Source organism: Nematolebias whitei, chromosome 14 (assembly GCF_014905685.2).
Source record: "Nematolebias whitei isolate Nwh7 chromosome 14, NemWhi1, whole genome shotgun sequence".
In the NCBI taxonomy this organism is placed as follows: domain Eukaryota; kingdom Metazoa; phylum Chordata; class Actinopteri; order Cyprinodontiformes; family Rivulidae; genus Nematolebias; species Nematolebias whitei.
In genome coordinates this window covers 36,954,977-37,016,089 of record NC_056511.1, presented here as the reverse complement: position 1 = coordinate 37,016,089, position 61,113 = coordinate 36,954,977, and the positions used below count along the sequence as shown (strand labels likewise).

The 61,113-nt window shown below is 39.5% G+C and overlaps 3 protein-coding genes across 3 annotated transcripts in view; all 3 read left to right on the top strand.

Annotated features, from left to right (window-relative positions):
* ppme1 (protein phosphatase methylesterase 1) overlaps positions 1-8,562 on the top strand; it is a 10,480-nt gene extending 1,918 nt beyond the window's left edge. Inside the window, exons 2-14 of the mRNA XM_037688078.1 lie at positions 1,347-1,440; positions 2,190-2,282; positions 2,422-2,479; positions 2,689-2,740; positions 4,320-4,474; positions 4,583-4,673; positions 4,786-4,851; positions 5,226-5,352; positions 5,439-5,568; positions 5,709-5,753; positions 5,827-5,891; positions 6,001-6,068; positions 8,377-8,562. Coding sequence (XP_037544006.1) covers positions 1,347-1,440; positions 2,190-2,282; positions 2,422-2,479; positions 2,689-2,740; positions 4,320-4,474; positions 4,583-4,673; positions 4,786-4,851; positions 5,226-5,352; positions 5,439-5,568; positions 5,709-5,753; positions 5,827-5,891; positions 6,001-6,068; positions 8,377-8,380 — 1,048 coding nt within the window. The 3' untranslated portion in view covers positions 8,381-8,562. The remainder of the gene's footprint in view (positions 1-1,346; positions 1,441-2,189; positions 2,283-2,421; positions 2,480-2,688; positions 2,741-4,319; positions 4,475-4,582; positions 4,674-4,785; positions 4,852-5,225; positions 5,353-5,438; positions 5,569-5,708; positions 5,754-5,826; positions 5,892-6,000; positions 6,069-8,376) is intronic.
* Positions 8,563-21,066: 12,504 nt separating this feature from the next.
* Positions 21,067-21,987, top strand: LOC119420660 (odorant receptor 131-2-like). Its single transcript, XM_037688084.1, has one exon. The coding sequence runs from the start codon at positions 21,067-21,069 to the stop codon at positions 21,985-21,987; it is 921 nt and encodes a 306-aa protein (XP_037544012.1).
* Positions 21,988-29,776: 7,789 nt separating this feature from the next.
* On the top strand, positions 29,777-50,611 carry nectin3b (nectin cell adhesion molecule 3b). Its single transcript, XM_037687676.1, has 6 exons — positions 29,777-29,870; positions 41,354-41,701; positions 45,076-45,375; positions 45,916-46,033; positions 47,428-47,579; positions 49,971-50,611. Exons 1-6 carry the CDS (start codon positions 29,777-29,779, stop codon positions 50,609-50,611), a joined length of 1,653 nt encoding a protein of 550 aa, XP_037543604.1.
* The last annotated feature ends 10,502 nt before the right edge of the window (positions 50,612-61,113 follow it).

Below are 61,113 nucleotides of genomic sequence, written 5' to 3'. Positions count from 1 at the left end.
TCATGTTGCTGCTGATCTGTTTCAATGTTGATGTGTTCATGCGTGCACATCTGCTCACAGACTCATGTTCATGTTTGTGCTGATGTTCAATGTTTTATGTTATGAGTGCTTAGTGTATATTTAGTTGATGTTTTTCTTAGTTCATATCTTAGATGTTATTACTGTTTTTCTTATACATTTTATTGTTGGATGTAACTGGGACCCTGTGTACATAATTTCGCTCCACCACATGTACCACATGAGGTGCGAATGACAATAAAGAAACTCTGACTCTGACTCTGATATATATTTAATGTTTACCTTTCTCAGGAGAACAAGGGTGTGGACACTGTTGTGTGTAAACCAATAAAACAGGACAAAGTGTAGACATTTAAATAGACCTTGATTATAGGATAGTAATTACTTGTATCTGTTATATGTTTTGATTTAATCAAGTTTAGAAAATAGACGAGGAGCCTTTTGCAGCAGCCAATAAAATTGTACCAAAATCATTGTCTGATCTGCCTTTATTTACTCATTATTTATCCTGTAGATATGACAGATTTAGCTATAGGAGCTAATTTTCATATGTAGTCAAAATTTCTCTCAATTCAACTCAATTTATGGGACTAAATCTGTCGATTCATTTCAATAAGGACCACGTGTTTAATTTCAAATTACTTGGCGGCTGTGTATTTTGAGGGAATCTTGACAACTTTGGCTTATCTCCTTAAATGTAGGTGACTTTATTGGCTTGTGTGTTTACGAGAAGGGTTTGGACCACTTTTAACCTACACATATTTTGCATAGATTAAGTAAGGCCAGGGCAGATTTGTTTATTTCCCCCAGTCAAAGTATTTATAAAGACATTTCTGCTTCTGATAACCATATAGGCACCAAATGACGTCATCATTTCTGTCAAATTGGGGTTAAAATCAGAACCCAAAGCAGCCTCCAAATGATGCAGTTTCTGTTTTCAGCTTGTTCCAGTACCAAACTGTTTGTGATTTTAATAAGCTCAGCTTGTATGTGTAATTTTGATGCACGTTTTTAGAATTTAAAAAAATGCCCTGGAGCTTTTTAAGGGAGAATTAAGCTGATCTGTCAAAGAGTTGTAAGTACTGTCTGGCAAAAATAGAAAAATCTCTGATAACTTTTTGATATATTTCATGTTTAATAATAGTAAAAGAGTTAAAGCTTCGTAGTTTCACTTTAGGCTTGTAAGTTTGTCGTTTTAGTTGTGACCAAAACCAGATTTTTTTTGTATGTCATTTGTCTACTAGTGTTCTGTTAGTCTTGTTGAATTATAAAATAACGTCTGACGTAGATAGATTTTAAATTGTGCTTGTGCTGTTTTTTTTACTCAGACCTGGCAGGAAGAGAGATTTCACCCCTCTGCCCTGGAGTCACTACTTTGAAACCATGGAAGATGTTGAGGTGGAGACTGAAAATGGCAAAGATATATCCTTGTCTGGTTTTTCATTCAACCTTTATTTAGACAGGTAAATCCCATTGAGCCTCGAGGACTCATTTACAAGAGAGACCTGATTTCAACAAAGAAAGATGACAACATGGACAACAATTGCTGATTTTAATTGTTTTTGGAAGGTGACCTTGGGTTTTTGAAAGGCGCCCTGAAATAAAATGTATTATTATTATTATTATAACAATAGACGATCATAAAAGAGGCATACGGATTATTGTTATTATGTTTTTACAAATTAAAATAAGATGGCAAAAAAGCAACAAAAACAGCTAGATGGTAAGGCGAATGTAGAAAACTAAAAACAGGAACATGTCTGCATTGGTTCTTGCCAGGAGTCCAACAGATGCTTAAAGCCACTTAGAGAGGTCATGGTCGAGAGCTTCAGTTGTTTTAGTTTGGAGAAATTATGACAATAGTGAGTTCTGTGCAAAACTCTTAAGCCTCTAGTCACATCTTTAAATGTTTCTTCCAAGGAGCCAAACTTTTTGGTAATTTTCTAAAGTCAATGATCAAAAATGAATTGGGATTTGCTGCCTTTCCCTCTCTTGGACAAAACCTGACAATTCTGCGCAAACTCTGCTTTGTGGCCTGAAAACAATCAGAGAAAACTTGACAAGAGCAAAGTTGACTAGTTTTTACACAGTTGTGTTTATTCTGGTCTTTGCTGCAGGCTTGTAGTAACTCTTGCACAGCTCTGGTTTTTATATCCTTGACTACCTGGAACATTTTCAGAATTTACTGCAGTGGCTCCCACGGTCCCGTTCTGTTCCTGCTCCACGGAGGAGGACACTCTGCACTTTCCTGGGCGGTGTTTACTGTCAGTATAAATCTTGCTTTTTTAGAAACTCTAAATCTTTGTTTACTGTAACACTGTAATACATGCACTTCAACACAACAAAAAGTACTGAATTCTTTTGTCACGTGTTTCTGTTTGATATAAATGTTTGTTCGTTCAGGCCGTCATATACAACAGGATCAACTGCAGAGTGGTGGCTATGGACCTTCGAGCTCATGGTAGTTTTCGATCATCACAAACGGCAACATTAATTACTAAATTATACTTCTAAATGTATGATCAAATTTATTTAAATTGTGGGATTGTTGTATTTCTGGTTGTAATTGTAATGAAGATCAGATTTTTTTTTTAATTATTTCAGAATTTGACATCCCAAGGTGCTTAATTGTTGCTCTATTTATTTTAAAATGTGCTTTTCTTTGTGTAGGAGACACCAAAGTTAAAAATCCTGAAGATCTTTCTGCAGACACAATGGCAAAGTAAGTATCCGATCATACACTTTACTTGTGACCAGCATTAGGTTTGTGTGAACTACTTCAGATTAATCTGCCTCCGAGGACTAAGATGATCCATCAGTCAAGAGTCCAGTCAACACTTAAAATAATTGAAAGGCTTTTAATCAAAACACATTAATTGGACTTAAATTCCTAAAGCACATTTATTTTCTGAACAAACTTGTAGAAATTAAACATATTTTGGGGTATTGTCATTTAAAAAAGTATCCTAGTGTATACAGCAACGTGTTTTATCAACTCAAAATATTCAGAAAATAACCCAGAGTACTGTAGTTACCACCCCGAGCCTGTAGGTGGCGCCGTAATGCTGCTACAGAAACAAGACGTGAAGCACAAACTCAACACAGAAAGAAGGACAAGAGAGGATGGTGAATGAAAAGCAAATGCATTAATTTTATTTGTAGACTGACAGAAAAATGGAACTTCTACTTTGTGTCGCATTAAACTATAAGACCTCAAAAGTGCAGGACGGTGAATGCTGACTGAGTCATGTCCAAAAACATAGAGATAATGGACACCTCAGGTTCAGTATCCAGCGAGGGATAGCTGGAGGGAAGGGTTTTACTTCGCAATGTTCAAGTCATATCAGGCTAAATTCTTTATACACTAGTTTGTCTTTTTTTTTTTTTTTTTTACAATTTCTCATCATTTAAAATGTGAACTTGATGTATGTTGTACAACTTTTTCTTCAACAATTGCCTTGGATGGACGAGATTAGGAATGGCAACAAAATGTGAGGAATGCCAGATTTGGATAATGTCGGTCTTCCAATGATGAGGAATTTAGTTTAGTCACTGTTTAATTTAAGAAAGTATAAAGAAAACTTGGATTTATGTTCATTAGGGCAGTTGATAAAACCTTTCTATCTTGTCAAGATACTCAAAGTGCTTTACACTAGTCTGTTCCCTCATTTACCCATTCATACAACACACTACTAGATCTTTACAAAGATTACTCAGTGCTTTATTACATTCATAAAATGATAGGACACACATCAAAGACAACCCAATCCTCTCTTCCTCCTTTCCTACCTAAAAGTTAGGGAAAGAGGGTGGGAAGACAGAATTGGGTTTTCTTGAAAGTTAGAGCTGGGTGTCATCCGTGTAACAGTTGATATGAATGTCGTACGTACAGAAAATATCACCAATGAGAAGGTAAATGATGAAGAGGAGGGGGCCCAGGATTGAGCCTTGGGGCACACCAGTGGTTACAGGGAATGGCTTGGAAGTCTAAGGAGACATGCATAAAAAGTCATGGGTGTTGTTTAAAAACACATCATTCTGGAAACCAAAAAATACTGTTTTGGGGCTCCTAAACAACGTCTCCATTGTAGATGCAAGGCTGAAACGATAAAAGATCTTTGTTCATTCACAAACATCCTTCCATGTAGACGGGGCCTGGGAGTTTAGAAGCTTCCTGAACACGTGAGGAGATATTAAAACAAATAATTTAGCACCACTTTTGATTAACTATTACCTCGTTTTAACCAAAGAAAGACGGTCAAAGTGTAACAAGTTTCTTCTTCTTTTTTGTTTTTCTAAAGGGATATTGGCAAAGTAGTGGAGGTCCTCTATGGAGAGAACCCCCCTCCAATCATGATTATAGGACACAGTATGGGGGGAGCTATCGCCGTTCACACAGCCAGCGCCAATCACGTGCCATCCCTCCTTGGTCTGTGCGTCATCGATGTTGTAGAAGGTATTTAGTTATTTTATTCTCGCTTGGAGCTTTCTTAATAACTTGTTCATGTAAATGACTTAATAACTGGGGTTATTATTAATAAATAAATAAATAAATGTCGTATAGGTACGGCAATGGATGCTCTGAACAGTATGCAGAATTTCCTCAGAAGTCGGCCAAAGACGTTCAAGTCTCTTGAGAACGCCATAGAGTGGAGGTAGACATTAGATGTTTGATCGTGGATTGAACTGTATTCCACGCTGCTGAGTTTTATTTGTTAACTTGTAGTGTTTGATGTCGGCTCAGGTACTTGTACTTTTTCCTTTCAGTGTCAAAAGTGGCCAGATTAGAAACTTAGAGTCAGCACGTGTGTCGATGGGAGGCCAAGTGAAGAAGTAAGTATTTCTGTCTTTTTATACGTCTGTCGAAAGGTAGACATGTGAGATAGTCTCCATCTGTACGTAAACTTTCTCTTGTCCCGCCTGTAACTTCCGATCCGCCCAAAAATAATTTAGTGAGACTTCATACACTTATGCATCATCACTAGATGGAATGTCACGTACTCTTTTCATCACTCCAGATCCAAGGTCAAGGTCACAAGTCAAGTTCAAAGTTAAAACAAGGTTTTTTGCTTGTCCTGGTCATCGTTATAGATTGATGTGTAATAGTTTGTTGACGTGTATAATGTGCTTTATGTGGTACTCTTATTTCTTTGTTCCTCTAGGTTTTATGTTTGGTATTTTACCTCCCTCTGTTCCCACACCCACAGATGCGAGGAGTCCACCGACAATCCAAGTGTAACCAACAGCATTGGTGAAGGCATTATCGAGGAAGAGGAGGATGAAGAGGCAGCGGAGGAGTCAAACAAGAAAAGGATGAAGGAAGATGAACAAGAGGTGATGATCCGATGGATTCCTTTCTTTCTGACTTGACCTTTGCTTTGCCGAAAGAGGTTTAATTTAATTTATTTTCCACCATGCAGGTGAAAAAGGAGAGCGTGTTCACCTGGAGAGTGGAGCTGTCAAAGACGGAAAAATACTGGGAGGGTTGGTTCAGAGGTCTGTCTGCCCTCTTTCTCTCCTGCGCTGTGCCAAAACTGCTCCTTCTCGCAGGTTCGTTAGTCATCCACCACGGCGACCGTCTGATTTTCATACTCCGGTGTTCTTAAAGGAGGTTTGGGGAGAATTTAAGAGCACTTCCTCTTGGTTTTCCACGCCTTTTAGTTTCACCCATGACTTGTTGTTTTGCACAGGAGTGGACAGGCTTGACAAAGACCTTACAATTGGACAGATGCAAGGTAAATTATAATGCTTGTGTTGATACATTTCTTTTGGACCACACTGGTCTAAAAACAGTTGTATTGTTTGCAGGGAAGTTTCAGATGCAGGTCCTCCCTCAGTGTGGTCATGCTGTTCATGAGGATGCACCTGAAAAAGTCAGTAGGCTTCAGCTGTGAATACTTTGATAAAATAAAAAAAACTAGTGTTTGTGCTGTTGAGCCCGTTTGATCCTCTATAATGTTGCTGTTGAATAACTTCTGTCAGGTAGCAGACGCTCTTGCTTCATTCATGGTCCGACACAAATTCACCGAGTTTAAGGAGGGATACCTGTGGTGAGTAAACATGTTCTCAGATAGTATGACTGTAGGATTTTTAAAGGTTTACTGACTGATTTGGACAAAAATCAATGTATATAGCTTTATAGAAATTGTAGGAAAAGGTAATAAAAAGTTAACAGGATTTTACAAAAGTGAAGGACACAGCTGACTAAAGTGTTTTCCACTCTGTGGCTTTACCTTTAGGGGTGGGAATTTGAAAGAACCTCAGTGTAAATATGATTATGAGGGTTATGATGCAGTTATAAAAACATTTACAAGTCATCTTGATTGTCACTGTCAGATTTGTGAATAAACATCAGAAGGCAACTGGTAAGCTCATGATGCGTCTAAAACACAGTAAAACTAAAATATAAATTTACAAACCTAAAAGACTGGCTTATTTGATGTAAATAAACAGATTTCTGTGTTGTCACGCCTGATAAAGGGTACACAATATTATATATCAAAATTGTGTGTTCAGTAAAAAGATATATACTGTATATAAAACAGGACTTTACTGCAGTAGTGAACTGTGACTATTGGAGCTAGGCCTTTAGATGGGATGAAATACGGTAATAGCAACCTGATAAAGGCTAACATTGAAAATGCTGCGGTCCATTTATACACTGCCTGGCCTAAAACAAAGTCCACCAAAAATAACTAATATTTCATTGGACCACCTTTAGCTTTGATTACATCATGCATTCACTGTGGCGTTGTTTCGATAAACTTCTGTAATGTCACAAGATCTATTTCCATCCATTGTTGCATTCATTTTTCACCAAGATCTTGCATTGATGACTAGGCGCTAGGCATGATGGGTGCATCACTTCACCTGCCTCTCTTACCCTGATGCACCCATCACTCTGGAACAGGGTAAATCTGGACTCATCAGACCACATGACCTTCTTCCATTGCTCCAGAGTCCGATCTTTATGCTCCCTAGCAAATTGAAGCCTTTTTTTCCAGTTAGCCTCACTGATTAGTGGTTTTCTTAAGACTACTCAGCTGTTCAGTCCCAATCCCTTGAGTTCCCTTCACATTGTGAGTGTGGAAATGCTCTTGGTTTCACTATTAAACATAGCCCCGAGTGCTACTATTGTTTTACTTCAATTTGATTTCAACAAACATTTAAGTGATCGCTGATCACGATCATTCAGGGTTTTTTTCCGGCCACATTTCTTCCTCGAAGGCGATGGGTCCCCACTGTTCTTCCAGTTTTTAATAATGCGTTGGACCGTTCTGAACCCATTTTTAATAATTTCTACAATCTCCTTAGATGATTTCTCTGCTTGATGCCAATGATTTGACCCTTCTCAAACAGACTGACATCTTTTCCACGACCACATGATGTGTCTTTCCACGTGGTTGTTTTAAGAAATGAGAAGCAACTCATTGCATCAGTTGGGATTAAATAACTTGTTGCCAACTGAAAGACAATCGCCCATGCAGTAATTATCCAGTAGGAGACTCGTACCTATTTGTTTAGTTAAATCCAGGTGGTGACTTTTTGTTTGTCCAGGCAGTGTATTACTATAATATCAGTTTCATGAACCAGTAACCCGCCCAACAAGAAGTGCATTCCTTCTCTTTGTACATAAAGTACAAAATCCAACTCAAGTATTTTTTACTGTCACTAACAGCAACCTGAACATAAGTACCAACCCAACTCTAAACAGAAAAAACAACAAGGACAACTGGTCTAAAGACATAACATGAAAAAATCCACCCATTTCTGTCCCAAGATTACCCAGAAAGCCCTGCAGCTCACACAATCACTTGCATTCATAAAATTAGATTTCAGTAAAATGTTCAGTTCATGACATATTTTGCTAACAGACAGACAAACAAAAGCACACAGACGGAACATTTCAGCCCTGTGGTGACATGTGGAAGTCTTTAACCTACCGGTACATTAAATAATCTAGATTATTTATTCACAGATTATTGTGTGAGAAGGACAAATACAACCAGTTCAGTGCCACAGAGGTAGAGTTGTATTAAAAAGCTTTTATAAATGTTTGTGTTTCAGCGTAAAGCATGACAACCATTTTCATTTTAAGAACAGCAGCTCAGTAGATTCAGCATCATCAGTTCAGACGGGAGGACATGGAAACTTTTTTTTAATCCGTCTTGTGTATTAAAACCTCCAACAAAATGCTCGTGGTTCTGCTCATTACTGGACAACTTCAGCTTCCATTTCAGGACTTGTCTTTATTTACAAAAAGAGTTTTATTTTGTGGAACAGTTGATTTTCCAGCTTTCAAAGTCTTATTTGAACCATTACTGTTTGTTTTTAACCTACCTTCTTTTTTTTCTACAGCTAATTTCCTGTTCAGACATGGCCAGCAACCGTAGAAGAAACAGTTCAAGATTCATTCATATTGTTGACCATTTTATGAGCAAAGTTAATAAAATATGACCTTATTATTGTAATTATGTTGTTTTTGTTATATACCGGTAGTTCTTTTTGCCTTTCAGCTTTGCCTTATTCTTATTTAAAAGCATTCAGGTCTGGTTATTTTTCCCCTTTTACATTAAATGTATTATTATTTTCTGAACTGTAATTCTCTCCTTGTTCTTATTTTTTTCTTTGATTGCATTGTTGTTATTGTCTGTTTGCAACATTTGACTTGAAACTGCTGACAATAGTAAAAGATGAATGCAGCCAGCACCATCTTCTGTGTTTGTGATGTTTACTTATAGTGATCTCTGACTCTGGAACAATGGATGTTATTTGATAAACGGCTATTTCAACTATAAGAATAAGATCATAAAAAAACTGTACACTGTTAACATTTTATTTTTTTAATTAATGACACATGGATGTCACCATTTTATTTATGCTACAATGCATTCTAACCCTGTGGGCTTTCCCTCTGACGGTTCCTACGGTGCGATCCAGAGCTACAAACGGTTAGCTCCAGCGCTAATAGTGATAGCTTCAGGACTCGATCCCAGCCGGGGGCCTTTCTGGGTGGAGTTTGCATGTTGTCTCTGTGCATGAGTGGGTTTTCTCCGGGTACTCCGGTTTCCTCTCACAGAACCAAACGATGCACGTTAGGCTGATTTGTAACTAAATTGTCCCTAGGTGTGAGTGAGTGAATGGTTGTTTGTCTCGTCTTGTCTTTGTGTCCCTGTGATGGACTTGCAACTTGTCCATGTCCCCCGCCTCTTGCACAATGACTGATGGATTTGGGCACCAGTGACACCCCCCCCCCCCCCCCCAATATATACCGGTATATATGCACTCTGGTATATATCATGAGTGACGAGGATGGATAAGATTAGGAATGAGATCATCAGAGGTACAGCACAGGTTGAAGGACTGGGAGGTAATGTCCTGATGCATGCTCAATCATCCAGGTAGATTAATCTAACAAGCTTATGTTGGGTCCACTGGACGGGTTCTTTTCTGTTGAAGCGTTTCATCTTTTATCCAAAAAACTTCTTCAGTCTGAGGAGCTGCAACAAAGTCACTGCGAGAGGTGGGGGACCACCCCGCTCCCCTCAGGCAGGAGGTTGAGGAGCATTAAGTGTAGAACTACTAGACTGAGGAACAGCTTCTACCCTGACGCTGTTAGACTCATGAATCCCTAATCAGGATTATCACTGTAGTGGCACTAATTGGGAATATGTCACTTCATCTGTGCTACTGATTCTTACCCATGAGCTGACTCATCTGTTCACAACAGGCTCATGTTCAGGCTGCTGTTTAATGCACCTTATTTATATTATATTATTGTTTAGCGTATATCTTAGATCCTCGTATAGGCTGCCGTTTCTTTTTTATTTTTTTGCTATTTTGGGGTGTAAGTGGGACCTTGAGTACACAATTTCGTTCCACCTCATGTACCACATGTGATGCGAATGACAATAACGTCTCCTTGACATCAGCTGAGACACCGACCCCTGCAGCAGTCCCAGTGACTTTCAGCTACCCTGGGCAGTGTCTGTGCCTGGCCAGTCCTCTCCTCGTGGTGTATCCTGGTCGGATCAGCCAGCAAAACCTCAGGAAGTTGAGTGAACCCAGCCCTCAAGTCAACACTGACCCGGTAAGGAGCTGAGAACTGGTGAGAACATGATGCAACTCTGCGTCTGGTTGTTCCATTTTAGTTGATGCAACTTGACAAATCTTTTCCTGGCTCACATGATAAATGACTTGGTCTGGTCACATTAAATACATCGTCTGTGTTTTTTTTTTTGTTTACAACAGGTCTCTCTTGAAAATGAGTCCTCGTGACTCAATGAGACGAACCTGTATAAGTAAAGGTTGAATGAATGATAACTTCTCTCAACCAAATTCCAAAATAAACTATCAAATAAATGTGTGCGCATATAAAAGCTGAAAATAATTCCTGCTCAGAGTTAATTTTGTCTTGGATTAAAGAGTTGATCCTTGACAGATTAATTATTGTTAATAGATTGTTCATTGTTGTTTTAGTAGTTACTTTCAAACAAGTTATTCTCCAAATTATTATCCTTTATTATTTATTTATAATTAAGTTGTTGCTGGTCATTAAACTGACACTGAAATGTGCGTGTGTGTGTGTGTGTGTGTGTGGTGTGTGTGTGTGTGTGTGTGTGTGTGTGTGTGTGTGGGTGTGTGTGTGGGTGTGTGTGTGTGTGTGTGTGTGTGTGTGTGTGTGTGTGTGTGTGTGTGTGTGTGTGTGTGTGTGTGTGTGTGTGTGTGTGTGTGTGTGTGTGTGTGTGTGTGTGTGTGTGTGTGTGTGTGTGTGTGGTGGGGGGGAATTTCGAATAAAGTAGATGCCATTTCTTGCATTCTGGTGCATTTTGCAAAAGTTTATTGCAGTGGATTAACATGAAACAAAAGATGTGAACTCATTAAAATCTCTCTGACTGCAAAGTGTTCGTAAAGCAACACCGCTGCAGCTCTGCAGGTAAGGGGCGTTCACTTCAGGACAAATTGAGGTCACTGATTGGTCAGTTGCTGACATGCTTATTGATTGACAGGTGGCGCGACTTGTGCAAAAAAAAAAATCATAGATTTTACTGGCCTGTTAAGGACTGTCATCATTTATTCCGTATTTATTCAACATTTTGGTGAATCTAAGATTTGAGAACTGATTTTTCTTACAAAATCTTAATGATGGCTTCTTTATTTTTCAGGTGTGCGGAGTTAAAATTTAGGGGTGCTTGAGCACCCCCAGAAAGAGGCTACAATCACCACTGAATCCAGTTCATAGTTATAATTTACTTTTAAATGTTTTATGTGTGATTTATAAGCGTATGTACAGGATTATTTCTTATCTTATTAGTTGTTTAGTATATCCCACACCACGGTCAGATGCACCTCCTCATCCTCCTCCCTGCTCCACACCGTGGTACAACAAGCACTGCTCAAAGTTTTGGCCACATTTAGAAACAACTGCCTCATAATTAACACTTTGTCACTGGCTTAGAAAAGAGTTGCTCCAATCCTCTTGCTCAATTCAGAAAAGCGTTCTGGTCGCTTCAACATCGCTGACTGCTCGACGAAGAGCTTTATGAGCTGAGATCATCGTCTCTTGTATGCAGTTCAATGGAAGTTCAGATAACTGCTGAAGTGATTCACACATCAAATTGTTCACAAGAGTGCAGGAACTTATGCGTAGTGCAAATCGTTAATTGTATTTTTGTGTTTTTTAATAAAGTTGCCTTTTGACGTTAAACTTTTAGGGACAGCGTTTTTTAAGGGTAAAGTAGAAATGCGAAGCGACAACTCTGTGATATTGAGAAGCTAGTTATGTTTAAAATTAGTGTTTATGTATTTACTTTCAGATTACATATCCAATATAGGTTTTATTCGTTCAAGGCAGTCAAATTTGTTCATAAATTTATTATTGTTAGGCCTGAGAGTTATTGGATCCAAGAAAACGGTTACCGGAACGCACCCTGTCAAAATAAGAGCGTTCCCGGATCTTGTTTTGGCAAATTAACCACTGCTTACATCTAAACCACAGTTGTTGCTGCCCATTATCACTTTTCAAAACTCTCAGATGAAGGTATTATCCCAGGATAAATATTAGGTTTTATTATTATTGATGATGCTCTTGTCTTTTTTCCTCATATCCAACAGCTGGTGAAAATGTTTAAGCTAAAGTTGGACTTTTTTCTTCAGAATTAGGTCTTGTTCATTTTTTTGAGGCTATACAAGACCATCTTGTTGCCACCACTTTTCTGTCCATTTTAGACTATGGAGGCACAATTTATTTGCACACATCTTCTCATTGATTACTTACTGTGTGTTGGACTTTGTATTTCATGGTGCCTTACATTTTTTAACTGGTCTTTGGGCCTTTACCCACCACTGTGTTTTGTCCACCCGCGATGGATGCACTGCCGTACTGACTTGCAGATTCTGCCACTGGCAGAATTATTTACAAAGCAAGTTTAATTCCCACTTATTTCCTGTCTTGTATTGCTAAGAAGTCCTCAGGAAGTCATTCTCTGCACTTGGTTGAGTTAACTTTATTTATTTTATTATTGTACCTAAGGTTTGCACAGATTAAAAAGATACAGATACAGAAACAGTTTGCTCTTCCCTCAGACTAGAATCAACTGCAAAAAGACTTGAAGTTGAAGGACCTGGTCTCTTTTATTGTTTTTAAGACGATTCTTTAAAAAAAAAATAAGTGAGGCATCTGCTTGTAAATGTTTTAACTAAAACTGAAAGGTTTTAGTTTTATGGAGGATTTTTTTCCTGTGTTGTTTTACTTCTTTTATATCGAAGTTTTAAGGATTGGTAATGCCATTCTTGGCCACGTCTCTGTTTAATAAGAGATTTATAATCTCAGTGTGAGCTACCTGATTCAATAAAGTAAAAAAATAAAATTAAAAAAAACGTTCACCAACCTTAGCCAATACAAAAACTAGTTTTAACTTTTTTAGATTTACAGATATTAGGATAACGTTTGATGTGGTAGTAGCTGAGAGTCATATAAAACATACTCTGAGCACTAACAGATCTCACAATTTTGCATGAGATCAACCAGATCATGAAAAAAGTCAAAAAGTCTTGCTTTGATAGAATTAAATATACCAGAATATTGTCTAATAGAGCCAACATTAATCAAACTTTAGCCTCTGACAGGAACAAAACATGTTTATGGACTTGAATTGCAAAATAATCTCGGAGGCTTCGGCTCCGTACACAAGTCATTAAAACTCATTAATAATTCACATGTTTAGATAGAACAAGCACTGTATTTCTCATTGTGTTGTCCATGGAGGGACAATTAAAATATGTTTTTTTTTTGTTCCAAGTTGATCATAAAAATATACAGCCTAAAAGTTCTCTTTGCACAAAGGGCTTTAGAAAAGTTGCTGTTAAAGAATATTTAAAGACTATAAAAAATGCTAAATCCTTTCAAGCAAAACTGTACATGAAACCATAAAATCTCAACTTCAAGTAATTGTGATATATTAAATAGATCTCTGACTACTTGCACATATTGACCTTATAATTTTATTTGTTTATTCTAATAAGGGTGACACAGTGCCTCAGCAAGAAGGTCGCCGGATTGAATCCCAGCTGGGGGGCCTTTCTGGGTGGAGTTTGCATGTTCTCTCTGTGCATGCGTGGGTTTTCTCCGGGTACTCTGGTTTCCTCCCACAGACCAAAAACATGCATGTTTGACTGGTTGGTAACTCTAAATTGTCTCTAGGTGTGAGTGTGAATGTTTGTCTCGTTTGTCTCTATGTGTCCCTGTGATGGACTGGGTGTCCCCCGCCTCTCACACAGTGATTGCTGGACATGGGCACTGGCGACCCCTGTGACCCAAAATGGAAGAAGCGGGTAAAAGATAATGAATGGATGGATGGATGGATGGATGGATGGATGGATGGATGGATGGATGGATGGATGGATGGATGGATGTTTTTCTAACGAAAGTTGTTGTGACTTGTGAAAACTCCTAAATACTTTGAAAAAATATTAGTTTATTACATTTTTCACCAGAGGATGTCACTGTTATTTTATCAGCACAATGCATTCTGGGGCGATATACATCAGTTTTAGGGGAGACTAAAGATGCATTTAAATAATTGAATATCATAAAGTTCAGTTTTCTTTGTCAGTCATTTCAGAAAGTAAAACTCATTATACAGATTCATTACACAAAATGAAATATTTCAAGCCCTTTTTGTAATTTTGTTGATCATGGCTTACAAATCAAAACTCAGTATCACACACACACGCATGCATGCACGCACGCACGCACACACACACACACACATACATACCATACCATCCCATTTTATTTATAGAGCACTTAAAACAGCGACAAGGCCAACCAAAGTGCACACACACATCCAGCACTGCCCCCACCCCTGACTCGCCCACTATTTGCGTTCCAGCATTGTTTGGTTTACAAATTTAAGTCCTGGATGTAAGCTTAGTATTAGAAAACAGCATTACTGTAATGTTTCAGTCTTTGTGTTTGTTTCCATGACTGCTCACATTTCAGACAGTCAGCTTATTCAGTCAACCTGTGCCTGCTTATTTCTCTGCTGCCTCTCACCAATATTCTGCTTTATGTAAGCTTCCTCCTACCTTGCCAGATTATTGATTACAGTTCTGTGTGTAGATGTCCAGCATTACTTCTTTGACAACGTTTGATCTTGTAGTGGACTAGGCCCATGTAAAAACTAAGTCTAAGGTCAAAAGTCTTGACCTTAAGAACCTTGTGGGACAGGAACTGTCATTTCATTGATTTGAATCCAGAAATACAGGTTCACCCATCCTGAGACTTTCTTTCCTGAAGATTCAAGTGAAAAGAACACTCTCTGTTTTATTATCATTACTATTTTACAAATGTTGATAATCAAAGTGTCTTAGTTCAAACCATTTTAGATGTTGCAGTGAACTAATCTATTTTATTAACTGTGTAATGATTTTTATTCTCATGCAAAGTTAGAACTCATGTCAAAGCTGTTACAGAGTAATTATGCCTTTTCTGATTTCTGCTTTTGAATGAGCAAGTGTACGTTGGTCCAAGGTTGGAGTCAAACGCAAAACAAGTTGTTAGAACGAACTGTCATGTTTTTAGAATCCTCTCAGACGTAAATATAGAGGTTTTGGCACCTGTTTCTAAACTCGCCAAAACAAAACTCTCTCTGTCTGTGAGAACATTTCTGATCTGTTTCATAACAATTCTTGCTGTCTTCTAACCTCTTACGTCACAAAACACACCCCGTCTGGTCGGTTCTGACCAATGGGAATACTCCCAAAAGTGAACCGGGAAAGAGCTCTTTAAAATGTCGGTACTTCCTGGTCTACTCAGTTCTGTTCAGTTCTGTTGGGTTCAGTTCGAAGTTCTGTTGGGTTCAGTTCGAAGTTCTGTTGGGTTCAGTTCGAAGTTCTGTTGGGTTCAGTTCGAAGTTAGCAGTTCTGTTGAAGCTCTGGAGAAGTTCTGTTGAGTTCTGCTGGTTGGAGAAGTTCTGCGGCGCGGACAGTGCTGATATGTCCTAGCGCTGGACAGTTCTGTGAGAGACGGGATGATCCTGACATGACAACAGAGCTCTTCTGAGTTCCATGGGATTATAACATTTTCACTCGCCACTACTTCTGACGATTCACAGCATCCTAAGGAGACGCTGGACAGGTAGCGTTAACGGAGCTCCATATCTGCTGATTAACCTCAGAAAGGTAATGAGTCAAGTTTCCTACCAAGCGTACCGGGGAGAGCTGGGTTCTGATGGAGAGTGTCAATTCTGGTGAACACTTCCCTCCCATACCATCTTTACTCCCTCTAAACTTCTTTCCCATCTTTAAACTTTTTATCAAGTAGATATTCTTCCAGATATTTAGAAATGTCTGTGTAAAATGCTCATCCACATCCGTGTGGGTAAAAGATCATAATTGTACAGTTTCATAAATGTCTGTGGTGAAGCAACGGAAAAATCATGGCCGTATGATTTTTCCTGATTGATTGCTTATGTTGTTATTTTCATAATTTGCCAAATTAATGTAAATGTTTGATGTTAAATTTTGATTCTGTAAATAAATGACCGCATTCATTTTGATGGGTCAAATATAAATGACGTCTCACGTTTGCATTTCCTTAAATTCAATGCACGTTTTATTCAGTCCAGAAAAATGAGGAATCCGTGTTAAATGATGAATATATCCGAGCATCTGTTCTTCTACAATCTCCTGGTTATAACCTTGCTTCTGCCCTCTGGATGTTGTTGTTCTTCCTCGTCCCTGTTGAGCTCTACACTTATCTCTGCTTTCTGGACACGGACAATAGACATGGATTTTAACCTTCGTCCTCGGCTTGCCCTATGCCTGATCACTTCACTCCCTGCCTCTGTGTTTCTGACCATCGCCTGCCTTCTTACCACGTCTTCATCGATTGGTCAGGATTCGTCATTGGACAAGTTATGCAGAGAAACCATCCTGGAAATTGCCTGTGAGGATTCTATGGTTTACACATTCAGAAGCCGAGCAGCAGATTAATCTAAGAGGCAGTGGTGGACAAAGTACTCAACTCTAGTGCTTAAGTAAAAGTATTGATACTCACGGTCAAATTTACTCAAGTAAAAGTTGCTCAGTCAAACGTTTACTCAAGTTAAAGTACTGAAGTACTTACTTTTGAAAATACTTAAGTATTCAAAAGTACAAGCATTTTAAAATATTCAAATATTCAAAAATACATATATTTTCTAATATCAGTACATTGCTGTATTGTTTTGAGTGATTTTACAGAAACTTGTAACTCTCTGAACCCCCCTGATGGTTTCTTACTCTGAAGCCATTGCTTTGTGTGTCTGCCAGTGAGTCTTCAGTAATGGCGGACAACATTAAACCCAGGAAGGTGGCAATGTAGAACTACTCTGCTACATGGCAACACCACATAAACCTGTAAACCACAAATAATATCTTCCCTGCATTTTACATGTCTGTGGAAAGTCATGGAAATCCCAAAAAGATGATGAACATTTAGTCCTTTTCCTCATCTTTAATATTCATACACGGCATTGTGTATATGTGTAAAAGTGCATATGTTGACAGCAACAACTTAACACAGGAGAGGAAGCGGTAACACTGATAAATGAATGTACTGCCATACTTACAAAACGATGAATGTTCTGCACAGATGAATCTAGCATAATATCTGAGTCAACAACTGGACAACTGCATGTAAGGAAAGAAAAACAGCAACAGAGGATTACAAAGCTGAGCCAAAAGGAACAAGAAGCTTCGTGGAGTAGAAAATACAACATATGTCTTTGAAATGTAGTGGAGTGAAAGTCATGAGTTCCCCAAAACACAGTTTACTCAAGTAAAGTAAAGATATTCGGAAAATGTACTTAAGTACAGTACTCAAGTAAATGTACTCCGTCCACCACTGCTAAGAGGTTAGTGACACTCTGAGTTTATTTACAGACACCAGTCTGCAAAAAAACTGTCTAAATATTGTGGAACAATTTCAGAAAAATCTGATTCTGTTCTGGACATCCCTGCATGGGCTCAGGAACACGTCCACAAATCATTTCTGTAAACACAGTTAGCTGCCACGTCCACAAATACTGGGAAAGCTCTATCCCACAAAGAAGAAGACACATATGAACAACATCCAACTCTGAGCCAGAACTCATTTAAAGTAACCTGAGGAAAAATGAATCACTAAACAATCTAAAAAAATTAACTCTCGCATTGAAGGACGACTGCTCTAACCACTCAGCCACAGCCGCTCCTCATAGTCAGTGATAGTAACAAGAAATATATAATAGTTTGTAATTCTATTACAAACTCATTTAGGATACATCTTGGGAAGCTCTGCGGCTCTTAAAATCAATCCTGGAAACTGCAAGATGGTGTTCCTCATTATCTTGCCCATTATCGCTCCTGCAAACATTTACCGACCGAAAGATGTGGTAAATTTAGAAAATTGGGACCTGATATACAAATAAACACTCCTACAGTTATTGCTTACTACCTCAGTTCCCGTCATGGTAAACATGACAGGAAAACACCTAACTTGCATATGTGCACGCACACAATAACATTCAGTATTTTTGTCCCAGCAAGTTTGTCATCAGTGATGACACGACTGATAAATGTTGTCTCAGAGAAATGACCAAAGACTCAATGTCTTATTACTTTATCTCCATGGCACCACTACTCATGCAGAGGTGATGGATAGCCAGTGATTAGTTAATACTCCAGCATAAGTTATAACCGCGACCTACGATCACCACAACGTTGCTATACATCTTGAACTCCCAGCTCACATGCTATGGATAGTACTGGTAGTTCCAAAAGATGCAGTTGTCCACATCAATGGTGTGGCTCTCTATCAAGATCTGTAACAGTATCATTGCAACATTGACACATTTAACATGCACTCCCTTGAACTGAACCCAACCATGATCAAGCAATCCAATACAAAGGCAGGAAATCCAATGACCTAACTCCTATTGATAAGGTTCTCAGAGAACTCAAGTGTCCTGGTCAAATGTGTTTCTATAAATGACAAAAAAAAAATCAATTAGATGTCAGATAACCAGAAGTAGGCATGGATATATTCAGACATTATATTCAGTATTTCACATTGCAAAATATTGACTTCGGGCATGCACATTTGTAACTGTAAAAGTGTTCACTGAAAACATTTGGTGTTTCATCCATCTATCCATTATCTTCCGCTTGTTCTGGAGTCAGGTCATGGGGGCAGCATCTTTAGCAGAGAGGCACTTTCTTCTCTTTCCACAACCACATCTTCTATTCTTCTGGAATACTCCAAGGCTTTCCCAGGCCAGCAGGGAGACAGTCTCTCCAGCATGTCCTGGGTCTTCCCCAGGGTCTCCTCCCAGTAAGTCATGGCCAAAAAGGGAAGCGTTCAGGGAGCATCCTTACCAGATGCATGACTCACCTCAGCTGGCGGCTCCTTGATATGGAGGAGCAAGTTTCTCTTAGATAACTGAACTTCTCACTCTATCTCTAAGGGAGAGTCCAGCTACCCTGAGGAGAAAGCCCATATTGACCACTTGGGATCTTATAGTTTTGTCACTACCCAAAGTTTGTGTCCATAGGTGAGGGTAGGATTGTGGACCGACCGGTGAGTAGAGAGCCTAACCTTGGAGCTCAGCTCCCTCTTCACTATAACAGACCGGCACAGCGTCTGCAATACTGCAGATGCTGAACCAATCCATGTGTCAATGTCATGCTCCATTCTTTCTTCACTTAGGAACAAAACCTCAAGACACTTGAACTCCTCCACTTGAGGCAGAACCTCACTTGCAACCCAGATTCATTTTGATATGAAAAAATCTGTCAAAGACCCAGGACTGTTGAACAGCTCCATCAGACCTGTACGGGGCAACATTCCCCTCCAAAAACTGCTACAACTGGTCTCCTTAGGTCCTAGACATTCACAGACTTTAGTCAAAAAAGAAGTGCTTGGGCTAAACAGGGTTGACTCCAAAGGCTGACTCCAGTTGTAAAGGAACATCTAATTATTACTTTCTGAAAGTTTTTATACAATCTGTCAAGTAATTTTAACAATATTTTGCTGACATGACCAACACATCCACAGACTAGAGGCAAAAACAATGTGCAAGTTGTAGTCTTAAATTTAAAACAGACAGAAGATCATAACACGAGACACATTAAACTGAAATTATACGCTTGTCAAAAATAGTTTTAACTCATGTGTAACAGTGAAGTTTTTGATTGATCTCAAGGTTTAACCAGGATTTAGTAGATCATTATTTTTAACTGTAACTAGAGAAATTGCATTTCCTGTGAAAATGCAATGGGAATGCTTATTGCTGAATGATTGTTGCTGAAAGCTGCTGAAAAAGATGAAACCAACTGAAAAGGTTTCATCGCTAAAATGTTAATGCAAGTTGAATTTAAACAGCTGATGGTTGTTGAAAGCAGGACAATAACAAAAGAGTGCATAAAGCTGAAATGAACTGAAAAGTAGCTGTAAAAGCTGATATTAGCAAAAAAGACCATAACATTTTTATATTATTAGAAAGAAGTACAAAAAGTAGAAAAGAGGAGGGGGAAAAAAAAACAGAAAATGGGCTAAAATTAGCAGAATACCTTTAAAAGTAGTTGAAAAAGCAGAAGTAAACTGAACTTAGCAGAAAGAAGCTGAACAAAAAAACCAAAACAAAACTGATATTAGCAAAAAAAATGGAGAGCAGCCAAATATAGCTGAAAAAGACAGAAAAAAACCTGAAATGAACATAAAAATCAATGTAAAAGGAGCTGAAGGAAGCTGAAGTTAGCAGAAAGAAGCTGAAGCAGGACAAAAATTGAAATGCGCAGTAAAAGGTTTCAAACAGCACAAAGGGTTTGAAGGAAGAGCTCGAGTCGTTTTCAATGAGAAAAACATGGCCGACAAAGCTACATGTTTCAAAAAGTCAAAATTGCACAAAAGTCCCTGCAGGAATGTCCTGAATGAGCTGAACATTTTGATTTATGAATTATTGAAAGAACACACGTTACATGCCAATAAAACATACAAAGAAAAATAGACCCTAATAATGCGAATGCTTTAGAAACATTCAAACTTTTAAAATAAATAAATACATTTTTATGTAGAGGAAAACTAAAATCTACAAAACTCTACACTTAATCTGTAGGTTTGGTAAAGTAGAACAACTATAAAGCTGTTTAATTTTTTTTATGTCAAAAGGGGTCAAATTTCTTAAAACGTCGTCGGCATGAGAATAAAAACAGATGAACTCATAATACGGCGCGTTGATTGGTTGGTCAACCCTCCAGGTGATGCTGTTTAGTCGGTTTGGTCTATTTAAAGAAGGGACGAGTCTCTCCTCTCACATTTGTCGCCATAAACCTTCCTGCTGGACAAATCAGAACAAACACGTAAGTTCAAAGTCTCAAAGCAGAAAAACATTCAACAGCACGAGTTATTACAATGCTGGCGCTCTGTTTGCTGGGAGTTTTCCGTTTTGACAGAGATGACAAGGTGCAGTTTTTAATGGTGATTAGACATGTTTCTGATGTGTTCTGCAGACTCTCCATGAAGCCATGAATGTTACAGATGTGTCTAAAATGGTGCAGCTTCCTCTTTCTGTCAAAGTCCTGCTGTCTGTCCTGCCGTGTCTGCTGCTCCTGTACGTCAACAGCATCATGGTGTTCGTCCTGCTGAGAAAGCCCTTCCTGCTGGAGTGCTCCCGATACATCCTGTTCGGTCACTTGCTGCTCACCGACTCCCTGCAGCTGCTGCTCACCTTGCTGCTCTACCTGTTCGCCCTGACTGCCGTCAGGATGGTGACCTGCGTTTGTGTCGTCCTCACCCAGCTCACAGCCGTCACTGTCAAGTTGTCTCCCATCAACCTGGCGGCCATGTCCTTGGAGAGGTATGTTGCCATTTGCTTTCCGCTCAGGCATGCCTCCATCACTACGCCCAGAGTGACGGCTGTGGCCATCGCCGTCATGTGGACCGTGGCCTCTTTAGAGTCCTTCACCCAGCTCTTTCTGTTTTTCTCCCTCGACGAGGAAGGCCTCGCCGCGCAGAGGTTCTGCAACGCTAACACGATGTTCCAGCTGCAGGTGTGCCTCACTCTGAACAGGGCCTTCACCATCCTGAACTTTGTGTTCGTGACCATCATTATCAGTTACACGTACGTGGCGATCATGTTTTCTGTGAAGCGGCCTCCTTCTGGCGCATACAAGGCCAGAAATGAGCTGAGGACGGTGCTGCTGCACGCATTCCAGCTGAGCCTGTACCTCATCTCCACCCTCTTCAACATGATCAACTCCAGCGAGCTGCTGAGCTTCAACCCTGCCATCGCCATTCACGTCGAGTACATCGTCTTTTTGTGTCTGATCATCTTCCCAAAGTGTTTGAGTCCACTCATATACGGCCTCAGAGACCCGGCCATCAGGCACGTTTTTAAATGTTACATCACGTTTGGCTGCAAATCGACCGTCAGGCCTCATCCCTAATGAAGATATACATGAGGGTTTATTTCTGGTTTCCTGTGCTCTTCACTTGCATAAAATGCTTGTTTTTACTCTTTACTTCATTAAACGTTTAATAAGGTTATATTTGGTCAGAAAATTAAAAAGACTTGATTGATTTTTCACTGTGTAGATTTAAATAATTTGTCTGCTTCAGCTCTAATAATTACTCCTCAGTGACCTTCAAAAGGCATTTGTTCAGTTTCCTCTTTTTGTCAAAGCAACTCTTCACACAAACTTGTGATTGAGTATGCATCAGGATATTGTGATTTTAAAAAACAATGTTGGATTGTAAATCAAATTCTTTAAATGCTCAAAGTTCAAAATTATTAACAACCCATAAAAGTTTATTAAATGTTAATACATTTTATGAAAAAGTCAAATTACATATATGGTTTTGCTTCTTTTGTTTTGTTTCTCTGTGTTTCTAAATCTAGTCACATAAATACTTGTTTTTTATTTTATTTTATTTTTTTTTTCAGTCGGTCCACAGTGAAAACTGTAAGTGTCTTATATTTTAACATAAACCTGTACATTGTTGTGTTGTAAATTACAGTTCGTGTTTTAAATAAAACTAAAACTTTCTGATGACTGTGTTGCTCATTGGGCTTAAAATAATTTATATTTCAAATTAATTTGTCTTTTTATTAAAAAATAAATAAATAAAGCTCAAAGACAGAAAAATAAAAATCCCCCATGTCCCCTTGGGGCTTCCGTGCTGTACAAAGCCTGCACCATTTAACCATTGGACCATTTAATTACCCTTCATGAACACGTGAAATCACGGGCTGGTTAAAAACATTACTTTATAAATTTAATTTTTCCAACATTTTGTTTTATGTAATAATAATAATAATAAATTAAATGACTGGCAAGTTTAGAAAAAAAAATTAATTAATTTAAAAAAAAATCCAATTAATAAAAATCAGCTGCATAAAAATATCCTGATTTTTTTTTTAAAACTGCCATTATTAATATTATTATTGCCGTTTTATTATGTTTTGTTAAGACCAATTCAAATTTTATGTCCATTTAAGGGAAATTATTTATATAAAAAAAATTCAAATAAAAAAAGACCAGATTTTGAGGGTTTGACAACCATAGTTCACATTCTGCTTCACTTCTGGTTCAAAAATCTGAAAGTTCGAGTTTAATGCATCATTTTTTTAATGCTCTATACATGCTTGTTAGCTCTTCCTAAATGATACAGGCTGTTTAATGGTTGTTGTGATGTTCTAAACATACTGACGACAGATTTAAAGTTTATTATTCTGAATCTGGATGTTAAATGTTTCTGCCAGCAGGTGTCACCACAGCTTGTACAAAGCACAAACTGTGACTCCTGCTGAAGTTCTTCATTCTCCTGTGTGTGGAGGCATGTGCCTCTTTAAGCTGCACATATGTAACACTTACAGGTGTGGATTCCTTTTTTAATTTTCTGCAAGGCATATGGATCTTTGTAGGGCAAAAACAACCACATTTTTAAAAAACGAGACGAGTTTGAACGGTGCTGAGTAAGTCAGGTGGGTAAACAGGGAGGAAGACACTGACCTGCAGGATAAAGGAAGCGTCTGAGCAGGCGGTAGACTAATTTAAGCAATCATTACTCCACCACAACCCTAAAGCCCTCTCAGCACCTCTCCAGCCTCAGTAAGAGCCCTTGAAGTGTTGAGAAACATTCCAGAGTGAGAAAGTACCTGGCGACCAAAAGCTGCTTCAAAAAAAGCTCGTTGTGGTGGAAACAAAATCCATTCAGATCTCCAAGTGAACTGGAGATCCCGTGGCTTTGGTTTAATAACGACAAGTGTCTGCAGCATGAGTTTTACATTTGAACAGAAAGGATGCAGGCCAGCCTCTTCGCTGTGTCTGGTATCCAAACAAGGCCCAAAGCACAAGCAAGGGGATGGTGCTGAAACCCAGGAAACCTGTCTCTTTTTGCTTTATTGCTCATGCATTCACAGGACAAATGCACACGTTATAATCCATCTCTGACTTCCGTTCAAATACTTCAGAGTCAAACCCAGGTGCTTGCACAACATTTGTCTACGTCTGCTGACCTGGCAAGTTTTAAACTTCTCTGTAGCAGAATGAGGCGGTGCATGAAAGGGAAAAAGTATGAAAGAAATGCCTTTTAATGAAAAAATAGGTTGTTTTCATAAACCACTGTATGAGGTGTTGTGCCTGAAACCGTCAGAGTTCAGGATTCAAGGTTTAGTAAAAGAATCTGATATCAAAGAAATAAAAATCTAATTGCGGGTTTTATCTCATATTTTTTTTAATATTTTGAGTAAAGAAATGAGCTTGCTTTGTTGTTGATCGGGGGCAAGCAGCATTTTTTCCAGACGGCCAAATCAAAAGCAATTGAGAAAAATTACATTTTCTATGACGGATAATCAGGAAAACTTCGTGTTGTAGCATTATTAATATTTTTCTCCGATAATCTTTAGGAATATAAAACATACTCGCTGTAAACGTGCTCTTGTGGCATTATATTTGTTAGCTTAAATATGCACAAAACAAAACAAACAAACAAACAAAAACCTGTTTGCTTTTTGGAGTCTAAGGTTGAGTCTTATTCTGGAAACACAATGACTTAACAAAAGGTTTTTGCTTATCTTTATCCAAAAGTTTTTTATGTGTTTGTCCAAGATGTTTAATTTAGACTTCCTTAAGTTTTGTTGATAAAATTCAAGTTTTCATCAACTTATTCAAAAGTAGTTTTTTTCAAGTAGGGACATTGAGGCCCGGATGGAGATAGTCCAAGGGCCACTGTTGACCCACAGGCCATATGTTGCGTCTATAAGAACATGAGGCACTGTACCTACTTGCAGTAAAACATGGTGGAGGATTTATCATGCTGTGAAATAACTGTATACCATATATATATATATATATATATATATATATATATATATATATATATATATATGTATATGTCAGCTATAATCTAAAAATGCCCAAATAAAAATAATCTGTGAACAAATTGTTTGAAAACTTGGTGTGAGTCTTGGAGCTTTTCAGTGCAACATATTCTAAAATATCATAATCCAACAGTTACAAAGAGTTAATCCTGACCTAAAACTTTTAATATAACTTTAAATACCATGTGTAAACCTTGGCAGAAATCTGCATTTACAGAGAAAAGGACAATAAACCCAATGAGTGGTGAAAACGATCAGCTTATAAGCAAGATATTTAGAGACGACTATAAGTAATGTTTGCAGGGTGTTTATAGGTATTTGTGGCACATGTTTTTTTTTTATTACGTGAAAGCCTTGGTTAATAATTTTGAACATTTTATCGAAATACTAGTCATCTAAATACAGTATGTTTAATTTTTGAAAATGTTTCTATTCTGTTCCGTGAATACAGTAATTCAGATCATAATTAAGTTACTGGGGCAACCATCTAGCAGAAAAAAATTGTTTCATATCATTGTGTCTAAAAATGTCACCAATTTTCTCCAATATAATGTCACTTTTCTCTTCATTTTAATGATGTGTGTTTCGTCATTTTGAATAGTGATGAACAAAAGAAGTCATAAAGCATGTACATGTATTTTCACAGAGAAAAAAGGTGATCTAATGAATCAATCAATGTGGAGTTATCAACAGAGATGACGTAATGTGTATGGTAATGGCACGTTCCTGTGCGGAGGGGGGATGTCTTGGAGGAGCGAACAGCTTCTCGTTGGGTTCAACGGTCAGGTGTGCTTGAGACACCCCTGCTCGTCGCTGCGCAGATGGTACAGTCCACATGCAGTTCGGAGTTGTTGCCGAGGAGCATCCACTGTTCAGCACAGCTCCAACGGGCACGTTAGTAACGCTTCAGGCACGATTCAGGAGGCTGCGCTTCATCTTTAAAAATAAAATAAAATAAAAAAAATGTCACCCTCTTTTCAGCGGAGACACGTGCTCGGACGACAGGGCGGGGTCGCCTTCTACCACTTACTGTGCATCGTTTCAGGTGAGTCCAAGGTTTTGTTAGTTTTTTTCCAGTGCTTTCTTCCCTTTTACGGTTCACAGAAGTTTTGTGACTATGCCTCGCGCGCATCCTCAACCGCAACTACCTAACCTTCCGAAAGTGGATATTTTATTTTATTTATTTGTCGAAGTTGTGATTTTATCAAGTTTAACCGGCGGCATGTAAAGGGTAAAACTTGAATATACAAGTTCGTGTCGAGCAGCCCTGGAGCGGCGGTTAGCTCCACCGTCGTCCCGAGGCTGCCATAACAGCCCGGGGAACATTTAAACTAATGTATACGGCATTGTCTCACTCCTGGGCAGCCATGTTAACTTCACGAGGATGCACAGCAATGAAGCACGATGCTGTGATGCCACCTGCTTCAACCAAAGTGTTAAAGAGGGTCAGCCCCCATGTGGCCGCCGTGCAGCCAGACAGAGCTCATTATGGTTTAATCAGAGACCAACTCCATCCAGAAACACGGAAACTTTGTAGCCTCAGCACAGGTGCTTTATTTAAAACGTCCAAAACTTTTTAGTTTAAAATCTTTAAATCAAATCGTGCTTGGTAAGAAAAGAAAGTGACAACCCTTGGGTCTAATGCTCTAAGATGTCCTTAAACAGCTTCCCTTTGCAAATTGTCTTTCAAACTAAAAAGTATCCAAAATATTAATTGTATTATTGAAGGTACTTATAAGTGTAATGTAGTTGAAAACTACCAAAAAAAAAAAAAAACTATTGCCAATTAAACAGGAGGTTACTGTCTTCCCTCAAAGGCTTGGTGTTGCAGAGGGCCTTTATTCTAATTAAGCTGCAGGACTGTGTTCTTTAACAATTAGTTTTTATTTACTGTACTTTGGAAAACTTTAAAGAGGTGAGTGGTGGCGCAGAAGCTATAGAGAAGGCGAGTCAAGGTTGCCAGTTCAAATCCCCCTGACATAAAAAATTTGGATGAAAGACCCACAAATGGATTTTTTTGTGAATTTTTTTGAAGTTATCTGTTTTTTTTTTTTTTTTTTTGAAAACCTGATCTGGTAAGTAGAAATGCCTTAATTGTTTTCTGTCACACTATGTCTAGCTCAACATGGAGGTTTATTTATTTATTTTCCTAAAACTCTTGCTTGTTCACAATGTCAGTTTCTGTTGTATTTTTTGCTTCCGTTGAATCGTGTGCAGTGTTTGCCCTAGTTAACTTGCCATGGTGGGCTGCTCAACTCATCCATGATTTTTGTCAGAGACATGTCTGAGCGCAGCTTGTACCAACAGTTTTTGAGCCGGGGGGGGGTGGAGGTGTCAGCATGAGGGAAGAGGCATCTTTAGCTTGTTAGCTAGAGCACTTTTATTGTGTACTGCTAGCTTAGCGTGACACATTTGAGTTGTGTGCTGTTTATACAGAGAGTTTTTGAGTGTGTGTGTGTGTGTGTGTGTGTGTGTGTACACGTGTGTGGAGTGTTCAGCTTGAGAGAAGATGCAACGTGAGCGCAGCCTTTAGCTTTTTAGCTAGATAGCCTGTATTTCGCGCCGCTAACTTACAGGTTCTTCTCGAAAAATTAGCATATTGTGATAAAGGTCATTATTTTCCATAATGTAATGATAAAAATGAAACTTTCATATATTTCAGATTTATTGCACACCAACTGAAATATTTCAGGCCTTTAATTGTTTTAATACTGATGATTATGGTATACAGCTCATGAAAACCCAAAATGCCTGTCCCAAAAAATTAGCATATTTCATCCCACCAATGAAAGACAAGTGTTTTTAATACAAAAAACACCAACCTTCAAATAATCATGTTCAGTTATGCACTCAATACTTGGTCGGGAATCCTTTTGCATGAATGACTGCTTCAATGCGGCGTGGCATGGAGGCAATCAGCCTGTGGCACTGCTGAGGTGTTATGGAGGCCCAGGATGCTTCGATAGCGGCCTTAAGCTCATCCAGAGTGTTGGGTCTTGCATCTCTCAACTTTCTCTTCACAATATCCCACAGGTTCTCTATGGAGTTCAGGTCAGGAGAGTTGGCAGGCCAATTGAGCACAGTAATACCATGGTCAGTAAACCATTTACCAGTGGTTTTGGCACTGTGAGCAGGTGCCAGGTCATGCTGAAAAATGAAATCTTCATCTCCATAAAGCTTTTCAGCAGATGGAAGCATGAAGTGCTCCAAAATCTCCTGATAGCTAGTTGCATTGACCCTGCCCTTGATAAAACACAGTAGACCAACACCAGCAGCTGACATGGCACCCCAGACCATCACTGACTGTGGGTGCTTCACACTGGACTTCTGGCATTTTGGCATTTCCTTCTCCCCAGTCTTCCTCCAGACTCTGGCACCTTGATTTCCAAATGACATGCAAAATTTGCTTTCATCCAAAAAAAGTACTTTGGACCACTGAGCAACAGTCCAGTGCTGCTTCTCTGTAGCCCAGGTCAGGCGCTTCTGCCGCTGTTTCTGGTTCAAAAGTGGCTTGACCTGGGGAATGCGGCATCTGTAGCCCATTTCCTGCACACACCTGTGCACGGTGACTCTGGATGTTTTTACTCCAGACTCAGTCCACTGCTTCCGCAGGTCCCCCAAGGTCTGGAATCGGCCCTTCTCCACAATCCTCCTCAGGGTCCGGTCACCTCTTCTCGTTGTGCAGCATTTTCTGCCACACTTTTCCCACAGACTTCACACTGAGGTGCCTTGATACAGCACTCTGGGAACAGCCTATTCATTCAGCAATTTCTTTCTGTGTCTTACCCTCTTGCTTGAGGGTGTCAATGATGGCCTTCTGGACAGCAGTCAGGTCGGCAGTCTTACCCATGATTGCGGTTTTGAGTAATGAACAAGGCTGAGAGTTTTTAAAAGCCTCAGGAATCTTTTGCAGGTGTTTAGAGTTACGTCGTTGATTCAAATGGTTACGTTAATAGCTTGTTTAGAGAAGCTTTTCATGATATACTAATTTTTTGGGACAGGCATTTTGGGTTTTCATGAGCTTTATGCCATAATCATCAGTATTAAAACAATTAAAGACCTGAAATATTTCAGTTGGTGTGCAATGAATCTGAAATATATGAAAGTTTCATTTTTATCATTACATTATGGAAAATAATGACCTTTATCACAATATGCTCATTTTTTGAGAAGGACCTGTCAGTGCCAGGTGGTTGGGCAAGTTCGGTTTGGTAGGCGTGGTGCTCAGTTCTTTTGACAGGGTGGGGCACCCCGCTTGCATAATGGTAGGGAAAATACTGGGATGTATATTCCAGCTGCTGCAGCTCGGTGCATTTGCTGTTGACTTCCTGATATCACTCAAGTTAGCCAGAGTGAGCTGTTCTGAGCCATGGAGCGTTCAGTCCTTCAGCCTGTGTTCATGTGGAACTGTTTTTTTTTTGTACTAAATGTTTACTTGTGCAACATGAATGTGTCTTTTTGCGCTTTACATCCAAACTAAAAGAATTTTGTTGGATGAAATGAGTAGAGCCCGGGCCGATATTTCAGGCTAATATAGGTGTTTGGGGACCTATCGGTATCTGTGATCATGGTCTCATTATGCGCTGATATAAACACTACTAATTTTCACCCCTAAAATGCTGGAACCGTTGGTTACGTACTGTAACCCCAGATTCTATGAGTATAGGCGTAGCCCTTGTAAGGCTATTCGCTAGTGGGTTTTATCCTGTCACGCAAAGCGTAGCACTGAAATCTTTAGTCCACACCCACCTGTCGTGTGGGCCCCACCTGGTCCGTATAAATTACGTTGAGAACAGGTAATCGGCTCCCATTTTTCTTCAGCAAGCAACCAGCACTGATCTTCCAAGAATGCGATGTCCAGCACCAACGCCATCTGCTTGTGCCCGCCCTGCAAGACCGGCTACATGCTGAGTTTTGACCGACACGACACCTGCGAAGGATGCCTGGGTCCACGCCGACCTCGCCTCCTCCTGCCTTCTCTGTGACCTCCTCCTGCCGTCTCTGTGACCTCCTCCCTCCTGAAGAGAGGCAGAGGCGAGCAGCCTTGTTTAAGGCTGACGTCGAGGAGCGCCTCTCCATGGCGGGGGACTGTTCGCTGGACAACGCCATTGCCTTTTTTGACGCCAAGTCTTGGAGCGAATCGGATGGTTCCTCCGGGACAGGCGACGTCAGCAGCAGCCCCGCTGCTCATTCCCTCCCAGAGAGCGTAGTGTTGGAACAAGGGGGGCTGAGCGAATGCTCAACCCCGCCGGGCCTTTCCACATCAGCGACCACACCGCTCCCAGCCGTCGGTGCCCTCCTCTCGGAGCTGCCCGGCATGGCTCTATCGGAACCATCGCAAATATTATTAGACTTGAAAATCTGTGCACAGTAGTTCTTTTTCTCCTGTCTGCATGGTCAACTGCATGTGGCCCCTCCTTCTCCCTCATTGAATACAAACACCCAACCCCTCACCTGCACGCGTTTCCTGCTTCACCAGCTGGGTGGAGTTTAACGCATCAAATAAACACGGGAGATATTTAGAGCAGCTTAGTTGTGGAGCAAAAAGGAAAACAGTGGCTGTTATTTAGAGATGGTTTGGATTTAAATTGTCAGATGAGTAGCAGAAGAATGTTTTCTGTAGACGATATCAAAAACAAGTCCCGATAAAAGGTCGGCACTGCAAATCTTTTTCACCGTTTAAAACAGCGCTGTAAGTGGAGTATGAAGCATGTGTGACCTTCAGCTCAGAATGTGTTTTCAACCTCATTCCCTGAGACAAACCATGGGTCAAAACTCATTTAGCCGTGCTGTCTTATGAGAGCAGCAGTGAGAGGTAGCGCCACAGTAATAAAACAGCAGCTTATCATATCGCTAAAGACATGGTGCTTAGCGGCTAACAGACTGCTAAAGGTAGCCGTCTGTTAGTCGCTAAGGACCACATCTTTAGCGATATGATAAGTCACTGCTTTATTAATGTTGCAATACCTCTCACTGTAAGACTTAAAGGAGAACTACTGTACACAGATTTTTATCTGCCCGTCCAACTTCACGCAGCCCCTCCTCCCAAACACAGCCCCTCACACGCTGCTTCACACACACTTAATAATGTTGTGAAGGCGGAGCAGCTGAAGAGAATTATTTAATATATGTTAATAGTTAATTTTTTAGACATTTATATTTTAGTTACAGATGTTTGTTAATAAATGTGCCTGTGACGATTGGGACAAAGCTTTGACTCAGAAATATATTTTTGTTATTACCTTATGGAAAGGAAAAAGTTTATTCATTCAACATGTATTTAAAGGTCAAAGTTTGTCATACGCACCACATGTGGTACATGTGGTGGAACGAAACTGTGTACGCAGAGTCCCAGTTACATCCAACAAAAGTATAAATGTAAAAGAACAACCGTAATAAGATCAAAGATATGAACTAAGATATGAACTAAGAAGAACGTTAAACTAAACACACTAAGCACTAGTAGTACAAAAACAATACGTTGAACAGCAGCACGTTTATTTCTACAGGTTAGTCTCATTGAGCCTCGAGGACTCATTTACAAGAGAGACCTGTTTTTAACAAAGAATAACGACAACAGTAGACAATCATAAAAGAAAGCATATAAATTGAAAACATAAATGAAAGAAAATTATATTCATTCATTCAACCTTTATTTACACAAGTTAAAAAAAATTACACAAAAGCAGCTACATTGTAAAATGGTGTAAAATACTACAAACAGGAACATGTCTGCATTGGTTTTTGCCATGAACTTAGCAGATGTTGGAATATCGAGATATATATTGTATATTGCGATTTATTTTAAAAATATTGAGGGATTAATTTTGGTCCATATCACCCAGCCCTAATCACTGCTTAAGTTTTTTTTTTTTTTCTATGAAATGTTTAGTTGAGAAGCAACAATGGTTCACATCCCAACATTTGAACGGTCTAAAATGTTCACATTCTGCAAACAAACTTTTCTTGCTCCCACAACTCTATGGTTTATTGTATAATTTGTACAACAATCATTTTTTTGTCTTCTTTCACCCTGTGTGTCATAATACCTGTGTTTCCCCTATCATTATTCAAGGAGGATGCCCCACCCTGCCAACAGAACATCATACCCCACCTACCAATTCCCCCACCCCTCACGCAGCTCCGCTTTTTCTGGACAGGGCACAGAGCCTGTAGCAGCTCAGCTCAGATTCCAAACTGCATGCAATACAAACGTAGCGCTCCACTACCACCCCACTCACCCCACATCGACAACAGCCGGCACTAACGTTGTGCTACGCTAACCAACCCTTACCCCCTGACAACCATGTGTAATACAAACATAGCACTCAGCTTCCACATTAAGTGTATAATTTTGAGGAAAGAGATTAATCAATACAATTGGAATAAAGCTCAAACATGAGAATGTGGAAAAAGTAAAGTGCTGTGTGAATACTTTTTGGATGCACTGTATATGTAACCCACCCCTATCATTTGAGGAAACTGTTTTCTTGTTTTAATATTGCTTAAAAGTATAGTTTCTTCTAAACAATTGTGGTGACTAGTCCGGTGGCCAAAAATTGATCTATGATGGCCAAAGCCACCCACTGGCCCCTTGCTCTCTCCGCTCGCCAGGAACCGTCACACTGCCCTGCCTCGAACAAGCAAAGAATAAATAAATATAAACTTAACACAGTGTAACTTCTATCCACTTGGCTATTTTGCACCAGAAGCATTGTTTACTTGCATTTCTTGTTTAATTCAGTTCAGAAAAAAATCATCTGGAAAACTACAAACATTCACTATTCAAATCCCACACCAACAAGGGACGTTGGCGTACCACTTTTCTTCAAGTTGCACTTTGCTGATTATCTGATGGAAGTTTAAAACATTGTTTGGGTTTTTATAGAACATTTTCCTCTGATCCAAGTCTTCTTCTACCCTACATGTCTGGTTCTCGCTCGAGGTGGCTGCTCCTGCCCTCCCTCCCCTCTTCTGCTTCGCTCTCTGTGTGTCTGAAGCGCCTGGTACACATCTCTTGAACAAAAACTAAGATTATGGATCTGGTGACCTGGACTTTTCAACACAATCAACAAAATCTTTTCAACAAAATGACAGAGTCCTGGAGAACCCGCTTGTCCAGCTGAGACTCACGTTGTGGGGTACGTCATGGATCCATGGGGAGTTTGGCAGCTGATGTGCCTCTCAGTCTCGTCTTAGGAGAACGCAGAAGACGTTTATATATTTGAATTTATGATAGTAGGGACTCTGCTTTTTGGCAATGGCGGGGCTCTGTTTCATAAACTTTTGAAGAAGACATCGGCAGCAGTTTCGGCCATGACAAAGCTTCCTAGTCAGTATAAGGTTGGTTCGTGCTACGAGTACTCAAAATCAGCTAACTTACGAGCTAAACCGTAAGTTGGAGGCGATTTCTGAGAATCTCATGCCACCTGCGGCTTCTGGGGCTCGTCAGCATGGTGGGATCAAACTTGAAGGAGGTTCATAACATGGATCAGTAGAATGGATTCCCATAAATTAGGTAATTTTGAACCAGAAAGTTCCAAAAGGACTCGAGGCTGATGAAAAATATCTGTCTGCCTGAAGAAAATCAAGAGGCTTATCTGAATCTGACTCCCCTGTTTGGCCTCGGATGTGGGCTATCAAATTTCTCTTGGGTCATGGGTAACTAGGGACAAAAGTTTCATCTATCGCAACCCACTCCTCCCAAGAACTTCTGTGCAGGCTTATCAGAACTGCCAGCTGAAACATCAGAACTGTGGCCTATCTGAAAAACGCTCATGGACAAATCTCAACATCTTGACGTCAAATGCATATGTAATGTGTTTATTATAAATGTGCTTGCTGGTAGAGTATTTTGGTGTCTCAAATCGTGTCCTGATAGGACAAGATGGGAAGAGATCTTTTTTTTTTTTTTTTTTTGGTAATACCACTATCTTCATGGTAAATGGACTGTACTTATATAGCACCTTTCTATCTTATTTCAAGATACTCAAAGCGCTTTACACAACAATCTGTGTCCTCATTTACCCATCCACACAGCACTCAACTAGATCTCTACAAAGCTAATTGAACAAATCATTCTAATGAGACTAATCAGTGCTTTATCACATTCAAACACTGATGGGACACACATCGGAGGCTTGGAGGGGTTCAATGTCTTGCCCAGGGACACTTCGGCATGTGACTGCTGGTGGATTCGAACCCCCAACTCTCGCATTGGAGGACGACTGCTCTAACCACTCGGCCACAGCCACCCCTGGTTCTCCCCTTTTTCTATCTAAAAGTATTCTGATAAAGAATAGGGGCTGCGCTTCTTAGCAGCAGTAACATGCACTCCGTTCATCTTTCGGACGACTGTGCGAACATAATTTCACTGTATTCTGGTACAATGATAATGAAGCTTATTCTGATTCCGATATAAAGCCTTATAAACATAGCTTGAACATCTAACAATATTATGCTACCTGGTTTGTCTCAAAACGGATTAAAGGAAATGTGTCTAATGTGCATTTTATTAATTAACATTGTTGGACAAATGTCCGTAGTCCTTTTATTATCATGCTTCTATTTCTACCTGGCTCTCCCAGTCCCAATTTAGCCATCTTACAGTTTGTGCTAAATTTTTTACATTGACCACTACAAGCAAGATACACACATTAATGCATTTACCACCACTAGAAGTATTATTGTCTAAAGTGAGAACAAGCGCCACCAGCTATTCCCAGGAGCAAAGTGTTCTTTTTGGCAGACATAGTAAAATCTGTTCTGTTGTGGCAAAGAGACACATAGTGTTGAATTCAGAAAGCAAACCAAGCATGTTTAAAGAAGTTTCATTTTTTAAATATTATAAGGATTTCTTTCTTTGCCTCTTGGGCATTTGAAGCAGAAATCTATTTTATGTCAAGCTTTGCTGCATATAAAAATATTGGTTAGATATTGCCCTTATTATTACTCTTTTGATGGAGTTTGAGAAAACACAGGCACAGTTATGCAAGGTTGTCATCACGTCACCAATAAAAGTTTAATTCAGTTGCTTTACCCCCTTCATTTCATATTCAGTGCAGGGAAAATGCATTTTTTTATTCTCTTTATTTTATTTTTCAAATCTATTCCTATCATTCAGAAAGACACCGAATCAGCTTTTTACTGAAGGAAGTGGATTATTTTATTATGTTGTAGGTATGGTATTTCTATACATCCATGCATTACTTGCTTCATTCAATTAGAGTTGTGTGTTTCTGTGTGTTTGTGTTGGAAGGGGGAACGTTTGTTCCTGCTGGCAGGGAACAAGATGCATTTTAGACTACTCCAGTCCATCAAGATGTAGCCTTAAATTTATTTTTAGGTCACTCCTAAATACACCGATGTCTTTGCAGTACTCCTGAATCCCCCCCCCCCCCCCCAATAAACCTGGTTATATGCTTTTATATTTCACAGCTGCTACGGCTGCTAAGGTGTTTTTAAGTCGCAGTTTGGTATGCCTCATTTTTAGTTTCAGCACGTTTTTATGGTTACTGTAGAAAAAGTACAGTAGCCATGTCAAGTGTCCTTTTTTTCTTTTTCTAGATCAGCTAGTTGCTTTTTCTTTCAACTGCAGGGACTGTACGGGTTTTATTGTTGATTTATGGTTTTCTTGCTATTTGAAGTTAGATTTTGAATCTATTTCTTCATACAGGAAAATATGGGGGACGTCCCATTAAATATACATTTGATTTGGCCTTTTTTTGTGTGTCATATCAGTTTGCATTGTTAATTATAAACCTAAAGATGTACAAAATTTTCCCCCACAATGCTGTACACTGAACCATTTCCCCTAGATTACACCCCTAAACTGCGCCCTCTGTGCTCATCCTTACAGCAACATTTGCTGAACTGTGCGGTTTCTTCCTGCAATAAGAGGGTTTCCCATAATGTCTCTCTGCTCTCCATGGAGGGAACAGTACACCGAACAGGTGTGTTCCTTCCTGCAGACATTCCCATTCCTGCTTAGAAAGGATGCTGAAAATTTATAAAAACCGCAGTTGCTAATTTAAAATGTTAAAACACTCTCAAGGCAGTTTTTTTGTTTCCTGATGGGTTAAAAATAGGTCAACGGACAAGGCAGTTCTTGTCTTGATGTATTCCCTTTTTTCCTTGATGACTCGTTTTTAAAGTTTTTATTGCCAGATTTTTTTTTAAATAAATGAAGACTAAATGAAATGGTAGATTATAGTTTTGACTTGGAAAATGTAAGCCTTCAAAGCAATCTCCAAAAAATAACATACTAGATATCAGTTGGCATCACCCTCTGACATCTCCTGCTGTGGACTCTGGAATTAAATTTCTAAGGCGGGGGAGACATGTCTTTATGCATCTGTGTGGCAGATATCTGTTATGAAGTGACAGTTCAGTTTATTAACACACATTCAACTGTTCAGACACTTCTTCACATGGCAGGATTTCTATAAAGAAAATATTCAAAACCCTCAAATCAAGAAAAATAAAAATCGGCTAGAATATTTCAGTGGATTCAACACTACCAGCTCTGTTGCATGTAGAAAATATGAACACATTCAAACGGGATACTGCAATATACTTGTACATTTGAAGAAAGGCTCATTCATCGTTATATTCAGTTTTTATACGCCCATCGAAGACGAGACATTTTACGATTTAGTCCATTTGGTAGAGCTCTCTTGTCTCGCCAATACATTCTAATTTGTTCAAGATAATTTACCAAAATTTAATAACCATCACCACTAGACGGAGTGCCATGCACATTTTTCATCACACCGCTGTCAAGGTCACAAATCAAGGCCAAATTTGAAACAAGGTCTTTGCTTGTCCGAGCTACAACGTCTGACCCACTCAAGATATATCAGTGTTTCCACTACCATTATACAAGCGGGGGTGCACTGCCCTGTTAACAGAACAGAGTTCCCCACCTACCGAACTGAACTGTGCATACCCCCCCTCCCCACACACACACCTGTCGGCACTGGTGTAACGCTAAGCTAGCAGGGCGCAATACAGGCGCACTAGATAAAACGCTAAAGGCAGCGCGAGCTGCCTCTTCCTTCATGCTGGTCTGATGTGTAGACTGCAGGGCCAGCGCTCCCTGTTTTTTTTTTTCTTTTTTAGAACTTTTTATTAACAACATATAAACACAGAACAGTGTTTCCCCTAGTTAGCTTGCCATGGTGGGGCGCTCATCTCATCCATGATTTTTGCTGATGGGGGGTGGGGGGGGGGGGGGGGGAGCCATGTCTGAGTGCAGCTTGTACTAACAGTTTTTGAGCGGGGGTGGGGGGTGTTCAACATGAGGAAAGAGGCAATGTGAGTGCTGCCTTTGTTTTTTTTTAACTAGAGCCTGTATTTTGCGCCACTAGCTTAGTGATATGTCAGTGCCGGGTGGGGGTGGGAGGGACAAGTTCAGTTTGGTAGGCGGGGTGCTCAGTTCTGTTGATGGGGTGGGGCACCACACCTGTATAATGGCAGGGGAAACACTGCAGAACATTGCTGGGGCTGCCAGCTCTTTTTTTTTTTTGCGACCTGTCAATCAGTCCAGTAGGCATGTCAGCAAATGACCAATCGGCAACCTCAAATTGTCCCAAAGGTAAATGCCCCATGTCTGCGGAGTTGACTGCAGCCGTTCAGGGTGGACACTTGAGTATGTAGTCTTAACCCTTTGTGGACAGTGCACACAGTTTTCGCGCGACTGACGGGACGCGCGAGTATATTGGAGCCTTAACTGTGTCCCCCCCCCCCCAATCAAGAAAAATCATTGAGATGAGCGCCCTGCGTAGGTAATACCACTATAATACCTATAAGCGTAGGTCCCAGGTCCCGTGTACTTTATTACTACATATACTTATTTGCAGCAGTAACACACAAATAAATTATTTTTAAAAAATCCTACATTGTGATTTTCTGATTAAAAAAAAAATTGAGATTATGTCTCTCACAGTGGACATGCACCTAAGATGAAAATTCCAGACCCCTCCATGATTTCTAAGTGGTAGAACTTGCAAAGTTGCAGGGTGTTCAAATACTTATGTTCCTCACTGTATAAACTGAATTGAATTGAATTTTATAGAAATTATTTGATGGACAACGACGATCATGGAAATCTAACCAACGGCTTCTCTTCTGTATTTGCAACGAGTATACCTTTAGATTAGGCATTTGTTCTGTGATACAGTATCAGTCAAGTACCTTTGTATTTTTTGTTGTGTTGCTAATCCAAGCAATAAAACAAAATGTATTAGAAGCCACTGAAATGCCCTAAAATTACACAGAAGTGTTTAGGCAGACATTAAACCTGCAAACTGAATTATAACTGGAAGGTTTAAAAGTTTATTAAAATACTGCTGAATTTGTTTAATAAAATAAATAAATAATAATAAGTAATAAAGTATTAAACATTTTATTATTAGAGGAAATATAAAAATAAGTTTTTCCAAATTATATTGTCTATATAAAACTTAATTCTTTTTAAAGAAACTGCCAAGTATAACTGATTTTGTCAGCAATTAACTTGATTTTTAATTTTTGTATAAGTCAAGAGATTCACATAACTTACAAACATTAAAGGGTTTAGTAAAACTCGTAAAACCTGACAAATTATATTTTTTGTTGGCACTTGCGCTTGATACTTCTGTAGTTGAAAAATATTACAGTGCCAGTATTTAAGGTCGTGGCTCTTAAAATTAGACTGGTTAGGGATGGAGTTGTTTTTTGGCAAAACAACAATGGCATATTTGGATTTTGTTGCCAAGCAGTGCAACAGATTTTGTGATATCTTTCTTTTGGCAGCTTGTTGCAGTTCGTTATCTTGTTAAATATTTTGGCAGTCTTGTCGTGTTACTGTGTATTTTCTTTTGAAGTCCCTAACACACTTCCTGTGTCTTTGTGTGCTAAAATCTTGGTGATGTTTGCTGCCTCCTGTGTTTCATACATGCTCTTGTCTGTTTCACTCTCAGCCTTTTCTTTTTTGTCGTCATTACATTAGCATAACGCTTCCCTTTCCTTCTTCCAGAGTGACTGCAGTGTTGTCTCTTGGACCTTCCTCTGTACAGCACTGAGCTCTTGCCTTCAAGTCTTGCTGCAGTTCTGACAGGTGCAGGTGACAGAGTGCATGAGTTAGTTATATTTGAACAAAAGGCATACACAGTCTGATTATAATTCCTGAATTTGGGTCAGTAGGAGGGAGGCTTTTCTCATGATTGAGAACACTAAGTCTCTCTGTAAGCTGCGTGTTGTTTGTTCAAGGCCTCAAAGCCTGCGTTTGTGGTATAAAGTTAGAATCTGGTACCAAAAGATGAGATGGGACAGAAATGATTGCCTTTTAGTATTTTTGACTGTGGGTTTAAAACGTCTGCCATTTTGACAGAAATTATTTCTATGTATTCTGCTGGTCATGTTTAAAGAAAATGATTTCAACCAGAACGGTCAATTGTCTTTCTTATCTTTAAGTTTTTCACTGAGTTCATCTTCATGATTTTCCTGTTGGATATTCTTTTAGCCATAAATATAAAGAACGTGAATTCTGAATTGAAGCACAGACTTTAAACTAACAGAATTTACTTGGTTTGTAAATCAATTTTTAAAAAGTGATTTGTCTAGACAGCCGAAAGTTTAGTTTAGAAGTCAGGGTTTTACCAAATAACCATTTTGGTGTGAACATACAATGTGGTTTCTTATTGCCTTGCTGAAATAAGTAATCTAGACGTTGTATCTGTAATAGGATGTCTGGAGTACAGCGTTGCTCCTAAACATGTTGTGATTGTTGAAAATTATTGGTACACTCACAAAATGCATGTTTGACTTTAATGCAGCCCTGCAGCATCACCGTTGATGACTTATAACCAGTTTGTTTGGAAACCTGTTCGAAACAAAAATTCATAAACCTAGGTAGGTGTGGGCGATATGGAAAAAAATATTTCACACTATTGTCAGGATTCTATCATAGTTTTTACATTAATTCTTTAGCTACTGATTATAGTTTTCACTGTTTTGTAAATTGGCCAACCAAACAATTTTTAATGGAAAAATATAGCTCGATAAGGAGAAATGATCATTGTTCTTATAAATGCACAAAGGAAGTTCAGTCACGATCAACTTGGGTAGCAGATGTGGACAGTGTGCCAGACACAATGGTGCCATCCTGGAGCTTCAATAAATACAAAACATTTAGACCAGATAACATTTTTGCACAGATTTTATTCACTTTGCATAATATTCCAGCTTGTGTCGAGTACAATGGAGATTTAACATAATGCCTATAACGGAAAGCACACTCTGTCTCAGACTGTTTTGCCCACATCAAATATTTTGTTTTAAACTAAAAATTAAACACCTGGGTAAAGTGCACTCTTGATGCGTAAAAGGTAGTTGATGAAGCTAGCCAATCGCTCTGCTCCCCTCACTTGTGTTTCAGTGTATTTAGAGTTTAATAAACATAAGCACAAAATGGAACAAGATATCAATGTGGAAAAGTTTACTTATTTACGTTAGTAGCTAAAATATCTTGTCAGCTCCAAATATAAATTAATGGTTCTCTGCAAAGTCTACCTGTATCCTTTACCATGATTTTAGTATTCCTCCTAAGGTAAAATGCTAAGCAGCTTTTTAGAAGTAGGCACTCAAACTAAACTTGGATGTAAACTTTGACTACTGTTGTAAAATGCAGTGCGATTCACAAGAAAAGCTTTTAAAGTATTATGTCTTAACTGATTGAAAACGGAGCAATTTTTCAATTCCTCATTTTCTATAATTATTAGAATTTCTTTTGAAATGCAGTTACGTCTTTCCACCTCTAGTCTTCTCATGCAAATCCTCTTTATCACATGTTTGTATTAAAATAGTTTGGTTTGCTCTAAAGTCACCTGTTCCCTCTTCTTTCTGTGTTGGGATGATGCTACTGCTGTTTTGAAGTGATTGAAAAAGGTTTATCGTGTTCCATTCAACATGCAAACCTTGTTTGTGTAAACTTTAGAAATGACTGTTGTTTGTGCCTCTCAGTTGGGCAAAAGCCAAGACGGTTCCACATAAGAGCTGGGCTTTTTAGGGACAAACTTCTCCGTTTAGTCTTAATTTTCAGCTTTCTGCTCTAATTTAAATAAGAAATCCACAGTATGGCTTGTACTGTATTTTGTCATGAGTGAATGATCATAATTTCTCTGGGGTGGGAATTAAATGAATTTAAGTTGGAATAAGGTATATTTTTCATTAATAAAACTATTATTTGTGGTACTTTCTTCAACCAAAGGGTATCACATACTCAAATACTGTAATGGTAAGGATAAAAATTGTCCATGTTTTAACATTGAGATGTCTTTCCTAGATAATTTTAGTTTATTAAATATAAACTTTTTTTATCCTATTCTATCCAGTTTGCCAAAGAACATGGTGACTGTGTTTGTGACCTGTGTGTTTTTTGTTGTCTGTAGGTGTGTGGTGCAGTCAGGTGGTGGTGCCTAAGAGGGTGAATGCTGTGCTTGGAAAGAATGTGACTTTGGAGTGCAGGGTGGAGGTTGGCTCAAACCTCACGCTTACTCAAAGTTCCTGGGAGCGCCGTCTACCTTCCGGCTCAGTCGCTGTGGCGGTATACAACCCAGATTTCGGCACTTTCATCCCTCCGGAGTACATCAATCGCTTGCATTTTCGCTCACCCTCCACTCATGATGCCACCATCTTACTGGAGAATGTGGGATTCTCAGACGTGGGGAGCTACACCTGTAAGGTAGCGACATTTCCCCTGGGAAACACTCAAGCGTCCACTACTGTCAATGTCCTTGGTGAGTATGTTTGCATTTTCTGCAGCATCACAAGTTTATTTAAATTAGTCTATGAACTTTAATGAGCAAAGCAGAAACAGGTTGTATAGTATTTAGTTTAATATAATTTTTCAAAGATATTTTTCCCATACCGTAGAACGAAATGGGGGAGTTGGATATACCCTCTGTCCATCCATGAATGTTGTAAGCATGATAACTTGAAAAATAAGTTAGGCACCGAATGTCATTTTGGGGTGTGTCTTCAGAATCTTCAAAAATTAGTCTGCCATGTCAAAATACAAGATGGCCACCCCACTGAAGAAATTTCTAGTTTTTATATTGCTTAAAAGTAGTTTCCTCAAATGATTATTGTGGTCGAAGATTAATCTATGGTAGCCAAGGCCACCACTGGCCACCCCCTGGCTCTGCCTATGTGCCTGGTTGTAGATACAATTGCTCCTACTTGCCATGATCTGTCACTCTGCGCTGCCTTGGACAAGCAAAGAATAAATAAATCTAGCTCTATTCAAAAACGATTGAAACCTCCCAGGGATGGTGGGTATCAGTGTACCGCTCGTTTATTTAGAATGTTTAATATTTGGGGACAAACATGTCAATGTGATGGTTTTCTAGTACCCGTCTATGATGTTTTGGACTTTTCAGTTGGGTCGATCTAAAGTTGCAGGTTTTGATTCATTGTTCAGAGCAAAGAGGCAAGACTTTGTCCAGCTAAAAGATCGATCAAATGTAACCAGGTTTAAATAGTTTTTGTTTTGTTTTGACTGCATATGCTCAAGTTTCAGTATCTGAGTAGCTTCATCTTCTCATTAAAACAAAACTGGTCCATGGTAACACATTTTTGTTGCAGAATTTTGTTATAATTCTGACTGGGATATTGTGTCTTAATACAATCATCTTTTTTTTAATTTTCAGTTATTCATTAATATATTAATTTTTCTGGTTACCTTTTAGAAAGTTTGCAGAGTAAATTGAACTGAAAATATTGTCATGCTTCTTTAAGAACTGCAGAAGACGTTTGATCAGAATGGAGTCTTGATGATGCTAAATGATTGATTGATAGATGAATGATCATTGATAATTACCTGAAGCTGTCTACTTTGACCTTTATGGGGTTTAAACAATTACTAAGTTCAATAGAAAAATCCGAGCAAACATGGTCCTGTTTTTAGTTTAGTATTTTACCTTGTTTTATATGGCACCTTGATTTGATCTTGTTTTATAACACTACTTTTTTATTTTTACTTTATTTGCATTGTATTGTTTGTTGTTTGTACCTTATCTGTGGTTTTGTCTTAAACAGGTCCCTCTTGAAAATGAGTCCTCGTGACTCAATGAGATTAACCTGTATAAATAAAGGTTGAATGAATGATGCTCATGTTTTCCTTTTGCAATAACAGAATTTAATCCGGAAAGGGGAACAAACCTTTTTTTTGTTTGTTCTTTTACGTTTTCCACCATTAGCAGGCCCATTTTTCACATCAAGAGTTTGTTGTGATTAAATGCTTTGTAGCATATAAATAGGTAGCTCATCAGTTTAGTATCCATGCAACACTTGTATTTAAATTTGCAAGTGAAAAGATTTCAACCAGATGGAAGAAATATTTCTCCTGGTAAACTAGGGCAGGACAATAGTTCCATATCGATATATATCACAATATACATTCAGTAACGATGCTATGAGTTTTAAGCACATTTTCAATATTTCAATATATATTACGCTATGATTACAGCGTTTCACTGACATATTTTTTTCTGTTCAGGTTGAAGCAGCTGCTTCAACTGGCGGCTGCTTCAGCCCGAACAGAAAAAGCCGTGACACTTCTATAAGTGTGTGGTGACGTACACGACACACAGAGCTCAAGTCCAGAAGGCGTTAGCTGTAGCAGGCTAGGCTAAGCTCCAACGCGCAGCAAGTTTTCACTTCAAAATGAGTGCCCTTGTCCGTCACAATATGACTGAACAAGCTTTCGCAAGTGAAGAGAAAGCAGATGACATAATTGATAAGAGAGGAAAGACTAATTTGGCAGTGTGGAAGTGGTTCAGCTATCTAAGATCTGATAAACTGAAGGCTTCAGTCAGTGTGCTGCAAAATGTGACGGAGAGTCATTCCAACCAGCGGTGGGAACAAATCTAACTTGTTCCTCTTGACAGAATATGCTGAGAGTCAGAAGCACAAAAGTTTGAGCCAATGTGTCCCTGAAACAACTCCCCCATCTGTATCAAAAGAGAAACCCATGCAGCAAACGCAGATGTTTGCTGCATGGGTTAGGTTATGTTGTTGTTTAAAGTTAAAACTATTAATATTGACAAAATTAAGTTTTATGTTCATTTGACAGTGATTTCAAATTTCTGTGAAGGCTAAATACAAATGAAAGGTGAACATTAATTTATTTGTACAGTTTGTACAATTTTTCTGAGGCTTTTTTATTGTTTATATTGATCAAATTATATTATCAACCGAAATTAAGAAATGTCTCTTGATAAGTTTTGGCCATATCATCCAGCCCTATTAAAAATAATTAAAAACAATAGTGTTATAAAAACAGTAAAATCAAATTTCCATATAAAACAAGGTGAAATACTAAAAATGAGAACATATTTACTCAGATTTTTGTAATGACCTTATCAAGTGTTAAAAATCCTTTAAAGAAATCAAAGCAGACGACTTCAGATCTTAAGGTGTTCCAGGAGCAGAGTAAGAAAAGACGTTTTTGCCGAGTTCAGTTGGCACTAAGGGAATGCAGTTAATGAAGTCCTGAGGATCATATATGATATCTAGAAATCATAAGGTGGTAAATGAAACCAGTTTTGTTTTCTTCGTATATTTTAGTAAACGATTGGACAAAATGTGCTTTGAGTATGTAACTGTATGTTGCATTCAGATTATAAGAAAAAAATACCTGTAATCCAGATCATGTACTTAAAATATGATCAATATTTTGACATTAAAGATTTTACTTTCTGTCCCTGGACATTCTCCATGTTCACATACGTCTACTGATGTTACTGAGTTTCACGAGAATCGACTGCTTTTGAATTTAATGTTTAAGAGCAAATAAAAGGCATAATAAATCGCGTTTAGTCAAGGTCTACGACCAATCCTGAATTATTTGCTCAATTTGTGTTTTCAATTCTGCTGACAGGATTACCCAGTTTCCATTTGAGCCAGAAGTTGCCGGTACACACTCAAAAACCCAGTGTGTGCAACTGCTCAGTCTGTTTTCACAAAGCTGATCATAAGGATGACTAGAGCTTCTAATGATGTGTTGAACTGAAAGCCAGAAAGTGTGAGAATGTTGTCTGTAATGTAGAATAAAGCAGAAATCAAAGCTTTATTTCTTTATATTTCCTTTACATGTTATGCTTGAATGCAGTGGAGCCAAAGGTCTATGTGTCTGCTGGTTCAGCTGCCCTGATCGATGGTGGCAATGAAACTGTGGTGGCCACCTGCATCGCAGAGCGAGCCCGGCCCCCTGCCGACGTGTCCTGGGAGTCCAACCTCTTTGGCCAGTCAGAGGTGCAGCTTTTTGACGACGTCAACGGCACGACCAGCACACAAGTCCGCTACATCTGGCAGCCCACGCGCCACGTCCAGGGCCAAGCACTCACCTGTGTGGTCCGCCACCCAGCTCTGCAGAACGACTTCAGGATCCCCTACGAGCTTAACGTGCAGTGTGGGTACAAGACAGCATAAATGTTAACAGCAGGGCTGAGGGACAGATTTATAATAAGTGATTAGGTTGAGAAACTTTACAGTTTAGCTTTTTAATATTTCTTACAAGTATAGACTTTTTTTTCCTCCGTTTGAAAAATGTTTTTAAAGCTTTCATTAAAAACACTTTATTTCTATAGGGTCAAGTATAAAGCTCTTTGAATGTTTTCATTCGACAGGTTTAATTGTTTTTGGTCTAGTTTGTAATGAAGGAGCAATTTAAAAAAAATTATGTAGTTAGATATTTCAAGGATAAACTGTTTGTAAATAGTTAAATATTCAGATATCTTTTAGTACAACACAACATAACTCAAACTAGCTCTCTACCAGAGTCATTAAATCTATTTTTTATTCATTTATTTAAAATTAAATGTGAAACATTGTTTAGACCAGTCGGAATTAAAAACTTTTGGGTTTAATTGCTTGGTAACATTTGTGTTTTTCTCAACAGTTTATTGCCTTAAATGAGTTAAATGTTTACCGTTCGTTTTCCTCTCTGCAGTTGCTCCTGATATTTCAGTCGTGGGGTATGACGGGGACTGGTACGTGGGCCGAGAAAATGTTCAGATGACGTGCAAAGCCAACGCGAACCCTCCAGCTCATCACTTCAGATGGATCAGGTGTGTGTACCTGCCTTTGTGTATAACGTGTTTGTTGTAATTGGCGCATCAGAGGATGGTGCAGGATCAGAGGTGTTGGACCAGGAGATGTTTGCAGCCATGCGAAACAGAAGATTTGTTTTTGTAAATTATGAAATAAATGGCCTCATTAAGAATTTTTAATGTAAGATTTTAAATTACTTTATAGACGATAAATGCCATGATTTATTTATTTTTTTAACCAATACTTCCTTTGCACCCCCTGGTTTATTCCTGTTTTACTAGTTTCTAGAAAAAACTCAGTCACAGCACACTGAAACTGCAAAGTTATAGCAATATCCATCCATCCATTATCTTTTACCCGCTTCTTCCATTTTGGGTCACGGGGGTCGCCGGTGCCCATGTCCAGCAATCACTGTGCGAGGGGCGGGGTACACCCTGGACAGGTCTCCAGTCCATCACAGGGCCACATAGAGACAAATGAGACAACCAGCCATTCACTCTCTCACTCACACCTAGAGACAATTTAGAGTTACCAATCAGTCTAACATGCATGTTTTTAGTCTGTGGGAGGAAACCGGAGTACCCGGAGAAAACCCACGCATGCACGGAAAGAACATGCAAACCCCACCCAGAAAGGCCCCTGGACTGGGATTTGAATCGGGGACCTGCTCGCTGAGAGGCAGCAGCTCTACCAGTTGTGCCACCGTGCTGCCCGTTATAGCAATATTTCATTTTCAATTGTCCTATGTGCCCTGACATTTGCAGTAAAATTATTTTGACTTGACCATAAAACTTTAAACACGTGTAAAGCACACCGTGCCCTACAACTTTTCAAGAGCTGCGGTGTGAACTGCAGCTCCTCTGCTAGTAGATTTCCTTTAAAAGAGCAGAAATCAACAGATAAGTCTGCAAAAGATGAACTGACAGTAAAATTCTTAATTCGAGCTGTGAAATGTAGCTAACCTCACCATTTGGTTTGATTATAAGTCTTCACCTAATTTGATGCATCAGAATGTACTGTGCCTTTTCTAATGTATGGCCCACTAATACTAAAATCATGATTTAATTATTATTTAAGTGTTTTGCGGACTTAGACATCTTTTTAAGATTTTACCTTCAGTTCCAGTGTCTGAGTGGTGTACCTCGGTGAAATTACTCAAAAGAAAATGTGTAGAGTAGTGTACGCTCAAGTACTTGGGGTGTACCTTTGTCTGTCAAGTCATAAAGTACAGTATATGCAGGTGAAGCTTCTCAGTCATCCAGGTTGCGGTCAATCCAAAAAAAACTACTGGACTGCTATTCTGAAGCTGAAGACTTCCCATCCAGGAGGCTGCATCTATTCAAAAATATATAAAGTATAAATACTTCTAAATGTACCTTCTTGTCCTCTTTCTGCTGTTTGTGTCTCTCAGGCTGGACAGTGAAATGCCTGAAGGGGTGGAAATAAGAAACAGCACTTTGCTCTTCCTGCGTCCGGTCCGACGCAACGACTCGGGCGTTTACAGGTGTGAGGTCGCCAACGACATCAACCTCCGCAGTCGAGACGTGCGCATTCTGATAAAAGGTGAGCGGCGTTTATAGACGGGAACACAGCTGACTCCAGCTGTTTGGTGCATGCGTGCACCTCGTAGAGGGTATCACTGCCTGTGACATTGTCCTTCCAGCTGAAACGTGACACTGTGGACTGACTCACTCATGGTTTTGTGGGTTGGAGCTGATTTGAGATTGTCTTAATGCATGCTGATTAGTTCTGATCAACGGGTCTCCAGATGTTAAACAGGGAGTTCCTGTGTCAAACATCTGTTTGTATTTCTGTCCTGTTAAACCACAGTCCACTGCCTTGGTTCTGTCCTGCTGGCTTGGTGTTTACGTCACATCTCTCTGATGGGAATGATGAGCATGCTCCTCTGGTTTCACAAAATCCTCCTTGCCTGTGGAAACTCTCTTCCTGAATGAAGTTGTGATTATTATGGGATTTCTTTCCCCCTTTTCATGTTCCTCCTTTTTGTGCGTCTTTTATTCCTGCATGTGTCATGCGGTAAGAGGCGAAAGCCTGCAGCCTCACTGTGAGATGATGTCCCAGATTCATGAAACATTAACTAGTCCTTTTCAACTCCTATTTATTATTTATCATCCATATTTCATTTTCCTTTGAGAGGGCCTGTATGTGTGTGCGTGCGCGCGCACAAGTCTGCTCATGTTGGTGTTCTCTTTGTTGCATGTGGTGTTGTGGGTGTGCTCATGTCAGTTCACTGCCTCGCACGAAGTTGTTCAATTTACACACTTGAAAACAACAAACCTCTGCGTTCATGTTTCAGATCTGACTGTTGAATAGTTGCCTCGCATCTTTAAATGACGGTAAAGTGTCAGAGCAGCCTTTCAGCTCAGATTTGTTTCCATGTCTGTAGCTGCTTCTGATTAAACCTTAATGTTTGTTACACAGAATAAAACAAAATAGGCTAGTTGTTTTACCCATAAAGTATACGCTCTGAATAAAATAAAACAAATATCCAGGTGTAAAAACTGTTGTAGTCCTAAGAAAATCAGGTCTCTTGTAAATGAGTCATCTATGCTCAATGAGACTAACCTGTATAAATAAAGGTTGAACGTATTAAAAAAAAAAAAAAAGAGGAATAAAACATTTAAAGCTTGAAAGTTACTAACTTTTTTATTCCATGTCAAATTCCAGTTATTGTAGTAGTTTTTTTAAAACTTGTATGCAAGATGCATACTCTCTCCTTAGGTTTGGATTTATGTTTGTTCAGTCTTTTAAAATCTTGTTAAAGAAATGTTCTTCCACCTTCGTTCTAACCAATCGTTCGACTGGTCATAAGCTGCCAAAAGTCAGCTGTTTTTCACATAAACATATCTGATGTTCATTTTTATTGCTCAATGACATGAGCTGAGGTTTAAATACCATCTTCAAATGAATCAAGCGGCAGGTTTAAGTCCTGCTTTTTGTGTAAGACCTGTAAAGTTTGACAAATGAAAAAGATTAAATCTTTTAATTCAATGCACATAGCCACAATTACATTACGGATTTTTAAAATCACACCAAGTTCAAGAATCTTTATTATCCTCAAAGGGCAATTTGTTTCACAGTCAGTAGGCACACAAACATCTATTCCAGACAAGACACTGAGACATTAAAATAACTACAGAAATCATTACTGTTCATTGAGAAGCCTGATCACTACAGGGATGAACGAGTTCAGTCTGTCAAACATCTGGGCAGCAGATACCTGCATCCAGATGGAAGCAACCTGAACTCACCATGGTGATCTTTATACTTGCAATTTATTTTAAATGTTAAGTCTTGCAGGGTGGAATGTCCTTTGATGATTCCAATCTTACATTTTGGTGTGTGTGTGTGGGTGTGTGTGTGTGGGGGGGGAGGGTGTTAAGGTGCATCCCAAAAAATTTGAATATTGTGGAAAAAATTCAATGTTTGTCTCTTTCGATAGGCGGGTGCAAAAATTCAGTTTCACTGAATAAATGATCGGTCATCTTCAAGTTTGAGAGCAGGTTGTGTAAACACAAACTGAGAAAAAAACAAAAAGTTTCAGTAATTTGTTTATAAAATATGTAAACTAGCTGTGTTCACTGTGGAAACAGCAGTTTGTTGTTCAAATGGAGACCAAGTGAGGTTTCTGGACCCCGTTTTAAATACCTTGCCCTTTTGTTGTTCAAAAAAATCTAAAAAAAATAAATAAAAAAAAATCAACAAAACGTCTGCAGAGTATTTTTGAACTGGGGATTTATTACAACCATAATTAAATGTCTTTGTACCAGAAATAAATTATTATTATTAACAAACTAATAACTTTTCAAACCTGAGACCTCTGAGCTGATGCACCGTAGTTTAGTTGTTTGTCTTCCTGCCCCTTCTTAGAGAAATGCTGATGTAGCTGTTCATCTTTCTCTCCCTTTCACTCCCCCCCCCCCCCTCCATTAGATCCTCCCACCATGCCTTCCACCATTACCACTCCTGTCCTCTCTGGCTCCACCTTTGTGATTGATAAGGGCCATGTCCTTCTAAGCTCCCCCACCCTTGAAGCCCTTCCTGAAAGTAATCTTGGCACCATAGTGGGCGGGGCTGTGGGCGGGGCCTTGTTCCTGCTTCTGGTTTTGACTCTGGTCGGAGCGTGTTACCTGCGGAAACAACAGACTTTTCATGGCAGCTACTACGCCAAGCAGAACCTGGGCCTCGGCGAGCTCCAGAAGGCACCTGCGCAGCACGAACTCCGTCCCCCCAAAGCAAGCAGCAGCTCTCGCAGCCAGGACCACGACCGAGAGGAGTGGGGCGACCGTGACCGGCGCCACTATAACAACTACAACGGAGAACAGTATCCTGTTAACGGGTACACGAGGGCCATGAGGGAGAGCGGGCGCCTCAACCAGCAGCAGACTCATCTTCAGGAAAACACCCAGGTTCCTGGTCAACAAGCCACAAGTACCAGATACGCTCATTCACCTAAACCACAGAGAAACGGCGCCCCCTACCGGTCGGATGACTGCTACAATAGCAGGGCGGAGGGTGATTTTGTGTCTCATACTGATGGCTCAGTCATCTCACGTAGAGAGTGGTACGTTTGACAAGCTGCGTGGTTCTGCAGAAGCAGAAAAACAACAAAGCTTTGTTAATCAAACTAGAAAAAAAGAACACCTTATTACTTTTTTTACACGCACACACCTTTACTAGACTGTAGCTGCTTTGTGTAGTTCAAGTGTTCAGGCTGACACTTGAAACAGGAGGCTTGTGTTTTTGATGGGGACAAAGAGGAAACTGTTCTTCTAGTTCTTGACTGCATATCTGGACCTGTTGGTACTTTGTGAGTTGCTGCCTTACGATTTGGACAACCACAGTTAATTTAGCATTTATGTATTTTCTGCTGAAGTCCTGCAGGCTGTCGAATATGACGTGGCTGTCTTTGAAAAGTGTTACCTCATACAGAATCAGTGTTATTTTCTTATACGAACAAATAATGGATCATTTCACGTCCGCTCATCAGACCCTGTTTAAAGACTTCTTTCTTAAATTCATCTGAGATGATTGATCTCTGACTTTGTGAATGTTTCAAAATTGAGCGAAGTTGATCCTTAAAGCTCCATTTGATGCTGTCTACCAGTTCAGTTTAAGCCTCAATCTTTATTTTCCCACTGAGTCAATACTCATGAAATCCTAAAGCATCAGTTCAGATCTTTTTTTGAAGGTAGGGTTCAGTGCAGTTATGAATAAATATCTTACCTGTTAAAGATAACTAAACAACTTCAGTTTGGAGAAATGGTTTAATTCTGTCTGGGTTGACGTGCTAATTACTAGTCTGATCGCAGCCATTATCAAAATGGGTTGCTGTTCTCTTAAAACCAAATCCCATTAAATCATCTAAACATTCTTATAAACTTCTACCAGTCTGTCAATTGTCTGTTGCCCAGATAGTTATAGTGAATTATATGTCCTTCGTAGCAGCAGCAAGCTATAGCACTTTGGTGTATTCTAGGACATTTCCAGAAAGAAAATCAATTCCATAATTTACAGCAAAGTAAAGTTTTCTAAAATAACGTTCACAGGAACTGCTTGACTGGAGTTGTCTCAAGATGGCAGCGATCCACTTTGGTTTTGCTCCAACTAGCCATTCAGCTCTTCAGTCCACTCAAAAACAAACCATTTCTCCAAACTGGAGTTGTTCAAAGAGCTGTTTATAACAGGTAAGATAGTGACTGTTCACAACCTCTCCACAGGACCACACTTTAAAAGATCTGCCTTTAAGGACCGTTTGCAGCAAAGCATTTGTTTTAATGTTTAATCAAGTTTACAAAATTATGTTAAAAGCATTAAATTTAAATCAAAACACTATAAAATGTTTAAGTAAAATAAGTTTATTTATTTTAGTCAGAAGTTCAAGTTTAGTACATTTTTCAGCTGATATAGAAAAATAAAGCATTACAGACCAAACTGAAACTTTTCATAGTTGAGGTTTAGATTACTGTAGGATTATAATCTCAGCTCCTTAATCTGACATGAACACTGAGGGTGGGTTGAGTTGATGTGAAATGAGCCCAGCTTGTTTTCAAAAACGTCAAAACTTTTTCTCTTCAGTCATGTCAAACCATAAAACCTTGACGGGAGGAAAATTAAACTGTTTGGTTCTTTTAATTTATAGCCGCACAGCCGAGCCATAACAGACTCTGTAACAAATCCAGGCCCGTTGATGACTGATGGTCTGCGCACACTCGTGGTCGTACAACCGACGGCACCGCTTCCTTGATGGATGACTGACTCATCAGACTAATTTGTTTTCAACAAAGCCTCTGCTCTTGTTCAAAATCACAATGCACGGGTGTTTGAGAGCTTGACCACTGTGTGTCCCGGTGAAGAAATGTGAACTTTTCTCCTGCTTGTCCTCACTTTGTGTTTTCCCTCCAGTAGAGAGGGGCGGTTAGAGCAGGATTTACAGCTTCGAGCCTTAATATGCAGGAAATGACGCAAACATATCTTGAGTTTTGGTAGCAGGCAAATATCTACTTTAACATTTTGGAAGGAGTGGTTGGTTATCGTCATGAGTTTGGTTCAAACTGTCATTTTTGTCATAAAGTACTGCCTCTGTTTAGGGATGTTAACCTGGATATTGAAGAGTGCCGTCAGCGGCGTGGTGTTTGAAAGAAACAAGCATTTTGTTGCACTCTTTCCAGCCTTCAACCACTGAAGATCTCCGTTAGTCGCAGATTCTGAAGCGCTTTTTTTCAGCTAAACATGCAATTATGTTACAGCAAAAATGAAGAAAATCTAAATTAGGAAGGCACATTTATTTTTCTCACCTGTGATTGTCAGCACTTTTAACTCCTCCGCAGCTCAGACGTGACAAAACATTCTGCTGCACTCTTTGAAAACCTAAAACCAACAAAAAAAAACATGTTTACCGAACCCGTTTCAGGCTGGATTTAATATGTATTCCTTTTTGTAACCAGCCATATTCTGTTGCCAGTCGATACTCCGTAACCAGGGGTGTGCAGTTCTGGTCCTCGAGGGCCACCATTCTGCAGGTTCCTCTGCTCGACACACCTGAACTGAATCAATAGGTGATAAACAAGTTTCTGCTGAACATGTAGAGATTCAACCACTGAAGCAGGCATGTAACAAGTGGAACATGCAGGATAGTGGCCTTCAGGGACCAACATTGGACACCACTGTTCTAAACATGGCAGGATGTATCAAGTACTGTATCTAAACCTAGAAGAAAATGTTATTTTGTGTGTACCAGTCAGTGTTTGGGGGCTGTAGAGCTCTAACAGTCCTCACGTGCAGCACTGACAAAGCTATCATGGATGTAAAGTTTTGTACACGGATCAAATGGGACGTATTCTGGCACCGCACGAAGGAGACGTTTATTTGTGTACACAGATTGTGAATACAACTTTTAGTAGAATGGTCCGATTTATGACCTTTGCAGCCAGTTGCCAAATGTCTGTTTAACTTGTATTTATTTAGCAGTAGGACAAAAGTGTGTACACTATTACAGAGAGATCATGAGTTAAGTATTACCGTTGTGTACAGGGTAGAAAAATATGCTTTAACATTGTTAAAAACTGAACTGTTTATCGTCCGGTTGTGAATCTTGTGCAGTGAATCAAAGCTGCAAATGTAATGAGATTTAATGGAAAGCCATTTCAACTAGCAGCAGAGAATTCAACCACCCCCCGCCAGAGCTTATGGTTTACATAGTTTCAAATACGTGTGCAGTAAAGTAGATTGGGACAAATGATGCATGTTTTCAGGAACTTGGACACAAAATGAATCTGTTTTACATGAATGCGTCTGTTTTTAGTTATTTGAGGGCTGCAGCCAGGAAATGTGTGGATCTGTTTTTGCTTTAATGTGTTTAATGCATTAAAATCTCACTGCACTGCTTTAGGAGAATGGTTGGCTTAAAACAAAAAGTGTGAAAACGGAAACCAGGGCAGTGTCTCTGCAAAAGCTGTTAAATTTAAAACTGTTTTTCCAAGAATTATAAAGAATGTTCTGTCCAGAGTTTTGTTGGACGGAAGTAGAGAACATATATTTGAGTAAAATAATCCACATCTGTCTAGATGTTTCCACGTTGCTTCAGTTTCATTAAATCAAAATGATTTTCTCACATCTAGAAAAATAAAAACCAGGAAGCACGGCCACCTGAACCCTTTTGTTTGCTTCTGTGCACTAAGACGGAAATGTCTCTAATCGATCATGTGTCCTCGCTCGCCTCCTCTTCTTTAAAGCCTCACATTTAGATAAATTAAGTTTTTTGTATTAAAATTCAGCCATTAATACCCTTGCGTGGAGAAATGTCAGTTGACTTAAAACTAGTGCCTTAGATACTTCTTTCTTTGCAGTCTTAGATTTTTGTTGCATCTTCATGCCATATTCTCTTTCCTGAGTATGTTTGCGAACCTCGAGGCATTTAAACCACATTAAGCTCAATCTGTGAATGAATTTTGGGGTAAAACAGAGTTCTGTCTCCGCTTTAAGCACATCTGTCGGGTTCTGGTTCCTGAACGGTTCAGTCTCATATTGTCAGTAAAAGAAGCACCTTGTGTTCTTACTGTTTTGTACATATTGCAAAGAAAAATGTAAGTTTGTGGGGAAAAAAGATATTTATGTTGGTGGCAGCAGTAGAGCATTATTTTGTCAATCTTTTTGAGATACTATTGTTGAATAAAGCACCTTAGCACCTGTGAGTTTCTTAGAATTTATTTTTTTATTTCTCGTCTCTGGAGCTTTCTCAGCTTGCTGATTCTCCGGCTGCTCAGTCTCTGCCTCTTTGTTCATCTATAAATGACATCATCTCCAGCTCCCCAACGCATACTGCTGCATATCACCCCCCACACACACTCACGCTCTCACACACCCACCCCATCTCTAAACTCCAGCGTGCAGATTTGGGACGCTGAACATGATGTAATCCCAAAGCCTTTTCTTTTTTTTTTTTTTCTCACTTTCTCAGTTTTCTCTGATTCCAGCTGGTGATTTGTCCTGTTTGTCTCGTTTGTCCCCTGGTGTGGTCAAAGAGGGGAGACCCAGCAACTCCCGTGTCCTCCTCCATCCCAGTCTGCTCCGTTTCAAGACAGGCCTCCCTGACAGCTCTTCTCCTTCAACCCCCCGCGTCTTTCTACCAGCTGGTAAAATTAAACGCCGAGTGTTTCCGACTGGCCCAAAGTCCCCACTCTCCAGCCCATTGACTGTCCCCATGGCAACAAGCTCATCTGGAGCTGCTGATGGAGGCTGTCTTCATACCTGGTCGCAGAAAGCGGTGGGCCTGTGTGGCGCTGAGGTTAAACCAGACTGCTGTTTTAAAAAAAAATGAAAGGCAGAGCACAAAAAAGAGAATGAAGCTGCTGAGCGTGAAAATGGGCCTATTACTCTGCTGCTTTACAGAGAGGACTCCGGCTGAGGACACAAACGTCCAATGTGACCTTGACATTGTTGGGTCAAGCTGCGGTCCTTGGAACGAGAAAAACAGTCTGGTGCAGATCTTATCGTGGCCACAGCAGTTGTCACTCTGACCTAAAGTAGGACGGGCTCAGTCTGAAAACAAAATGCTGGAGCAGCTCTGTGATGATGTCATCTAGCAGAGCTCGAGTTTGTTCGAGACACGTGCAGAAGATCGGCAGATTTGCTTTTCACTTCCAAGGATTTTTTTTTTTTTTCTTCGATCACGCTCAAAAGGAGCCGTGCGAGGGAGAGACTTTATCTCCTGAGAAGAGATGGGGAGCTTTAAAACGTAACGCCAGCCTTGGCTACATAAGCACTTGGCCCTCGAGGTGTTTTCGCTTGCTCTTGTACTTTTCACTCAGGCGGGCCGAAGAGTGCGTTGTGTTTAATTCATAAGTCCGCGTGGCTGACCTCTCAGAGCAGCGGCCCGCGCTTTGAGGCGAAGGACAGAAAGGAGCCGAATCTTCAGCCCTGTCCCAGTGTGGGGACGGCTCATCCAACAGCAGTAATCCAGGGTTCTAACAGACATAAAACATCCAAACAGAACATGGACTGGTGCGTTTGAATGTAACAGAGTCATCTTCATGAGCTGAGGGCAGTCTGTGTGTCCTTTCCATCAGTGAAGGTCCCTTTAAATGTTGACAGGTGTTTAAAGGATCTCTACTTGCACATATTGCCCTTTACAAACCGGATTCCAGCAAAGTTGGGACACTAAACAAATTGTGAATAAAAACTGAATGCAATGATGTGGAGGTGCCAACATCTAATATTTTATTCAGAATAGAACAAATCACAGATCAAAAGTTTAAACTGAGAGAATGTATCATTTTAAAGGAAAAATCTGTTTCCAAATTTCATGGCGTCAACAAATCCCAAAAAAGTTGGGACAAGTCCATTTTTACCACTGTGTGGCATCCCCTCTTCTTCTTACAACACTCAACAGACGTCTGGGGACAGAGGAGACCAGTTTCTCAAGTTTAGAAATAGGAATGCTCTCCCATTCATGTCTAATACAGGTCTCTAACTGTTCAATCGTCTTGGGCCTTCTTTGTCGCACCTTCCTCTTTATGATGTGCCAAATGTTCTCTATAGGTGAAAGATCTGGACTGCAGTCTGGCCATTTCAGTACCCGGATCCTTCTCCTACGTAGCCATGATGTTGTGATTGCTGCAGAATGTGGTCTGGCATTATCGTGTTGAAAAATGCAGGGTCTTCCCTGAAAGAGATGACGTCTAGATGGGAGCATATGTTGTACTAGAACCTGAACATAGTTCTCTGCATTAATGGTGTCTTTCCAGACATGCAAGCTGCCCATGCCACAAATGCTCATGCAACCCCATACCATCAGTGATGCAGGCTTCTGAACGGAGCATTGATAACAACTTGGGCTATCCTTGTCCTCTCTGGTCCGGATGACATGGCGTCCCAGTGTTCCATAAAGAACTTCAAATCGTGACTCATCTGACCACAGAACAGTCTTTCATTTTGCCACACACCATTTTAAATGACCCCTGGCCCAGTGCAAACGTCTGAGCTTGTGGAGCTTGCTTAAAAATGGCTTCCTCTTTGCACTGTAGAGTTTCAGCTGGCAACGACGGATGGCACGGTGGATTGTGTTCACTGACTATGCTTTCTGGAAGTATTCCTGAGCCCATTCTGTTATTTCCTTGACAGTGGCATTCCTGTTTGAGGTGCAGTGACGTTTAAGGGCCCGGAGATCACGAGCATCCAGTAGAGATTTACAGCCTTGACACTTACGCACAGCGATTTGTTCCAGATTCTCTGAATCTTTTAATGATGTTATGCACGGTTGATGATGATAACTTAAAAGTCTTTGCTATTTTACGCTGGGTAACACCATTCTGGTATTGCTGTGTAGTATGAACATATGCTGATATATATTCATAAATTAAACGGATTCTTTCATTTTTCTGGACTGTATAATGACGTGCATCTGAATTTAATAAAATGTGGACGGAAACGTTAATTCTCTTTGACTCACCAACGACAGTGGGTCCTTTATTAACAGAATCAAGTTTAACACATCACACATTTACATTAATTGGCAAAAATTGAAAATAACATCTTATTTAGCAGGTTTTACAAGGAAGTAAACAATACGGCGATTGTTTTCTCACTTCCAGCAGTACAACAGACATTAACCACACGGCGGTGGTTGAAAAACTTTGCTTCAGACATTTCTAAAAATATCTGTAATGATTTTTAGCAGATAGAAGAATTTTAAAGATGGGAAATGAAGTTTAAGTATGAGAGAGATGGGGAGGGAATTTGTCTGTTATAACCAGAAACAGCACGCTCCTTCTAGACCAGCTTGACCCAACGGTACGCTTTGGTTGAGATCGACTCTTTTACCTTTGCAGATGATAGTTTCAGCGTTGGTGTAGAGCTCTCCTTTCAACTCTTTCAGCGTCTCCGTAAGAACAGCTAAACCTCGGGAGTCGTGAGATCATCCAGAACAGACATTTCATAATTCCCAGATCTTCTCTCGTTCAGCTTGATTTTTCTTCCTCCAGCATCCTGAATTCCAGCCTTCATGAACTCTGGAACTGCTGTCAACTAGGAAGTGCTGCACCTTTTAAAAAGGGTCACTTCCGGTTCATTTGAGGACTTTCTGATTGGTCGATGGACCAAACAGAGGTGTGTTTTGTGATGTAAGGTGTTATGAAAAGTCAAGGAAAAAGATTAAGTTTGTTTAAGAACAGACAGAAGATATTATGAAGAACTTCAGACTTCGTGGAGTCAATTCTCTAGTATCTTGCTGTAAAAGTTAAACATGACATTTCTTTTTCAGTAAACTTGCTGTTGACCGAAACTTGAACTTTGACCAACTTACACACTTGCTCATTGAAGACAGAAAATCAGACAATTCATCATTAACCTGATTTCTTACTTTGAATGAGGATTAAAAATCATTATTACTGTTTCACAGTTGATTTAAAAATGAGTAGTTCACTTCAACATTTAAACATTGTTTGAACTAACACAATTTGATTATCAAACATTTGTAAAATAGTAATGATAATCGAAAGTAGTCTTCTTTCACTTGATTAATTTAAGAAAGAAAGTCTCAGGATGGGTCAACCTGTATTTCTGGATTCAAATCAATGAAATGACAGTTTCTGTCCCATAAGGTCCTTAAGGTCAGGGTTTTGACATCAGGCCTAGTTCACTACAGCTGCACTATCTTTCTGCACAACAGTGGTGGAATTGGTGATCCTCTTACCATCTTGGATTTGAGAGACACTGACACTCTGCGAAGCTCTTTTTATACCCAATCATGTTGTCAATTGACCTAATTAGTGTTAATTGGTCTTCCAGCTGTTCGTTGTATGCTCAATTTCCTTTTTCCAGCCACTTATTGCTACTTGTCCCAACTTTTTTGGGATTTGTTGACACTGAAATTTTGAATCAACATATTTTTCCTTTAAAATGTTACATTTACTCAGATTAAACTTTTGATCTGTCATCTATGTTATATTACGAATAAAATATTGACGTTTGCCATCTCCACATCATTGCATTCAGTTTTTATTCACAATTTTAGTGTCCCAACTTTTTTGGAATCCGTTTTGTAGAGGTTATTTCGCTGTTGTCCTAAAAGTTGTTTGTGACAGGTGAAAACTAATAAATTGTTTACTTTATTTTTCCACTTAAGGACATCATTATTTTACTGGCACAATGCATTCTGGGGCGATGATGTACAGTGCCTTGCGAAAGTATTCGGCCCCTTGAACTTTTCATCCTTTTGCCACATTTCATGCTTCAAACATAAAAATATAAAATTTTAATTTTTTGTGATTAATCAACAAGTGGGACACAATCGTGAATTGGAATGAAATTTATTGGATGTGTCAAACTTTTTAACAAATAAAAAACTGAAAAGTGGGGCATGGATTATTATTCGGCCCCTTTACTTTCAGTGCAGCAAACTCACTCCAGAAATTCAGTGAGGATCTATGAATGATCCAATGTTGTCCCAAATGACTGATGATGATAAATAGGATCCACCTGTGTGTAATCAAGTCTCCATATAAATGCACCTGCTCTGTGATAGTCTCAGGGTTCTGTTCAAAGCGCAGAGAGCATCATGAAGACCAAGGAACACACTAGGTAGGTCCGAGATACTGTTGTGGAGAAGTTTAAAGCCGGATTTGGATACAAAAAGATTTCCCAAGCTTTAAACATCCCAAGGAGCACTGTGCAAGCAATCATATTGAAATGGAAGGAGGATCAGACCACTGCAAATCTACCAAGACCCGGCCGTCCCTCTAAACTTTCATCTGGAACAAGGAGAAGACTGATCAGAGATGCAGCCAAGAGGCCCATGATCACTCTGGATGAACTGCAGAGATCTACAGCTGAGGTGGGAGAGTCTGTCCATAGGACAACAATCAGTCGTACACTGCACAAATCTGGCCTTTATGGAAGAGTGGCAAGAAGAAAGCCATTTCTCAAAGATATCCATAAAAAGTGTTGTTTAAAGTTTCCACAAGCACCTGGGAGACACACCAAACGTGGAAGAAGGTGCTCTGGTCACATGAAACCAAAATCCAACTGTTTGGCCACAATGCAAAACAATATGTTTGGTGTAAAAGCAACACAGCTCATCACCCTGAACACACCATCCCCACAGTCAAACATGGTGGTGGCAGCATCATGGTTTGGGCCTGCTTTTTGTCAGCAGGGGACAGGGAAGATGGTCAGAATTGATGGGAAGATGGATGGAGCCAAATACAGGACCATTCTGGAAGAAAACCTGTTTGAGTCTGCAAGAGACCTGAGACTGGGACGGAGATTTATCTTCCAACAAGACAATGATCCAAAACATAAAGCCAAATCTACAATGGAATGGTTCACAAATAAACGCATCCAGGTGTTGGAATGGCCAAGTCAAAGTCCAGACCTGAATCCAATCGAGAATCTGTGGAAAGAGCTGAAGACTGTTGTTCACAAACGCTCTCCATCCAACCTCACTGAGCTCGAGCTGTTTTGCAAGAAAGAATGGGCAGAATTTCAGTGTCTCGATGTGCAAAACTGATGGAGACAAACCCCAAGAGACTTGCAGCTGGAACTGCAGCTAAAGGCAGCGCTACAAAGTATTAACGCAAGAGGGCCGAATAATATTGCACGCCCCACTTTTCAGTTTTTTATTTGTTAAAAAAGTTTGACGCATCCAATAAATTTCATTCCACTTCACGATTGTGTCCCACTTGTTGTTGATTCTTCACAAAAAATTAAAATTTTATATCTTTATGTTTGAAGCCTGAAATGTGGCAAAAGGTTGAAAAGTTCAAGGGGGCCGAAGACTTTCACAAGGCACTGTACATCTGTTGTAGAGGAGACTAAAAGTTTACATGTAACAACAGTTAAGTTATATTTTGTATTAGTCCTTATGCACAATATATGGGTCAAAACAATCAAACATAATCAACTAGTGATGTTTAGTTTATTTGCTTTAGAGCTATTTCTCTCTCTCTCTCTCTCTCTCTCTCTCTCTGTCTCTCTCTCTCTCTCTCTCTCTATATATATATATATACATACATACATACATACATACATACAGAGAGAGAGAGAGAGAGAGAGAGAGAGAGAGAGAGAGAGAGAGAGA

Excerpts from the sequence above, each read along its gene's own strand:
- nectin3b (XM_037687676.1), top strand. The coding sequence starts at position 29,777 with ATGTCCAGCACCAACGCCATCTGCTTGTGCCCGCCCTGCAAGACCGGC. Across the intron at positions 41,702-45,075 it reads CACTACTGTCAATGTCCTTG|TGGAGCCAAAGGTCTATGTG; the intron begins GTGAGTATGTTT and ends GCTTGAATGCAG. Across the intron at positions 45,376-45,915 it reads CTACGAGCTTAACGTGCAGT|TTGCTCCTGATATTTCAGTC; the intron begins GTGGGTACAAGA and ends TCCTCTCTGCAG.
- LOC119420660 (XM_037688084.1), top strand. The coding sequence starts at position 21,067 with ATGAATGTTACAGATGTGTCTAAAATGGTGCAGCTTCCTCTTTCTGTC.